This window comes from Suricata suricatta, chromosome 8 (genome assembly GCF_006229205.1).
Source record: "Suricata suricatta isolate VVHF042 chromosome 8, meerkat_22Aug2017_6uvM2_HiC, whole genome shotgun sequence".
NCBI classification, from domain to species: Eukaryota; Metazoa; Chordata; class Mammalia; order Carnivora; family Herpestidae; genus Suricata; species Suricata suricatta.
The window spans coordinates 59,683,477-59,755,565 of record NC_043707.1 but is presented as its reverse complement, the minus strand read 5'-3'; the positions used below and the strand labels follow the sequence as shown (position 1 = coordinate 59,755,565).

Here is a 72,089-nt window from a genome sequence, read left to right as displayed (position 1 = left end):
TCTTGGCTATATCAAGACTGATTTTCTTTATTTTAAAAGAAAAAAAATGTAAACTCACTTTTTTTCCCTACGCAATCAGTCAATGAAGAATAGGTTTCCAGGGGCCCCTGGGTGGCTCAGTCAGTTAAGCCTCTGACTCTGGATTTTGGCTCAGGTCATGATCTCACGGTTCATGAGTTGGAGCCCCATGTCACTTAGGATCCTTTCTCTCTACCTCTCTCTCTCTGCCCCTCCCTTGCTTTCTCTCTCTCTTTCTCTCTCAAAAATAAATAAATAAACTTTAAAAATATTTTAAAAAACAAAAACAAATAGAATAGGTGTCCCTTGAAGGGGAAGGAGCCAGGCGGAGCCAGGGCATAGGCACTGCCTCAGGAGGGGAGGGCTCTGTGGGATTCTCCAGGACCAACCTGGGCACAAGGATCAAAATGCTAAAAGGGAAAATAAGAATTCCGGGGAGACAGATAGAAGGAAACCAAAACCAACACCACTGTCCTGCCAGATTCTCCTAGACTTTCTTTCCTAGAACCCACTCTGAACTGCAAGCAAAAATGAGGATCTCAAGTCTAAAATGAATGCAACAAATTACAATCCAATGTCAAATAAAATGGCCACATGCATTTCTGGGAAGCTTTGACAGTACTCCTATAACATGTTGCAATAAGCACATGTCTTCTGCCAAATATAGACCTTTGCTCTATGTTCCCCACTAATGATGTTAAATAAGACATGAATGAATAGAGATAATTAATGAAGCCAGGAAGCAAGGATCTACAAGATCTTCCATTTGAACTTAGGGTGGTAAAATACATAATTAAAAATATGTATTTTGACAATTAAAGAGTACCATTTGCCAAACTCTCTGACAATGCTATAGTCTCACACTGCTTCTAAAAATTCCTTTCACAGTTGCTACTATAGAAGTTTACGTTCTGCACTATTCTTAGCTCCCAGCTAGGTCTCCAGCAGTTGAGGAATTCCGGGAAGTCCTCAATGCCAAATTCCAAGGCATGAAGCTCATACCATCACTTCAAACTTCTCTTTTTAGAGTAAATGCATGATTTTAGGTGTTAGTTATTAAGAGAATGCTCTTTTTAAATATAATGTAGGTTTTTCTATAGCAAACTTTTAAAATAACAACAATTTCAATGAAAGCTTATGACAAGGGTAGCCATAGGGGTGATAAATTAAAGTATATATATATTTTTTTAATAAAAGAAAATTTTTAAATAGGTGTCAGACTTAATATATTGTTCTAGTACCAAAATTTCAAAGAGATTTGATATTTTACATAGAACAATTTGATCAATAAATTTAATAGGTGATACTGAATGCATTTCTCAATTTCTCAGAGTAATTCATTATCACATATTTATTGTGCACCTATTATGATCCAGCACTAAATCGTTGTGCATAAAACAAAAATGCCAGACTCTATGGAGCTTACGTTCTAGTGGAAAGAAACAGAAACAAAAATAAACGTTAAAAAAACAGAAATTATATAGTGTATTGGAAAGGGCAAACACCATGCAAAAACAGAACAAGCAGGAAGATCAGGGCAGACTGCTATACAATTTTAAATAGGGTGGCCTAGAGTACCTCGTTGAGAAGGTGATGTTCAAAAGGCTGACAGAAAGTGAAGGAGCTAGTCTTATATGTAAACAGGAGAAGAGAATTCCAGGAAGAGGCCTATGCAAAGGCCCTGAAGTGGAACACATCAGCTTGTGTGAGGAAGACGGAAAGTATAATAGAGCATGAGGTCAGAGACTAACAGAGGCCCAGTTCATACGGGAATTTTTGAGCCATTATTAGTATTTTATGCTAATATAAATGTCATTATGCTAATATAATGTCATTCCTGGGCATTTTATAATGAAAGTTTAATGCACAGGAGTGACATGACCTGACTGGAGCTCTACAAGGATCAGTTCTTGTTAAAACAAATGGTAAAGAACAAGGATGGAACCAGGGAGACCAATTAGGGGTGAAAGACAATAGTAGGCTTTCACCAGGTGCTAAGAGTGGAGATGAGGAGAAGTGATCAGGTAAAGCATGTAGTTGAAAGGTAAAGCCGATGAGATTTTCTGACTAATTGGATATGGGGCGAAAGAGAAGATGAGGGATAACTCTGGGAATTTGGCTCTGAGCAGTTAAAAGGGTGGTACTGCCATCAACCAAGCTGGAGACAAATGGAGAAATATTGCAGGGGTGGAGATCAGATGCTCCACTTTGGATATATTGTTGAGATGCTGATTAGCTCTTGTAGTGGAGATTTCAAGATGGCGGTGGATAAAGGCAACTGCTTCAAAGAATTTCACTGCAAATGGAGGCCAAGAAATGGGTGGTGACTGGCAGGGATGGTAGAGTCAGTAGAAAACTTTGGTTTTCGTTATTTGATTTAAGACAGGAAATAGTATATTTGTATATGATAATAAAGTTCCAAGAAAGTGAAAAATTGATGAAGCAAGAGAGAGAGGGGAGAATTGCTGGGTCAATGACCCAGGTAGGAAGGCAGGTAGGAAATGGTGGAATCGAGCACACACGTGGAAAGATTAGCTTCCTTGCTAAGGTAAGACCATAGAAACAAGTGCAGAGGGTAGACCTAATGGATGCAGATGGAGAATTATCTTTCAGTTGTGATTGAGGGTGATGGAGGAGGTATTTGAAGTTTGAAGAGAGATGTGAAAAAAACTAGAAATGTAGGAAAGTTAAGAGAATCGAGACACATAACTTTCAGGCAGCATTCAGGATAAAGCAGAAAGCACTGGAAGCTCACTTCAAGTAGGTAATCAGTAATTTATAGTGGGATAAATTTGGACAAATTAAGGGCACTTGGGTGGTTCAGTTGGTTGAGCATCCGGCTCCGGTCATGATCTCACCATTTGTGAGTTTGAGCCCCACCATCAGGCTAGCTGCTGTGAGCACAGAGCCCACTTTGGATCCTCTGTCTCCCCCCTCTTCCCCTCCCCATCCATGCTCACTCGCTCTCACTCTCTCTCTCTCTCTCAAATATATATAAACATTTTAAAAAATTGGACAAATTATACAGTCAGGCAAGGTTGTCTGTCTTCCTCTCATCCTGCTCAGATTCATTGGTGTAGGTGTGTAGTAGAACACTGGCTTGAGCAAGGAAGAACACTGAACCCAAAAACAGGCAAAGGAACTGGGGCTATATGCAAGAGAGTAATTACACTGACTGCAAATGGAATTTAAAGTTGGTCAAGATGGAAGAGAGGAGGCACCTGGGTGGCTCAGTCGGTTAAGTGCCTGACTCTTGGCTTCAGCTCAGGTCATGATTTAATAGTTCATGAGATCAAGCCCCAAGTTGGGCTCTGTGCTGATAAGCGCTGAGCCTATTTGGGATTCTCTCTGCCTCTCTCTGCCTCTTTCTCTCTCTCTCTCTCTCTCTCTCTCAATAAAATAAAATAAAAATATTTTTTAAAATTAAAGTTATAAAACAAAAAGACAGAAGAGAAGACATCAGGAAGGTGTCAGTGACAAGGAAGTAGGATCAATGCGTTGGAAATCTGGGTGTGATCAAATGGCTGGAATCATGATTCTAGAACCAGTAAGCTAGAAGATAGAAAGTGATAATCATGGAGTAGGAAGAGATTATGAATATATTGCAATTATGGGTAATGACAATATTCAGAGTAACAATCTTTTTATTTGCCCCAGGAAAATCACTATAGAGAAGAAAAATAGAATGTGACCTGAAGAAAATGAAGAGTGTGTTAAACACACAACTGTTGAAAGGATCAACAGCTTTTCAGAAGGGACTGCTACATTGCCTTTTTGGGAATTTTGTGGGTGTGGAGAAAACAGTGAGTAGTGGCAGCCAGTGTGAGAAAAGGGCACTGGGAAGACTTCATTTTCACAAAGAACTATCTGCAATTATTTCACCAATTCGAAATTCATTTAAGTTCTAATATTCCTCTTGTAAAATGCACTTAGCACATTAGTCATCTACACCTCAGTATAAATTCTGATAATTAGACTGTTCTAATATTCTCCTGTCTCTGAACTTAGATTTGAGCAAGTGAAGGTTCTGAGTAGAAAAATGAAAATGTGGAAAAAAAATCTTGAGTGATATTCATGTCAGCATTATCCATAAAAGCCAAAAAGGAAATGATCAACTGATGAATAGATAAATAAAATGTGGTATATCCAAACTGTGGGATATTACATGGCCACAAAAATATCTGAAGTTCTGGATAAACCTTAAAAACATTACACCAAATAAAATACGTCAGAAACAAAAAGCCATATATTGAATGATTCCATTTATATGAAATGCTCAGAAAAGACAAATCCAGAGAGAAAATAGATTAGTGGTTACCTAAGACTGTGGGTACAGGGAGATTGGGATTGATGGCTAAAAGGTATGGGTTTCTTTTTGGAGTAATAAATATGTTCTAAAATCGATTGCCATGATGGATGCACACCTCTAATCTACTAAAAAGCCACTTTAATGGGTGAATTGTGTGGCATGCAAATTATGTCTCAATATAGTACTTTTTGACCAAAAAAGCCTTGCATGAGTTTGGGTGAGCTTTGGACAGCTGCAGGATAACTAAAATAGACTACAGGAAAGAATAATCTGGAAAACACTGAAAGAAGCTCTTTATCTTTCCTGAAATTTGACCTAAGCCCTGCTGCTCAGTCACACACCATGGGTATCTCTGAAATCCACTCCATCACTATCTTGGGGCTGTTTGCCAAGGTTGCCCATGCTTTCCCTGAGGTTGCCCATGTCTTCTCAATGTTCACTGTTCCCTCTGAGGCAATGTTTCCCCAGGCTGCCCCCAGGATGACTAAATGCAGTAAGAGAACTAGAAGCAGGTTTCAAAGCAGGACCCCTCTAATGGGCAGCCTTGGCCCAGGAACTCTTCACTAGCCTATCCAAGACTTTCTCAAAATGGGGCCGAGGTCTGAAATTCTTCCTAGACAACCCTTCCTTCCTTGCCCCTTTCCTTTTCAGGTAACAGACTGCATCATGCTCTGGGGTCTCCCCACCAGCCCATGCTCCCTCCCTGTACATATCTGTGGGAATGAATATTAATGAACCAAACAATTGACCACCAGTGCTTCATTCAAACACTATCTTTTAATTAGTATAACCTTAAAAGGGTGTATAAAATGTTTCTGGTTTTGGAGCTGTATTTTTATGTAATTCTTTGAGGAGGAAAGATAAGAATAGGATAACTTCCAGGCAAGCCTGTAGTGGCAGTAAACCCCTGGATCCTCTCCCTAATGGATGTCTCCTGAAGCATCACAAAAAGGTGGCCATAAGGACAATACTTGACTGATACCTACCAATAAGATAAGGCATCACTGGCTGGTTCATCAATACCTCACAATCTACAGAGTGGAAACTATCACTCTTGAAACCTTCACCCCAGAATCCAATTACCCATGTAGCTGGTCAAAATACATAAAGGAAGGCCAAGCAAGTTGGCTTAACAATGAGGACATTGTGTGGGATATATTTTCTGAGGAGACTGATGGCTCTATCATTGTTAGGAATTGCCCACATTACCTCTCTTTTCACATAGCTAAGTTCTGAAAAGACCGAGATCACTTTTTTGGTAACTTCTTTGGGAAGCCATTGAAAAGATATAACTCCCATCCCAAAAATGTTGGGATGAGTCTAAAAATATAAAATTCCTAAAAGCAAAGTCACTTTTCATTGGCAAAAAAAAAAAAATCTAGTATCTCTCAAATAACTATGCTCATAACTAAAGTCTGGCTATTTAAAGTCATGAGGCTATTTTTTTTAATGAGTATTGCCCATTACCCAGAGGCAGTTTTCCCTAGTCATGAGAGATTTACTGTAATTCTTAAAAAGAAACCAACTCTCTCCCATGCTCAATTTTCAAACCTATTAAATGCTTATATGGCAACCACAAGAAGGTTGGGCTAGTTTAGAAAGAGCAGAGAAAATCCAAAGAAGTACCGAGCTAAATTCAAAGATCCAGAATTATGAAAAAAGGAATCCAATTCAAAAAGATCCATGAATTTTCAACTTGGAATAATTTAAATATAACCTCCTTAGAGAAGCCTTCCACGACTGCTTAGTCTCAATCAGCTCACCACCCATCACCACCACTGGCCGTCAACAAGTAACTCTACCAAAAACCCTGCTTGGTTTTCTCTACAGCACTTAATACCAGCTAAAACTGTGCTCCTGCGTTTGCCTTTCTCGTGTCTGTCTTTCCCTACTGAGACCTAAGATCCGAGAGAGCAGAATAGTGTGCACTGCTCAGAACCCTATCACCAGCCCCATGTGCAGTGCCTGGTTCATGGTAAATACACACCAAGTGCTGGCTGAATGCATGAATTCAACCATGCCACACAAAAATCCTTTCTTTAAGGTGGATGGCATTGAAAATGGTTCACAGTGTGAGCAGAGTTTTAGATCTCAAGAGACTTTGAGTTACCATGTGAGTCCCAGCAACATGTGTGAAACCAAGATTTTCTTTGTCACTCCAAGTGATTCATCCTTTCCACCACATAGGCACCACCACAACACCAGCTGGCACACAGGTAATGTGTAGAAAGTGGTTCTTACAACAGGTGTACTGATTTCAAGCTAGTTCCTTAAGGAAAGGATCACTTCTTTTCACACATGAGTTGACCATTAGTAAAGTAAGAATGCTTAAGCTCACATCTATCTAGACTATGGGAAGTGTTTTCACCACAAAATTTACCATTCAGATTGACCTAAACATACTTAGACTCATTTAGTTATATTTCCCCATGAATAACAATTCCATGGTTAAAGGGAGGAGAGGAACAAGGTGGACTTTGTTGAGGAAGTGAGGATACAGGTAATAACCAAGTTCTGTGCACATTTGGAAAAGAGAAAGAAAGCTGGCCATGGTATGGTATTAATTATGCATGCTGCTAGAATGCTGGCTACAGGCTTCAAATGTGTTAGTACTCCTTGACTTGGCAGAAAGAACTGAGAGTTATTGACAGAGACAGGTATAAAAGCTCCAGTGATACTGTTGTGGGAAACAAGGACTCTTAGCTATTATTTTAACACCTTATCTAAGTGACTTTAGAAAAATCCAGGGTTCCCCCCAACCAAAAAAACAAATGTCTTGTGTAGAGTGTTGAATTTACATGTTGATGTTTGAATAACTTTTGTGTGCTGAGAGCTCTTTCCCAGGCCACATTGGTCCCAGAGAGCCAGGGAGGCCATCCGTAATGTAACCGTTGAAGTCATCTTGGACACTCGAGCCTCCAGTCTGTGAGGGCACTCCACTCCTCAAAGTCCAAGTTTTGCCCATTCTCATTGACCCAGGGTGGGGTGAAGGGGCTCCACACACTCTGAATCCTTTATTAGAATTCTCTGCCCTTCCTTGCTCCTCCCCTCCCTGCTCTTAGATTTCTTATTAGGCCACTGCTGGCACTATACTCTGTTGGTTTTTATAGCTCTTACCCAGGATCTGAGATCAGATTTCTTCAGGTTCATATCTGAGAGAGTTGGGGCTTACACACAAAAGTTCTCCTTCCCTGTAATAACTAATCAGTCTCCTATACTGAGGTGCAAGTCTTTTCAACAGTCTCCTATACCAAGGTGAGTTTCCTGACTATTCAGGATGTTTCTTGCAGTTTCTGGAGCACCAGAGCCAAAGAACTGGTTCCTCGGTTTTCTCCCTATTTTCCTAGGAGCCCACATGCAAATGACCCGATGTCACAACATTCTCAAAGATTAGTAGATTAGACTCCCTCCTACCTTGCACCCTACCATTATTCCCTTGTCAAGGTTAAACTCTAATGTGGTATGAACTTGGTGCCTTTCAAGAGAATGGAAGTGAGAAACTTAGAAGCTCAGCTTATCAGTCAAAAGCTCTTTGTATATTATTGCAGGATCCTACTTGAAGTAGAGAAACATCATACTGAAGACAGAGAGAGACAGAGAGACAGAGAGAGAGGAAGGAGGGACGGAGGGAAGGAGAGAGGGAGGGAGAGAAGGAAGGAAGGAAAGAAAAGAAAATAGAAAGGGAAGGAAGGAAGAAAAGAAGGAAGGAAGGAAGGAAAATCAGTGGTTTGGACTATAGTTAAATAAGGAGGAAAAAAACTGACTGAATCAGTTAACATTTAGGACTTCTCCGTAGGAGTTGAATATTTCTCCTAAATAAAGAGGTCAGCGGGCTGCCATGTAATATCTATTCAATCAGCTAGAACATTTTGCTCTTTAGTATAATGAAGCTTGTAAATAAAGCTAAGCTCTGAGTTGGTTCCCGAGGGGAAGATCATAGAGTTTGCTTTGGTGGAATGTCAAGACGTAAGGGGAAAAAGTGATCATCAATAAACAAATGCACAGAACTGAATCATTACATTCTTTCTGGTAGACAAACCCTTCTTTATTTTGAGCCCTATGTTAAGAAGTCACTGCTCCTCCTCTCTATAAATAACCTGGCATTTGGGGGCTACCATTTGTAATGGCCTATAAGAGCCTCTTTGTAACATTTCCCCCAACGTGTACCCATTGCATACCATTTGTTTGCATTCCATTTGTCAGCCTGTGCATTTGTACTTGGTAGATTTGTAGGAAGGGGGAGAAGATCCAGCAGTCATCCTAAACTCAACAACAACAAAAACTTAAAGTGCCTATACTGCTGTGTTGGAAGTGAGTAGACTCCCTTCAATAACCCCAGGCAACCTAATACTTACTCCATTAAACCTTCATAAAATTCATTTTCTTGCTTCTTCACACATACAGATTTGGCAAATTCAAAGAAAGGAAAATAGATCTGCCCCACACCCTAAAAGGATGTGATTTTTTTAACTTCATGTCTATCAATTTCTAAGCGATATGTAAATAAAGCAGGGGGATAAGAATAGGCTTGATAAAAATCAAATGTCAAAGGGGCCAACCATAGTAAGCTAATAAAGCCTTGAACAAAATTAGCCAGAGATAGTCATCTGGCTTGACTTTTCTTTTCTATTCTTCCCCTATTTAGGACTGCCTTTAGAGGGCTGATTGCTATTGTGGTACCATAATGGCTTAGGATTTCATTTTTAAGAATTCCCAAGGTTCAAGAACAGAGTAGACTGCTCTTTGGAATTTTACTTAACAACAACAACAAAAACAGAAACACTCATAAAAACAGAGCACAAACTGATGGTTGCCAGAGGTACAGGTGAAATAGGTGAAGGGGATTAAGAGGTACACATTTCCACTTATAAAATAAGTAAATCACAAACATGGAAAGTACAGCATAGGGAATATAGTCAGTACATTGTAATAACGTTGTATGGTGACTACATTCATCATGGTGAGCACTGAGTGATGTATAAAACTGTTCAATCACTATGTTGTACACCTGACATAATATATTACGTATCAACTGTATTTCAATAATAAAAATTTAAGACTAGAAAGGAAATATTCATTTAAATTGTTTTTAAATTTCTCTTTTGAAAATATTTTTATAATACAAGCTTAAAATTAGATATATACTAAAAGGAATACTTTTGCTCCTGATATTTTTTTAAGAGGGATAATAAACAACTGATATGGGCATAAAATGGCAGCTGTCTCTGCCATTATCTGGGCTATACTTGACCATCAATTTTCATAGGAAATAAGGACTCAAGAACTTCAGCTCTAAGGGAGTTCCTACAGATCTGTTTGTGGCAACTGTAATTCTTGGAACTTAGTGTTCTCTTAAATTCCCACCCCACCCACACCACTGCATGACTACATAATGCAATTCTTTCAGTCTTTGCCCTGGGCACACATTAAGCAATCTAAATCCCACAGTCAGAATCTCACCAAAAGTAGAGGAGAAGGGAGAGGGGAAGATCTAACGATGGAAGAACAAAGATTTTTTCATACTGTGCTAAAAGAGAGTAAAACTTCCAAATGAAAATGTTTGGGGTTTTGGTTTTTGTTTCACTTAGGTTCCATTCGAAGAGATGTAAGTCACACAAAAATCATTGGCCCTTACAAAGCATCTATCTCTCCTAAGAGAGACCCATTAAATATTTTAGAAATAAACTTTGAGTTAGCATCCTTCACTTATTTGCAAACACTTATTTCCAAAAATTCTTCAAGCTAGGATTACAATTGTCTGGAATTCAATCTGTCACTGAACAAAACCTCAAAGGCTTCATTTGTAATAGTGCAGTGGACTCAAGGGCAGACACCCTGACAGCTGGCTTGTTTCTTGCTTCGCCATGTAAATCCACTTTAATGTCACTGGCTTGCACCCTAACTTTCAGACTGATCGCTCTGCCTAGAATCCAACCTAATTGGATAAGCTTATAACGTCTTTCCATAATGACAAAGAATCAGACCAAGCCTTCTAAGATTTCCATAGTCAGTCTAATGGAAAGACTGCTGGATGGAGAATGTTAGCATTTAATAAAATGGATCCCTGCCCAAATTAGTTAATCCATCTATGCCTCAGTTTCCCATGTTGGAAATGAACAGATCTGATAGCTTCTTGGTTCACAGAGATGAAGGAGATTCTGGTCTTTCTCCTGAACAAGTCAATTACAAGATTAGGTTATATGTGGGGAAAGATGCATTCAGCAAATGTAAGAGTACTGAAAGAATTAATAACATGCCTGCGAGATTTAATAGATTTTCTAAGAACTTGGCTTGTATTATGCTCTGTGACCAGCTTTACTAAATATTCATTTAACCTTGGTCAAAAAATTTTATGGCAACTATTATTACTATCAGTTTACAACCAAAAAACAGACTCTCTGAGACATTAAGTGATTTTTCCAAGTTCATTCATCTAGTAAGTCAAAAATCTGGAAAATAAGCCCATGTCTCTCTGATTCTAAAACCACCTACATTTATTAACTTTCTAATGGCAGAGAATCAAGATTTTGATATATGTGAATTAGTTAAGGATCATTAATAAATATACATAGGTAAATTTATTTATAATGTATGTATACATATGAATACCTATGTATAGTCTTTGAATACCACACAACTTATATAACAAACTAGGGATTTATAAGCATATAGGGAAAATTTAAGTTTGTCACTCTGTCATCTGCTAAGGAATGTGCACCTTTAAGCAATTACTCACTTTGTCTATGACCATCTAGAAAATCAGGAGCCATGACTATACAATTTCTCCTTTGCTTCCCCATCTCCTACCCTGACTTGATTTCTTGGTTAATTGACTCCTAAGTGTCCAAATATAAAAGACTTAAACACTGAGATCAACTGTCACCTCTGCTAGAATGACTTGACTGAACTCTGGCCTTTCCTCTGCCCTTTCCTCTGCCCTAAATCTGACTGGTGACCCAGCACTTTTCACACAGTGTTTACTTGTCTTCTGTTTACCTCCTGTCTTTTCCACTAAAAAGAGTTCATTGTTTTATTCATCTGTCTCTAGCACATAGCACAATGTCAGTTACATAGTCAGTAGATGTTTAACCAATGCGTGATGTATGGATGAACAAACTATCAGAACCCACAATACCTGAACTTCTATTTAGTAGTGACACTGCTTTACAATTCCATATCCAATTTCCAAATTACATTCCTGTGATGGCCAGACTGTTCTTTGAAACCTCTTAAGGAATACAGGTATTTCAGGTCTAAATAGTAGAACCAAGAATATCTATGTCTAAATTTGGGAGTCTAGTCAAACTATGAATCAATGACTTCTTTACAGAGAGGATTGCCCCCTCAATGATCAGTTTCAACCTCTCTCTTTGCATTTATGATCCCAATACAAATAGAAGGGTATTTTTTTTTTGCTACACCAACAAAAGCTCAGATTCAAACTTATGGAGGAAGGAGGGGTCCCTGGGTGGCTCAGTCAGTTAAACGTCCAACTCTTGATTTTGGTTTAGGTCATGATCTTATGGCTCATGAGATTGAGCACTGGGTCAGACTGCCCTGACAGCACAAAGCCTGCTTGGGATTCTCTCTCTCCACTCTCTCTCTCTCTGTCCCTCCCCTGCTCACACACATATACACCCTCTCTCTCTCAAAATAAATAAATTTCGAACTTATGGGGGAAGGAAAAAGAAAATGCAAAACTTTTAGTAAACTGAAGGAGCCCCACTCAATAATTCTTTGTGCAAATCTAGGGTACAAATTTCCAAGTACGCAAATGCTAAAACTTAGAATCAGTTACTCTTTCAACTACGATCACAAACTTGAAGAGAAAAAGAAAAAGCAATTTTTCAAAGCAAAAAGCAAAAACAGCTCAAACTTTTCACATTCAAAAAGCAGCTGGGTACACACAGAAGCACCCTGGACCACTGAAACACCCAGTTTTGTATGTGCTATCACATATTATGACGCCATTCAAGATACTTTTAACTTCAGGAACACTGTTTGGTTGGAATATTTTAAATATCACATTGAATCAACTGGCTAAAAGTGAAAGCATTGAGGGGAGGTAGGTATCAGAGTGGAACATTTTTTAAAACACCCTAACCTGAAAACAATGCTGAAGGAAGGGCTACTTCCTTACACTGCGAACAAAGGAAGGAAAGCAAATAAGGCAGACGTCCTCACCAAAGGCTCTGATTCAAAACAACATTTAAAGTTCAGCCTAAATGATCCTTTTCATCTCCTCTGTGGTGCACACTATGCAAGGTCATGAGTACCTCAAGTTCATCTGTGTGAGTGGTGAATGGCAGAGAATTAATTGTGCAGGGACATCTACAGTCCTTGATCTTGATGGGATGATAATGTCAGACTGTTTAGCCTCTTGCTTTACACCCCAGTTTAAAGAAATTGCTAATGCTTTTTCTTGATACCAACCATTTTCATGACCATTTATAAACTGAAGCAGAGAAAACTAGAACATCCCAAATATGTTAAATATTAACTTCTCACGTGATGTGCACATGAGCAACAACAAATTATAAAACTTCATTGTGTTTGATTGGTGTTTGGGGAAACTATCTTGCTACATATATTTGATTTGTTAGTAGGTAATTTTTTATTGATGGCTATTTTTGATAGGCTGCTAGGTAACTTGAGGCTGTATTCTGAAAACAGCTGCCTCCTTCATTCCCAAAAGTCCAACAATTTAACAGATTATATAGTCTTCCTACTAACTCAGTTGTTGGAATTCTGGTAGACTCAACCTGAAAGAGTTGTATGATGTTTAAAGAGAAAGCAACATGCTTAATCACACTTCTACTACCTGGTAGAATTTTTTTTGTACTGATGTACCTCTGCAATACTTCACTTACAGAAAAGTCATTGTGTAATCTTTAAACAAGTTGCCTTAAAAAATGGCTATAGCCTGTGTCCAGTCTTAAAAAATTAATTCCACAAATCATCAAAATAATCAAATTTGTTTGTCATGCATAATTTATTATTGTAGGCATATAATAATATACGTGGTTAAACCTCGTGCTATGGTATCTATTACAACTAAGGAAAAACAGAGATGGGAATAATATAGTGGACAGACCTGACGTTTTGGGACTAGACACTCCTAGAATTAAATCCTGTTTCACTGCCTGCTGGATACAGTGGTTGAGTACTGATTTCAAAATCCATTAAATATGCCTATAAAGCACCTGACACAACTGGACAATCAAATGGAAAATTATAATCATCATAATTCAGCAATTATTTGTCGAGTGTTCATAGGTACCAGGATTGTTCTAAAGATTTGGAATACAGACAACACTTTTCACTACCAAGAAGTTGTTGTCTAGTGAAAGAATACAGGCAATAAACAAGCAAACAAAAGGTATGCAATATAGGGTATTATAGAAGATGAAAAGAGCTATGGCAACAAATAGAACAAGGTGAGAGTAACTGGTAGAACCAGAGAAAGTTTTTGGCAATTATCTGTAGTGTGGTCAAGGGAATTCTCCCTAGGAAGGTGATATCATGGCCAAAGCCAGAAAAAGGTGAGGCAATGAGCCATATAGATATCTGGGGGAGGTGAGTTCCAGGTAGAGGTAACAACCTTAGACAGAAAAGAAGTCTACACTGGAGATATAAACAAATTAAGAGTTTGGGCATATATAAATCATTACAATGAGAAATGAGTAGAAATGAATGGGGAAAAAAGGCACCAACAACTGAGTCCTGGTGCACTCCAATTTCAAGAGTTGTGTAAAAGAGAAGGGATGAGCAAAGAAAGGTCTGAAAGAGAGGCCAGTGAGGTTAAGAGTAAATCAAGAGAGTCAGGTGTCCCAGAGGCCAAGGGAAGAAGGAAGGGAGGAGGAAATGAGTCTGTCAATGCCGTGGACAGTTCAAGTATGAAGAGCACCTGCACTGCAGACTGTCCTGAAGCCTACTGCAGCTTTTCCACTTACCCTCTAAACCATAAAGCTCAAGTCACCTATCAGAGACATGAGTATATTGCCAACTCAATTATATAGAATACTCTACGATGAAAATAAATCATTATCAGGAATCTCTTGTAATTTATATAGTTTCCCTATTCACATATCTGCTTGTTACTTGTGTATAGCAATTAAATCCCACCCTGGGGTCTACTAGAGAAGGGAAGGATGCAAAAAAGCCCCTATTTCCCAGCGATGTGGGAAACTAAGAGTCAAAGTTAAGAAGAATTGAAATGCCTGGTTAGTATGTAATACATCTGAGGGTCAGTATTTTTTTAATGATTCTTTCAGAGACATACTATGAAAAAGGAAATTCCCTGTCCTTAGGCTGACACCCTTTCTGGCTTTCAAAAGTCTGAGAAGTCATAAAGAAAGAAGAACATCGAACGAGAGAGAGAAAAGAGTCAAAAGGAGAGTGAACATACACTTTTTTTTTAAACAGGATCTGGGTTCAAAAGAGCTCTAAAAAAACTCTTTTCACATATATATCCAAGAAATATTTACAACCTGCCTTTGGTTTCCTTTGATTTTCTTCCTGCCACTATTTTATTTGAATTGAATTCTCTGTGGTTTTCAATGTAAAATCTCTAATCTAACCTTCCCTTTTGTACTTAATTTGGAACCTAAAACTTTTCGTTCTTCTCTCCAATTTAATGCTCACTGAAACCTCTTTTTGGCTTCCTCCCTTATAAACCATCCCCATTGCCATCACTTTGGGGTTATAAAATATGTAAATTAGCACCTTAAGTACTATTCCACTTACTGTGTCCTATTTCTTGACCTCTGGATTCAGACCTTCTGAAAGACAGGAAGAAGGCTGAGGACTTTCCCTCTTCAGAACATTGGCAACTTTTTAAACTCTTTTTTTCTTATAGTTTATTTATTTATTTTGAGAAAGAGAGAGAAACAGAGACAGAGAGAGCCGGTAGAGAAGGAGCATAGAGAGAGGGAGAGAGAGAATCTCAAGCAGCCTCCACATTGTCAACACAGAGCCAGACGTGGGGCCCAATCCCACAAATCTCAAGATCATGACCTGAGGCAAAAATCAAGAGCCAGATGCTCAACCGACTGAGCCACCCAGGTGCCCAGAAACTCTTTCCACAGGCACTCCCATTTCATATCTCCTACCTTCCTATACCTAATCTTTCCCTCTTCCTATGTGGCCTGAAGGCAACAATTCTCCTAAAATATGAATTTGATCTTTCATCTCCCACTCCCCTAGTCCATTTTCTCTAAACATCAAATTCTATGCATGGATGTATATTTCTATCAGTCTTTCTGTTTAATTTCTCCCCTCTGCCCCAGGTAAGACCATCCCCTTTCTGATCCTCTATCACATAATGTTTCCCTCTGAGTCACACTTAGAAATGACTTCTCGGCTTTTAAGTTCTGCCTTCTCCCTGCAGTGGCTTTCCTGCAATTCACACTAATCCTTATCTTCTTCAACTCATTTCACACCTACTGCTCGTGCTACACATTACCATTATTCCCTATGCTATACTATCCTGCCCCCAAATAGTGCATTCATTATCACTTTGTTTCATCACAATATGATGACAGCTGGTTTACTCTTCTTTGTCCCCTAATTGTTTCTAGTATATGTCTTACCTCTCCAACCAGATAGTGAATTCATTTTAAGAAAGGAGACTGTCTCAAAATTGCTTATAGCCCTTAACTCCTAATGTAATGTAAGCTCAGGTAATTGATTTGTAACTCCTAACTCTTGCCATATCCATTTATATTGGTTGGCAAACAACAAAGTCTTCACTAAAACTGCTTTAACAAGGTATCTGGAAGCAGATAAGTTCTATTGTGTATCTGTTTTATAAAAACTGAATTTGGTTATGAATATAGGGCTAACATTGTGCTGTTCTGTGGACTACAATTCTAAATATTCTGTGATTCTGCTCACTTTCTGAGACATAATATGCCTTATGAAGCCCGCTGGGGCTTCTTTCCTGAATGCCAAACTCATGTATCCAATTTCTCCTTGACATCTCCATATGATAACTAATTGACTTGTCCAAAACAAAGCTCTTGGTATCCACCCTCTCTGTAAAAACAGAACTATTCCAACAACTTCACTATCTCAATTGATGGCAAATTCCATTTGTTCAGTCCAAAAGTCAAAGAGTTATCATGAATCTTCTCTTTCTCTCAAACTCCATATCTAATATCAGGAAATCCTGTTGGGTCTACAGTTCAGCCAATTCTCAATATGCTCGATGCTATCACCTTGGCTCAAGTGGCCATCATTTCTCAACAGGATTACAGCAATAGCATCCCACCTAGTCTGACTGCTTCCATCCTTACAAAACATGCTAGGTCATGTCACTTCTCAGTTCAAAATATCTCACTGGCTTCTCATCTCACACAGAATAAAAGCAAAGTCCTTATAGTGTTCTGTGAGACCCTGCATGGATTGAAACCGGTTATATTTCCGACCACAAACCACAGGGGCCCTGTGGCCTCCGAAGAGGTATAGTTACGCCATGTGTACTTCACTTTAGGGCCTTTGCACAGACTTCCCTGGACATGTTCTTCCCACCGGCATCCTCGTGGCTGACCCCCACCCCTCCTTCGAGGCCTTGTTCAGATGCTCCCTTCTCATTCCAAATTCCAAATTGCAACCTTTTATTCATTAGCAAACTTTATTCTTCTTCTTTGCTCTATTTTCTTTCCATTGTACTTATCACCAGTCTGTCATAAAAATGTGCCTTCCAGACATCCAACTACAGGAGCGTAACTGATAAAGGGTCCCAACTGGTGCACCCTGAAATCCAGCCCTTCATTTGCATCAAGACCAGGCCTCTCGGGGGCTACTCCCAGTCTGTGGCTGAGTAGGGCAGGAATGCTAAAACAGGCTTGTTCCTGGGAGACACAGGCCCTCTCTGGTAGCTGACTTTGGCTCCAGGACTTTCTAACGGCCTTTTGGTCTGACTCAGGCTGCACTGCAGATCAGGCTGTTTCCACTCAACTTTCTCTTGGTCTCTCCCTCATTGGACCGGATTTGTACCCTGGTCTCCCCACTCTCCCACGCTTTGCCAGCTCCAGCCCTCTCTGCCTGCCTCCTCCATCTTCTCTCATACAGCCATTCTCCTAATAAAACCCATTACTTTTAACCCACCTTGCCAACTGTCTCTCAAGGAATCCAACTAATGTAATTACCTTCTCACTCTATTTTGCTTGCTTATTATGCTTCTCTTTCACTGTCTACCAGAATAGAAGTTCCAGAGAGCAGGAATTTTGCTCACCCTTGTATCCCAAACACCCAGCACAGTGCCTGACATATCATAGGTGCTCAATAAACATGTGCAGAATAAATAAATAACAAATGTCCTAAAAATATTAGCAATTATCAGCTAAATAAATAAACATATTATGATAGCAATCAATTGTCACAAATCTGCTTCCTCCTAAATTCCTTGGTCTTATTTTATTGAGTCCTCCCTACACTAGAAAACCTCTGGGTTTTCCCAGAGCAGAAATGAGATTTGAGTGGTAAATTGTTTTTAGGAAAAGATCCAGACTAATAATTGGATGACCGCCCATCCGTTCTGGGCAGCAAACATGCAATTTTGACTGAGATATTTATCACTACTGTTCTCTTGTATTTAATTTCAGCAAGGACCTACATATAAACAAAAGAAAAAGTTTTGAAGGTTTGATTTTTTTAACTTGAATATCCATCCAGTAATAACCAAAGTTGGCCCATGCCTAATCAATTTTCCAATTCTCTAGCTTTCCGAAATGTCTCTTTTGAGCATGTATAAACAAGGACAAACTATTCTCAAGTATGGCTTCAGACTCTTGAAATTGGTGGGTTTCACCTAGGGCTCTGTGTTTGGATATCTCCAGATGACAATATGGAAAAATCTTTTCTCTCTAGGGCTACTAAGTTACTCCAGAGATTCCCAAAGAGTTGTGCTGAAGGAGACTGTATCTAACTGTAAGTGTTCTGGAAGCCAGCTGGAGGAGGGGGCTGGAGCCCCAACTCTGGCTCATAGAGATGGATATAATCTTCAGCCTGGGCCTCGCCTGGCCCCGTTTCCTTGAGTAGGCCTCAGTTTCCTCACTTTTAAAATGGAAATAATAGCATCTCTCTTCCAGCACCTTGTAAGGCATATAGTATGTGAAGCATTTGTCTATAGAGCATGCTTAATAAATATTAGCTATTGTTATTACAATCAACAATGCAAAGGACATTAAACCATAGGTTCACTATTTGGCTTGTCTTTTTATATATATATATTTTTTTTTTGAGAGAGAGAGTATGTGTGAGCAGGGGAGGGACAGAGAGAGAGGGAGACACAGAATCTGAAGACAGGCTCCAGGCTCTGAGCTAGCTGTCAGCACAGAGCCTGACGTGGGGCTCGAACCCACAAACTGTGAGATCATGACCTGAGCCGAAGTCAGACACTAAATCAACTGAGCCACCCAGGCGCCCCATTGGCTTGTCTTTTTAACCTGTTCTGCTGAACGTTGATATGAAGGTGCTTGATAGCATCCAAACACATAACAATGAGGTAGATGGTAATTAGGGTTTACTACCTCAAAACTTAATCAAAGGAATCATAAGGGAAAGAAAACAAAGTCAGTTGTAAAGCTTCCAGCCTCTGCTAAAAGTTTCACTGGGCTTGACGTGCGTTTTCTAAAAGTCAAGGGAACACCCACACAATGTCAGGCTGCATGAGTTACAGAATGTCTGGTCACACTTTTAAGGGCTCACTCCTTTCTCTTGCACAACTGGTGAGGTCAAAATGGGCACCTTCCTGAAAGTCGAGAGTGTCATTTCTGAATAAAGTCCAAGAAAGAACAGCATCCCATGGAAATCCAGGATAAGAAATAACCAAGGGCGGTACTTGACGTTTAAACCTCACTGCATGCTGCTGGTGGGCCAAGAGTCACGTTAACACCTCCGATTTCTCCATGACCTAAAGATTCCAAACTTTGAAACAAACTGCTAATGCAGAAGGAGGAGGGAGAGGGAAGGATGATGTGATATCAATTTGCCACTATGTTAAGTTCCAAAATTAACTGTAGAATTTATTATTAGTATTATCTGAAGCCAATCAGAGGAAGAAAGGCAAGCAAGCGGCTTAGGCCAGGCAAGGTGAGGCCCGATCTTGGTAAACCCTGGAGGAGGGTGTAGATAAACTGTATAAACACACACAGACCCACACAGACAGAGGTGGTTGTGTGTTGCTAGAGCAGGGGCTGATTAAATGCTCAGCTCATGGGCTTTCCCGTGCCACTCCTGGGAAATAATGAGTTGGGTAAGGAACAGTTAATAAGAAAATGTGACTTGCTAACTGTGCACATTACAACAAAGAGCTGGCAGCTCCTGAAGGAAAAGGGCTGGTGCGGCTGCCGTTCAAACTTGTCAGTCAGCTCTTGCCAGCAGCCCCAGGGTCTGCCTCCCCAGCACACTCTCATTACATGTGTCTGTCTGGCCTGATCTGTGCATCTGCTCAGAGACGCTCCTGCCGAGCCAGGATTTCTGCCTTCCTCCACTGGTGCAAAGAGCTTCTCCTCCGGGACCCTTCTCCTCTCCCCACGGAGGCTCCTGCTTTATGGTAGCTTTGGACTTCCTGCACCGTCTGCCTGCCCTTGACTTCTAGAATGGAAGAAGCGGAGCTGGTGAAGGAAAGACTCCAGGCCATCACAGTAAGTCTGCGTACAGTTATAACTCACCGAGGTGGCTGCTTAGGGGAACGGCAGACACATTGCTAGTGTCCCTGCTGTGGAGCCTCTGTAAGTGGAAGAGCAGAACTGTCATCCTTCATGGACACGTCTCTGTCGCTCTCTTAACCCTTGTGACCCTCTATAATTCTTGGGCTTTGGAACCTGAGTGCAGGGCAATGTTGTTTACTGTCACAAAAACCTTGCCTGTCTTTAGGAGCAGTTAGGAGCTATGCAGGCAGTTTGGTTCACTGTTATACACCTTCTACGTGCCTTAAAAATGCAGGTTTTCCTTCAGTTCGTGTTTGCCAGATGTTAGATCAAAAAGCAGATCCCCAACTTAGAAACTTTCTTAAACAGTTAACACACCAAAAAGTTAAACTCTTTTGAAAGGGGGAGAGAGAAAGAGATAAAACAACTTGAAACTTTTTATTTGTAATGTGGTAATATGTTCCAGAAAGCCTAACAGAATGAAAACGAATGTGGCTGTACTTAAACTAAGCATTCAACAAGAGAAAAGTAGGTAAAAGCACGTATCAGATTAATTCTTTGATATCAGTTTTCAGCAGAGTCACAAACTGAATAAGATCTCGATGAAGGAATGCAGTTGTATGCAAGGCAATGGATTTGGAAAATATCTCATTAATACCAAGAAGGAAAATAGTGCATTTCTTATGTCTGTTCTGGGAAAGAATCAAAGCAAGAAGTAAACTACTTTCCTTAAATGACCCAGCTCTTTTTTTTTTAATTTTATGAAATCCTGTATTTGGCAGTACCTGTAAATCTGTGGCACAGTCATTTGTGATTAGCTACAATTTGTGATAGAATTTTTTAACAACTGGGAAGTTTACATCTCAGTCTCTCAGCATTTTCCGCCGCTGAAGTGAGCTGTCAAGAAGAAATGAGTACTTAAGCCAATGTGACAACAAATTATATTTTAAAAAGATGCCAAATCAGGGTAGGTAGGAGGATATTATTCTTTGCTCTTCCAATTTTCAGAGCATAAATAATAATGCTAATCCAAATTTAGAATTTTTATTAAATGGATACAATGTCTCAGAACCCAAAAAGGATTAAATACATTGAAACATTTTCTCAGCCAATAGTAAGGAACCAGAAGTCCAGAAGTCCACCAATAAGGCTGGCACTTTTCCATAAGACAATGCTTTTGAAATGTCTAACTTCTAATTAGTACATTTTCCTTTCTTCAGAAAACTTTGTTTTGGATCATTGTTTGTTTTCTGTTCTTCTTTTTTTTTTTTTTTGTCGTTAAACTCAACCACCGTTTCAGCTGTCAGGCTTTAAGGGACAGGAACTGGGCCCTGCTCTGTTGTTTTTGGCATGGGCTTCGTGCATTACAGCTGTTGTCTAAAGGTTACTTTATTACACTGTGTGAGTTCTGTGGGCACAGGCTCAGCCTTTGCTTCTACCTCCTAATTTACTGAACTATATCATATAGCCAGTGAAATATACAACTACCTCCATTCCCCGTTTTCCTTCTTGAATTGTAGCATGCCCTTCTTTTAGCCCTTATTACCTCCAGTGCCCCTTATAACTCCCACTGAAGCAGCACATGTCCTAAAGATATGACCGCATACAATTATTCAGGAAGACTAGGAATTTTCACTGAGGGTTCCGAATGCAAATAGAGGCATAATGCCTTACAAGCAGACAGGAGAGTAAGTAGGTTCCTGAGTATATTGGTGTGTCCTTCTACTGATTAAAACTCTCTCTTTCTTTCTTTCTCTCTCTCTCTCTCTCTCTCTCTCTCTCTCTCTCTCTCTCTCCCCCTCTCTCTCTCTCTCACACACGCACACTCCTACTTTTTAATTACTCCATTTGGCCTGAATATATCCCGTTATAAGAAATTAACCAAATCTCTAAAGTAAGATCACAAAGTAATTCTTTCTTAAGTTTATTTTTTTTATTTTGAGAGAAAGAGACAAAACACAAGAGATGGGGAGGGGCAGAAATAGGGGGATAAAGAGAACCCCAAGATGGCTCTGTGGAGCCCAATGCAGGGCTTGAACCCACAAACTATGAGATCATGACCTAAGCTAAAAACAAAAGTCAGATGCTTAACTGACGGAGCCACCCAGGTGCCCCAAGGTCACAAAGTAATTCTCTCTTGGAAATAATATGTTTATATGAAGGTTGTTGGGGGGGAAATTGGAGGGGAAAGTTCATGGGAATAAATTCACACTAGCCTCCACCTCACCAGGCTAAGCCCAGTCACATTTGTCACAACCTAGAGGGAAAAATGGAACAGCTGTGTGTCCATGGAAACAACACATCCACTCCTCTGCCTGCTAGAAGCCCTGGGGGATGCCAGCTTTCTCCAGCCTCGCCTTACCAGGAAGGCACCTCAGAACCCCCCCCACCCCCCCCAGGAAAATGAAAACATGCAGTATTCAGAGACCTTGCTGGGACTGTTTCACTTTTGGAAGTACTTAAAATCTTGCAGATGTCATGACCTAAACACAATCTTCTCATTTTAACTGTTTTCCTCCTATTTCCTTGCACTGAAACAATGTGTACTTCAGGAACAAAACCATAAGACTATCCCAGTGTACCTAAACACAGCACCTCATAGACTTTGTTAGAAAAGAAAAAAACTTAAAAAAATTTTTTTAACATTTGTTTGAGAGAGAGAGAGAGACAGAAAGACAGGGTGTGAGCAGGGAAGGAGCAGAGACAGAGGGAGACACAAAATCTGAAGCAGGCTCCAGGCTCCAAATTGTTAGCACAAAGCCTGAAGTGGAGCTCGGGACCCGTGAACCGCGAGATCATGACCTGAGCCGAAGTCAGATGCTTAACTGACTGAGCCACTCAGGTGCCCCCAAAAAAGCTTTTTTATACTCTCAGATCTATTTGGTTTTTATACTAAAATTTGTTCCTCCATTTCCTGGCTGTGAAATGGGATGATCTTCATTGTTTTATTTATTCCACCTGGTTTGGGGCATCCAAGAAGTCATTATTTCTACTACAAGGAGTTGAAAAAAATAAATGTATAAACATATAACTTGACAGAACCAAGGGCCAGTATTCTGGTTCCTCTAAAAAAATAGATTAAACACAGTAGGCAGATGGAATGTGGCATGTTGGCTCTCAGACTGAAGACGACATTACTGTATTAGTGTCATTCAATTCTCATACCAGTAAACTGAATTTTAGACTGTCAGAAGTCTTCTCAGAGGCTTAAAGAGAATAAAGAAAAAATTATGAAAGTACACAGAAATGACTGTTTAAAAGACAATGTATCAATTTGGGTATGCCAAATATGTATTCTATTTTGCACACTTACTGTCATGTTTTTCCTTCATTACTTTATCCATGTACCAACTCTTCCTTTAGTGAATTAATTTAGGTAGAAGTATCTCATCGCCTACGAGTTCAGTTTTCAGCTATAACTCAAAAATAGGACTACTTCAAATTGATTAGGTATAACTTTGAAAAGTCTCTTGAGGATCTTTTCAAGTTAGTACATATTTTAACAACTAGCTGATATTTATACAAACAAAGAGCTATTGAAATAGACTAGTAATTTGAAATTCTTTTAGTATTGCTGGAATGGGAACACTGGGGTGCCTCAGTCAGTTGAGTATCTGACTCTTGATTTCCACTCAAGTCATGATCCCAGATCCCAAGCTTGTGGAATTGAGCCCCGCTCAGGCTCCACTTGGGATTCTCTCTCTAAAAAATTTAAAAATTAAAAATTAAAAAAATATTGCTGGAACAGACAACACCAGTGTCTCCAGCATTCTCGGGAAGAATGGGAGGCAGGACTGTTATCCCCTACACCGCTCCTCTCTGAAAGGAAACTTGGCCCATGGTGAAACCAGTGAAAAGACCCAGGTGAATTCCCCACAGAAGTAGAAAGATTCCCTTATGATTAGTAATATTCTGTGAGCCCTTGACATCCTCCTCTGCAAGGAACACATTATCTTGTCTCCATTCCTACTATGACCTTAGAAAATGCTGTTTCTTAATAACACAGGGACACTCAGACTGGAAAACTCGGAGATCTTAAACTGGCTAGAGATCATAAAAATAGCACAGTTTGGGGGCTGACCTCAGAAGAATGTGGAGACCTAGAATCAATCAATCTTTTGGAGAACAGACCCAGCTGGGGAGAAAGGGGATAAGAATAAAGCTCACATTTTTATTCCCATCAGGCTTATCTTTAACTGCTAGGAATGTAGGCGATCAGCTCATGCTTTCATTCCTTTATTCAATTAATGGTTATTGAGCACCCACTGTGTGCCAAGCCTGATGCATTTAAATGAAAGGAAGTGAAAGAAAGGGAACATGGTGTGGGTTTCAGATCCGCAGTGGCCTTGGCACAATGTGTCTCGTGGAGAGAGTGACATTTAAGCACAGGTGTGAAGGAGGTGAGCGCTGTCAAAATTTAGACAACAGGAATAATCCCAACAACAAGCACCTGCCTAGGATTGACTCCATTTGGAAGGGAGCCATGTAAAGTCCTGACCCTGGAATTTGAGCAGCAGCGCCAGATTTGCCGGCCAAAGCCGCTCGTGACGCAAAATATTAAGGAGCTCTCACATTTCCCCAGGTCCACTCCCTATTTCTTTCCACTCCCAAAGAATTTTTTCTAGAATTTTTTCCTTGTAAACATTGGAATTCAGGAAGCAGAAAATTCTTTGCATAAAACAGAAATCTACCTGATAAAAAGAACCAATATTAAAACAATAACAAACACAGGTCCTGGCAGGTTCTAGTTATTTCTTTAGCATGAGTGGCCTGCCAATGGACACTGCTCCTCATCTCGTTTCCTTTTTGTCAATATCTGGGACCTCTTCACAGCTAATAAGACAGTTAATGGCCTCACCGCAGGACCTGATACATATTTTGTGCACCCAGTACACCGTGAAAATCTGGGGACTCTTGTGAAAAAGCATTCAAAATACCCAGGTGGTGACAGCACAGCGTTAAATGAAGTTTTGGGCCCTTCCCAGCATGGTGCCACGTATGTCCTAACAGGTCACTTGCCCAGAAACCAGGCTCCTGGGCCAACATATACATGTTTTCCCTCTTCATTCTGTCAGGAGGAGTGAAAGTGAGAGCAAGCAGTCTGGATCTTTGCTGAAGGTACACCTTCATGTGTGTGTGGTTCATTGAATTATTTAGTGTTCTAGGGACTTCTTAAAATAATAATAGCTGAAATACATGGTGCCAGAGTACCTCATGGTTAAAACAAAGTCACAGGAAGAACTTCTAATTCGTCATGAACATCTAGAGACATTCACATAACAGTGGTACGTGGAAATGGAGGAATCTGCTAAATAAAGAAGTCCTGTGCTAGAATATTCAAACAACAAAAAAAAAAAAAAAAAAAAAAACCTCTGCACAATTGTCCACAGTGCCATACTGAGACTGCATGTTTCTTCCAGAGAGGGAAAGGTTTCTTCAAACAAAATGTGCTATGCCACATTTCTTTGCCAAGCATAATAGCCCACCCACAAAGGAGAGCATGTGAAGAGGTATAATAAGTTTGATAGTTATTAAGGAAATGGCTTTTTGATAACAGGGCGAGGTTTTTCCAGTGTGCTACAGAATGATAATGCTACTTTGCAAAGACCTCCACTGACAAGGATCCCCAGGAACTTTCTTAATATTACTGGAGGGTTAAAAAAAGAAAAGCTGCTTCTTTAGAAAACTGTGATCAATAAAAATCAGAGGCTTAGCTCTGAAGTCTAACTAGACTGTAAACAAGTACAGCACAGTTCTGGCTGAAAGTCAAACAGGGCTTCTACTTCCTAATCTCCAGGCTCAAACTACCTAGCTCCTCTTCAAATAAAATCCAAATATTTTCACTTATTTCAATGACACTCTTGTCTTTGCGGAAGAGATTCCCAGAAAATTTACAGCCTCAACAAGTTCTCTCACCAGGAACCCTGTGGGGTGTCTACTTTCCTAAGAAACCCCAGGAATGGAGGAAGTAAGATTTATACTTCACAGGTTTTTCATAAAACTCCAGAGACTGAGTGGACTCAGTCACACCATTTAAGAGGTAGAGCCAGGTTATTCTCTGAAGCTCTGAGTGGAAATCAAAACGGGTTCCTGTCCTAAGCACCAACTTTTGTTTGTTTGTTTGTTTTTTTAATTTTTTTAATGTTTTATTTATTTTTGATACAGAGAGACACAGAGCATGAGAGGGGGAGGATCAGAGAGAGAGAGGAGACACAGAATCCGAAGCAGGCTCCAGGCTCTGAGCCAGCTGTTAGCACAGAGCCTGACACGGGGCTCGAACCCACAAATGTGAGATCTGACCTGAGCCAAAGTCGGAGGCTTAACTGACTGAGCCACTCAGGCACACCCTAAGCACCAAGTTTTAAAAGTGTAATTGTGTCTATGATTGACACAGGGGATGCCACATAGTAAAATGAGCTACAACTGCTATTCACAGGTCATGATCTCAGGGTTCCCTGCTTGGGAATCTTTCTCTCCCTCTCTCTTTGCCCTTCCCTCCCCCCAAAATAAATAAAAAACTTTTTATAAATAAATACATACATACATAAAATGAGCTAAACAACTGCTATTCAAAATCAACTTATACTCACAGATCAAGGACATAAAGGATATCTCATAAGTGAAAGAATTCCAAGATTAGTGACAATAATAATAGCACCTATTCTTACACAGTGCTAAGGCTTTACAAGAAATAAAAATAAAGCTTTCACATCCATATCTCATTTGTTCAAAGATCCTAGGAGTATTTGCAAAAGCAGGTGTCATAATCCATTTTGTAGACAGAAAACGTAAGACCAAAAAAGTTAAGGGATTAGTGAAATAGCATAACTTGAATCCATTCTTCGGCTTGTCAGACTCTCTGACCACATCACAATTAATTCTAAGAAACATCAAAACCACAAACCTCACCCCATTGAGAACTTCCTCTGTGGTTCCTTCGCAATAGAGTTTGAAGAGGGGAACAGAGAGAAGAATCTATGGAGGTTCTGCTTCACTTTGCCACATTTCTAACCTCAAGCAGTCCTTCAGCCCCGACAGTCTCCTCTGCTTTCCCCAGCCCACCGGCAGTACAGGTGGGAAAAGAGATGCCATTTTAGAAGCATTTGTAATTGATTCAACAGGGCTCAGACAGCATCATTTCCCAGAGCGTCCTGCACTCTAAACCTTTGTTACCTTCTCCCCATCCCACTTCCATTACATGGTCTCTTCCCTCCAGCCAGAACTTTTTACTTTTTTTTAACATTTATTCATTTTTGAGAAACAGAGAGAGACAGAGCATGAGCAAGGGAGGGGCAGAGAGTGAGGGAGACAGAATCTGAAACAGTCTCTGTGCTGAGCTGTCAGCACGGAGCCTGATGTGGGGCTGGAACCCATGGACCTCAAGATCATGACCTGAGCTGGTGAGATGCTTAACCAACTGAGTCATCTAGGTGTCCCCAGCCAGGATTTTTTTAAGAAACATTTTTCTAAATGTTTATTTATTTATTTTACAGTGTGAGCAGTGGGAGGGGGGAGGTAGTGGCAGAGAAAGACGGACAGAGAGAATCTCAGGCAAGCTCTGGGCTCAGCATGGAGCCTGGATGCTCAGGGCTAGGCTCCATCTCATGACCATGAGATCATGACCTGAGCTGAAATCAAGAGGCAGATGCATAGCCAACTGAGCCACCTAGGCGCTTCTCTAGCCAGAATTTCTTAAGGCAGGGACATCACTGTATCTCACACAGCTCCCAGGCACAACACTGCGCTCAGCACTCACTGGAGCAAAACAAACAAACAACCATTATGAATGAGTGAATGAGTGCCATCAAGCTGAAAAAATGGTTTTTCACTGAAGGCAACAACCAAATTCACCATTATCTTTGATTATTCGTGGGGAAGGGGGCTCTCTTCTTATAAGGCATTGTTTTTCTTAATGTTGACACTTTCAACTATATATTTTTTTCTGTTTTCATTTATAAAAATTTCCAAAAGAATGAAAGGTGAGCCTGGGTGGCTCAGTCCGTAAAGCTACCAACTCTTGATTCAAACTCAGGTCATAATCTCACTCTCAGGATCAAGTACCCAGTTGAACTCTGTGCTGATAGTGCAGGGCCTGCTTGGGATTCTCTCTCCACCCTTCCCCTGCTTGCACTCTCTCCTCTCTCAAAATAAATAACATTTAAAAAAAAAGAATAAAATATAAAACTATGTCCAAAGCTATGCTAAAACCCAGACATACTGAATTCCCATAATCTTGATATCTTCATTCCTCAATTTCTTCACCTACCTAATTGGGATAAATGTGGTCCCTACTTCAAAGAAATTTGGAAGAAGATTAAATAGATACATTTAAGTGCTTTAAGTAGTTCCTGACATATAAGGTTATCTGTAAATGTTAGCTATTGTTGCCACCAATACAATCTTTATCTTCTGCAGATCTGAAAACTTAAGCAAAAGAAATAAAGTTAATTATAAATGCTTTGTTTTAATAACTGAATGTTATCTCTTAGACATTGCTTGTCTAAATACAACACTGTTTAGGGGGTGCATGGGTGGCTCAGTTGGTTAAGTGGCGACTTCAGCTCAGGTCATGATCTCATGGTTCATGAGATTGAGCCCCGCGTCAGGCTCTGTGCTGACAGCTAGCTCATGAGCCTGGAGCCTGCTTCAGAGTCTGTGTCACCCTCTCTGTCTGACCCTCCTCTGCTCACACTCTGTGTCTCTCTCAAAAATAAATGTTAAAAAAAAGTTTTTTTAAATAAATACAACACTGTGTAATAATTCATTCTACAATTTTGCCAGGGATTAACCAGTAAATTCACCAGTCTTTAAATATTCATAATTCCCCTTTGTCCCTTTTCAAGAAATTGGGGCACTTGCCACTTTCAGCCTTCAGGTACCTCTTCACTGGAGACCGCAAGATTACCTGACAATATTCTTCTCTCATGCCTATAAAGTTTTCTCCTCCCTGAAGTGAAACCCATCAGAGTCTGAGCAGCTCTGTCTTTGGTGCTCTATTTCCTCTTCTGCTTCCATTTTCCTTTAAGCTTATTTGTTCTGTCCTTTACAGGGTTAATATTTTTCTCCTTAATCAAAAAAGTGCACACAAAATAGAAATGGAATGGTTCTGTCTTCACCACGTTACTATTACACATGCATCTCAGCAGTTGTCCAGTGACTGGCTTTACCTTTTTGCTCTGAAAATAACTTAAATATATAATTATTTATACACCCATGCTTTCTGGGCCCTCACTGTTTTTCACATGCTTCTTATCTTCACATCACTTCAGATTTTTTTTCACCTTATTTACACTATTACACAACGCAGAGTACTAACCACTATATGATCACGGCCTTATTTACACTATTACAAATAGGTACCAATGCTCATCTTTATTCTTGGTGTCATGAGTTCATGGAGAGCTCCCAGTGATACCAAACTCTTTGGTCTGGGTTTGGTTATAGAATATTCTTTTCTTCTTACCTGAGATCATTTGTAATTGTGTAGCCGTGTTTCCACTTGTAAATTGCCCAGGCTTCATGACCTATCTTCCATCTTGAAATGTGTGCACCTTTTTCAAGAATGTCTTTTTAGAATTTTTTAAAAAATTTTTTAAAATCTAGTTTCACTCAAATCTTGGAAACTTCTCAATATGCTCAGGATTCTTCTCTAGGAATATTGCACTAGCACATCTCTTTCTTTCAAGGTTACCATTATTTGCACCTCACCAAGAAGTTGTGCACTGTTCCAAGTAGTTAAATCCAAATAAGCAGCTTCTATTATTGTTATTTTGAGACCTTCAGCAATTAAAACATCAATAACACTAGTCATGAAATTATAAGATGATCAGCATCTAGCAGAATGAATCTCAAACCATCTGACTACTTGAATTGGCCCAATTCACCAACTTCTATTACAAATAATATCTGATTGACCACTAAATAAAATTCCATCTGGATTTATTTTCTTAAATGTAGGTGCTTCATGAAGTATCTGTCCTCAGCTCTCCTTCTCTTTTCTGTCATGCTCTGACAGTCTCCCAACTTCAGCTAGTCCTTCCAAAACTCCTGCATCTTTAGCTCTGACCCCTCATCTCTCTCCAACCAACATTTGAACTGTCCACCAGACACTCCACCTGGTTGTCCCAAAGACACTTCAAACATTTTTTTAAGTTATTTACTTATTTATTTATTTATTTATTTATTTATTTATTTAGAGACAGAGAGAGCACACACATACATGTGCATGAGTGGGGCTGGGAGAAGGAGTGGCAAAGAGAGAGAAACCCAAGCAGGCTCCATTCTGTAAGCACAGAGCCCAACATGGAGCTCAGTCTCATGAACTGTGAGATCATGACCTGAGCCAAAATCAAGAATCAGACACTTAATTGAAGGGACCACCCAGGCACCCCAACACACTTCAAACTTGGTATGACTCTACCATCCTTCCTACAAAACTCTTTCTTCCTTCTTCGAATTTCTTGTGTCTATTGGTGATCCTCCTCTATTTAGGCATAAAAGCCTTATACTCACATTTGGCCCCTTCGTCTCCTGCATCCATATGTCACCAGTTTCCACGTCATGCCAACTTTAACTCTTTGGTATCTCTGACATCCACACCTTCTGCTACCTCTTGCTCAAGCTTTCCTGGTCTTAAAATGTATGAGTCCTAGCCTAACTGGCCATCCCCATTCAGGGATGGGGATGAGAAAGGGAGGGAGGAAGAAGGAGAGACTCCTAAGCAGGCTCTGTGCTGTCAGTGCAGAGCCCAATGCAGGGCTCGATCCCATGAACTATGAGATCATGACCTGAGCTGAAGTCAAGAGTAGGACACTTAACTGACTGAGCCACCCCATGTGCCCCCTAAAATAAGGCCATTAAAGCTGCAGTTAAAATCCTTTCTGGCTAAGTCTACTTGTCTACTTGCCACCTAAAAAACCTTCAGTTAGAAATTTTATCATTGGTATTTTGTTCATATTAGATTAAATTATATTAATTAGATTATACTTATTTGGTCTTTTTCAGAGCTCCTCCTTCAACATCTACTACACAATTAGGCTGGATTAAACTTCTTAAACCATGGTTTTAACTCTATTAATCTTCTCCCTCTGAACACTTTCGTTGCTTTTTATCTCAGTACATAAGTAAATCCCAAACCCCTTGCCCTGCCATTCAATTTTCTGCTGAGGACTTATCCTCACCCAGTTATCCCTATTTTCTTTACCACTAACTCACATGGCAACATAGATTCCAGAATTGCTGTTCTATATAATGTTCCACTTTTCTACTTCTAGGCCTTTGCTCATATTAAGCCCTTGACCTGAATCCCCTTTCTCCCCACTCCCCTGGTCCCCACCAACACCAACTATCCAACATACTCCACTCAAATGCTACATCAAAGCCTCTCTCAACCACATTGGCTAGAAGTAACTGCTCCCTCTCTCTCCTTAAGTCCCACAGAACCTTCCTTATGCCTCAGGAATGACATTTATCACTTTCTCAGACTATATAGTCACTTGGATGATTTTCTTTATTTATGATGAAAGTATCTACTTATGAATAATTTTTAAATATTGCACTTCTTTTTTTTTAATAGTTTATTGTCAAATTGGTTACCATACAACACCCAGTGCTCTTCCCCACAAGTGCCCTCCTCCATCACCACCACCTCCCTTCCTCCCCCTCCCCCTTCAACCCTTGGTTCATTTTCAGTATTCAATAGTCTCTCAGGTTTTGCGTCCCTCCTCTCCCCAACTCTCTTTCCCCCTTCCCCTCCCTATGGTCCTCCATTAGGGTTCTCCTGTTAGACATATGAGTGCAAACATATGGTATCTGTCCTTTTCCGCCTGACTTATTTCACTTAGCATGACACCCTCGAGGTTCATCCACTTTGCTACAAATGACCAGATTTCATTCTTTCTCATTGCCATGTAATACTCCACTGTATGTATATGTATGTATGTATATATATATATATATATATATACCACATCTTCTTGATCCACTCATCAGGTGATGGACATTTGGGCTCTTTTCATGTTTTGGCTATTGTTGACAGTGCTGCTATGAACATTGGGGTACACGTGCTCCTATGCATCAGCACTTCTGTATCCCTTGGGTAAATCCCTAGCAGTAATACTGCACAACTTCTAATGTCACCTTGAACACAGCATTTGTACATTAGTACTGCAGCATTAGACAAATTTACCATTAAATAACTCAGAATCAATCATGCCTTTTTTACAGATTCAGGCATTTTAGAATATTAACTCTTTGTTAATTAATACTATCTCTAAAATATGCTCCTAACTACTGTACTCATTGTGAGTATGGTAATATCATTGAATCATAGATGGTCACAATAGCTTTCTTAGTTGCACAAGGTAAATAAATTAATTTTCAAATTAATCAAGAGGTAGGCTTATACAGAATTAGAATCTGTGGGTGTCAACTGCTAAAACCTTCTAAGTCAGACAGCTAAAAATCTCCACAACTGTTCATTAAACAGAACAGTAAAGAAGTAAACATCAATGTAAGTTATTCATAAGAGTTGACATTATTAAGTATCTGATGTGCCAGGTACAAAACGTGTCTATAGAGATGCCTAAGCTATTGGGAAAATCTTTGGAAGCAAATGGCATTTCACATCTATTTGCTCCATGACAATTTAGGAAAGAATTAACAGGCTCTGGTAACTTTCAGTACACTAGCAATAGGGCTAGGTATACAACTTAGCATTGACTTATAGTCTATTTTGCCTTGATAAAATTAACTTACTGCCATCTTACTTGTCATATAGGTCCCTATGAAATGTTGCAAAAGGAACACTTGCTGTTGAATACCTTATGAGGGAAAAGTGCTTCTATCTTAAAAGAGAATCATGCCTATAACATTATAAACTTATCTTCTTAATTACCTAGACTGACATAAGGGAGGCATCACATTACCTCTGAGAGACAAAACATTGGTATTCCTTAGCAACCCTCTATAAGCCTTGTGTTGCCAAAACACTTCAGACGCTCTCTACCCACAGCTTTCCCTTATTACTAACCCCAAGATGAAACCAGCCCAAACTGGCTATCGACAGGGGTGGGGAAGACTTGCTGGGTTCAGCAGTCACTGCTCTGATACATAAGGCATTCTTCTCTATGGGCCACTGCGGGTGAGACATGGATGATTACACACCCACACTAAAAATGGTCCCAAAACTGTGCTCCCTCCTAAGGAGAGGCCCCACTCCTGTTGCTGGCTCTGCTGGCACTGCCTCCAGGCCACAGTTCATGATAACAGGGGGCAGTGAGGGGAGCTGTGAGAAGCTGGACTAATTTCTCATTTAGGAAAATGGCATCATGAATTGGCTAAGAGTGTGAAGGCTGAACTCAAACTGTGTGAGTTCAAATCCTGGTTCCTCCACTTACTAGTTTTGAGAGCTCATAAGTAAATTAATTAGTTAAATGTACATTTCCTCTTCTAAAATGAAAATCATTACAATATCTTTGTTATTAAGATTTGATGAAATAGTTCCTGTAAAATACTCACCAAAATATTTGGCATAATACATTTGAAACATTACCAATCTTCGCTCAATTACAGCCTCTAGATACATTGGGGAACTAACATGTTATCAGAGGTTTTGTTGCTAAAGACCAGATTTGATCCAAAGAACTGATACTAAAGACCGACACTTGTTGCCTAGCTAATTTTTTTTCAAAAGAGCTGCTTATGAAGCTTACAAAGTGATACCGATGAAGTCATATATTCTTCTAATACACAAAGAAAAACGTGACATAAAGTTGGAGAGCAATGTGTTGTTTTTCTTCAACAAATGTACCTGAACTTATGCATCAAAAAAAGAGTTTCTATCTTCAAAGGAGTCACATCAGGAAGCCACGCACTTACTTCAGTAACGCTGCCAAGGAGTTTTGGAACTCTTCCTTCTAAATCACCTTCTGGGCCTGCTTCACATTCTTCTAGTCGTCTTCGCTGGCAACAAATTCTTATCCCCTGGGAGTTTTCAATTTTGAAAGCAGATTTAAAATCCACTCTTATAAATAGATGGAGGATAATGTCAACTCTGGTCAAAAAAATAGGGAAATAAGTGCCTTTTTGCATAGCTTGCAAAATGCCTCAAACAATTCCAGACAGTGAATCTCAAAACATTTCAGGCTAATGGAAGAATTATCAGAATTAGTGTGCTACTTTCTGGGATTAACAGGTTAAGTGGTATTTGCTTAATTTTTTAAAACAAATACTTACAGAGCACTATGTGTTAGGCACTGTCCTAGGAACTTTTACATACATTTAATGCCCCTGTCTTAAGAGGGAGATTCTCTTATTATGCCCCTTTTTCAGATGAGGTAATGGAGGCACAGAGGAGTTAAGGATTTTGTCCAAAGACACAGAGCTAGTAAATGGCAGAGCCAGAATTCAAGCCCAGACTATTTAGTATGTACGTTATATTTTCTAAAAAGTACTTCTGGGCATTAACAGTTATGCTTACTGGGTTTTTTGAGGTAATGCAATTTAAACTTGGTGAAAGATACTGTATCTCCCCATGAATTTTGTGTACTTCAGTTAAAAGCCCTTTACTGTTAACAAGCATTATCTGAACCCTTTTTGCTCTATCTTCACATGGCAAATTATACGGGGAGGAAACACTCCACTTTCTAGCTTCCTACTTTTCTAGTGCTCTGCAGGCTAGCTATCCTGTTTTCCCACAGAAGCAAACCTTTTACCCAGCAGTTTCTTCAGTTCTGTGCCAGGAACAGTCTCTCTCCTCACAGAGTTTCCTCATGCCTATTTCAAAACTCCCTCCTTAAAATTCACTTTTTCCATTGCATCACTCAGTAGCTCAATCTTGCTAAATTAATGGGGAAGATCTTTTTTAAGGGGATGGGAGGGCAGTGGGGAAGGAAAGACATTAAAATATGATCAAGTTCTCTTTTTTTTATAAGCAGATTATATCATTTTCCATCAGCAAAATGCTTTGAATGTCTCACTTTGCCCTCCTTCACTTTGAAATATGAGTTTCCAAAGCAGCTTCCTATCGATGCCAAGAGCATACGCCTGGCCAGCCATTCGGTAATGACAACAACCCCAAGGAAACGTATTTAAGCAAACTGAAAAAAATAGATTATGCTGGAACTTCTTTTATTTCAGGATAAAAGAAAAATACAGGAAGAAATCTCACAGAAGCGTCTGAAAATAGAGGAAGAAAAACTAAAGCACCAGCATTTAAAGGTAATTTATTATTTTAATTTCATTTCAATGATTTTGTATTCAGATATTCTAATGGCACTCAAATTTCTATAGTAATGCTTTAGGAAGGGAAAAAATCAGCATAGTTCTATTATACTTTAGTAACCATAGGGCAGGCCAAGAAACTAGAAATTTTGCATATGAGAGTAATACCTTCTGGAAACATGCGGAAAGCTGAAAGCATGCTTTTATTACGGTACCCTTTATTACTGAATTTCCTCATTTTCTTGGGTAACCTTGAGAATTCAGCCTTGACAATTTGGCCTTGAACACAGTCTTGCTTAACATCCCTAGGGACAGATCCAGCTAGGAAGTCCCTTTTGAAATCAATGAAAAGCCAGCCTTTCCCCGGGGGGTACACAACTGACACTGTCTGGCATGGTCAAGGATGCTTGTATTTAAAAGCTCAGTGCAATGAATTCAATATTGTTTATGTATCGCTTCAGGGTTTTGTTTTCTTTTGTTTTGTTTTGACAAAACATGAGATCACCCCCAGAAATAAACCTCCATTTTTAAAATCAGACTTTACATCTTCCATGGGTGTGGTCATTTGGTAATTAAAGCACATTGAGTTTCAATATTTTATTACATAGCTTAGTCACAGGATGCAACCAAATGACAAACAGGAGCTCCTTGTGAACAGGTCCAAGCAGGAAGCTACTTCTCCCGCAGGGCGGCTATCAATAGGTTTAAAGAATCCCTCAATGCAACAATGCCACACACTTGTGGAGTCTACACACTTAAGGTAAACTTGCCAAATTCTGCTAACTCCATCTTTGTAATGGATCAAGTAACCACCTCTGAAAGAAACGTAATTTAAGTTTCCAGTTAGCCTCAGTTCTCTGGATTCTGTTTGCTCCTTTGTTCCTATACAAATCGACATTTCCAAAGTTTTTTTTTATTTACAGCAAAAGCCATTTATTTTCTTTTTTTTAGTGTATATATTATATTTCCAAAGTTTGAAGGACAATTTCAAAGTACAGTTGCCTGCTAGTCTTGCAGTATGCCACACTGAATTTACATGAGTAGTAGATATAGCCAAGAAATGCAGTGTGTATAACCAGAAAAATCAATGAAACAAAAACAAATTTTACCAAGTTACTTTGGTGAAACTCAAATCAAAAATCAAATTCACAATAATTTCTGAGCTAAGCCATTTCTGTTAACCAGTGCTTGCTCTCTGTCTCTCATTCTCTCTCTCTTTCCCTCTCCCTCTCCCTCTCTCTCTCTCCCTCTCTCTCTCTCACACACACACACACACACACACACACATACACACACACTGTATACACAATTTGAGTCTCACAATAAAGTAGTGATTGCGTCTGAGCAAACAGATAGCTGTCTAGCAGTCAGCAACTGCTATACTTGCAGGGTGGGTGGCCAGACAACAGCAGAGCTCACAGTAAGAGAAAGGGTTAAATATCCCCCTCACAGTTCATTCTAGGAAGCAAGTTTCACATAAGAAAACTGGCTCAGGGCATCTGGGTGGCTGGGTCAGTTGAGCTTGAGCCATGAAGCTCAAGTCATGAGACCAGGGTTGTGGGATTGAGCCCCATGCTGGGCTCCACACTGAGCATGGAGCATGCCTGGGATATTCATTCTCTCTCTCTCTCTCTCTCTCTCTCTCTCTCTCTCTCCCTCTGTCCCTCTCCCCCACTCTTGCTCTCTCTCTCTAAAATAAAAACAAAAGATAAAAGAAAGGAAAAGAAAATTCTGACTCACTGAAAGTTCCATTTCTGAGGTGGCACTTCTTTTAAGACTTGCCAAAATCAGTCCAAAAAATAATACATGATCTTCTCTATAGGTTTTTTCTCTGGAACCCAGGAGTCCTCTTCTAATCCAATCCAATCCAAACATTATCATGCTTTGGACTGCTGTACACAGTTGGGCAGATTGTGTACTGCACAAAGATACCTGAGAAAGGCGTGCTACAACCCTACCCATGCTCCCTTGGAACTGTGCACTCTGGCATCACTCTGCTTCTGTCTGAAGGACGAAGTTTCTTTTTCTCTGCACAAAGGTGCTATCCACCTTCCCACGCTGTGCACTGATCCAGGGGGATGGGGGTGAGAAACAGCAATGTTTTCCTGAGTTTTGTATTAATGCCATAGAGACTAGCAGTAGCCCTGGAGGGCTGTAGCCCTTCTGTCTACAGTGGGAATCCCGAGATTAAATAAATAACTAGGACAGGTTAGAAGATAATTTTTTAATTTAAATAATTGTATAAACAGTAATTCTTTAATCTGGGGTGGTCAAAGTAGGCCTATTAAAAGTGTGGGATCTAACCTGAATCTTAACTGGTAAGTAGGATTTATATAGGTATACATTGGGCCTTTTAGTCAATAAACATTTATTAAGGACCTATTATGTGTGAGGAACTAAGCAGGACACTAAGAATACAAAATAAAGTTTGACCTGTGTCCTTAATATGGTAACTAACACAGAACCTGATGATGACATGTAATGCTGTAATGAACACTGTATGCAAGACGAAAACTGCAGTGGGAACACAGGGGAGAGTGGCGGTTTGGGTAGCGCTACATTCGTCTACGTTTTGCAGAAAATGGTTGGCCACACCTAACAGCAACTAGGCGCCTTTCCAAAATGGGGCTCAGAAATGTGCAGAAGTATTTTTTAAATTGATTCTATGTTCACCAAGTCCAGAAAGCTCTATTGGCCTCTGTAGTTACCTTTCTTCTGTTTTCTTCTTCATCCACCTGTCCCCAGCACTTTCCTGATCGCAAACTATTTCATTACACTTCACAAGCATAAACACTTACCAAGAGCTCCATCTGTATCATTAGTACGTACATTTCCAAATAATTGTAGTAACTCACGCTGATATTCCTTAGCTCTGGAACCTGCCAATCACACATGTGGCATGCTACAAAAGGAGTTTCTGGGGATATTAGTAGCATTCTAACTTTCAAACATTCCTGAGATTTGTACACTATGGATCTCCTTGCCTAGTAACATGATCACAATCTGCTGCCAAGACACACAAAATACACTCAACCTAGAAAACTTTTCTTTTCTGGAAGTCCATTTGATCCATGGTTTAAAGAACTAATTTATTCCTAAAGTCTACTGTAATTGTTGTATGGAATGCAATGTGCTTCAGGAAAACTTTTCCCTAAAAAAAAAAAAAAAACTGCCCAAAGATCCATTATCTGCATGTCTCTTATATTTTCATTTAGTTAATATGGCTTTTGATTCCAAATGTCATCGATGTGAAATAGATTTTCCCTCAACCTCATAGATGAAAGCACAAGTCTAAATTGTGACACAAAAGCAAAATAACTATGCTTAGGTTTCCACAATATGTAATTGTACCATATCATTTTAATTACACACCCAAATTATGTATTTTATATTTAGAGGCAAAGAGCTCTTTGCCAGAGGTAAATGACAATTTGTGAATTATGAACAAAGTTTTATAAAGCTAAAGTATAAATTATTCTTATTCCTAACCAGACTAAGAACCAAGAATGTAGCTCCAAGTTCACATAATCACATAATAAGAATTGTTCTCTGTTCTCTATAACTCAGCCTCCTAAGACCATCCCATGTGAGTGCTCTTATAGTGATACAGATGTAAAGGACTGAAACTGTCCTGGAAGGTGGTTTGTAAGGACTATGGTTTACTTGGATAGGTGTCATCTGTCTTCCTTACTCTGCATTAACTACCATCACATTCTATCAAATAAAAATAAAGTCAAAGTAAATTCTTCAGATGAATATACTAAGATTTTCTTGGCATCTCTGACCTCAAGAGATAAATCAGATCTTGATCTTTATTAATAACACTTAACTGTCTTGTGGGAGAACATTTCTGCAAACAGCTAAACAGCCATAATAAGGATTAAGACAACACAGGGGCAGAGATTCTGGCTACAAACTGGAATAATACAAACTATTCTTATTGGGGGTGTTGTCCACATGCAGTCACTTGAAACTCTGAAAAGGCCAAATTGAACATGATGATCTGGAATAAGGCTGTTACTCAAGCTAGTGGTTTTCAAACTGGTGTTCTGGGCACCCCCAGGCTTTGGGATCTCCTCCCTGCGTCAACTAGAGCAGTTCAGGTTTTATCAGTTCTACGAAGTATAATTCCATATAATATGTATGTATAATCAGTATAATGTTTCTTATTGGTTTGGAGACCATTGCCTTACTTAAAATAACCATCATGTGCTAATTACCTAGCACAATCAACCTTATTTAAATTTTGTTTAAAATTCAATGATATTTAGATTCCAGCAGTATTAGTTCTAGATCCTTTTAAAAAAGACAAAAGTTCTTTTTACTTGCTCTCATTTTTATTGTGACATAAAAGAAAGAAGTCTCAGACAAGACAAAGTTCCCATTCTCCTCATCATTTTAGGCACAGATCCCCAGTAAGTAATTACTGAACAAACAATTCACACAGGTAGATTAGATATATAGGAAGAGCAGTTTTCTTCAGGAAGAAAAGGAGAAACTCAAACTCTTTGGAAATAATATCTAACACTTCCTGCGTAAGAGATGGACGGGGATGCTAGCTTAGTCTTCTCCAAAATTTACACATCTCTCGTTCACTTTAAGTTTTCTCAGGCTCAGGGTCCAGGATTATAATTCTTTCCTGCAAATTCAAGGGGATTTTTTTTCCATATGATAAAACATAAATATTTATCATTTTGTTAAAGTTGACAAAAATTCAGTATTTAGTCAGATCAGTGAGTTTTGTGCACTGTATTATTGGAACAAGTAATTTTGTGCTAAACTTAGGTATCTGGAACTAGGGAGGTTCTCAGAAGAAAGAAAAGGTACTGGGTAGGCAAAGCAAGAAGTGCTGACCACACCATTTAAGACTAACATTGAATTAGTTTAAGATACAACAGCAATCTCTTGTTTTGCCCATCATTTCAATTAATCACACAAAAAAAATTTTGGAGTATTCGCCATATACTGTCATTGGGATGAATAAAAAAATGGCTTCAAGAAGCCTTTTACTTCAAAGACAAAAGATGTGCACCCATTAATCAAATAAGTAATAGTGAGGTACCACATGATAAGGTCTCTGTCCAACTGCTAGACATACAGTGTAAGTAAGCAGAGTGTGCTACATGGTTCTTCTAAAGAAAGAGAGTTCCCTGGGGGTGTGGGTGGGCCTATGGGGGGCATGGAGGAAGGACAGAGATTTTCACAGCGAAGGTGAGACCTAAACTAGAATGTGTAGGATAGGATTTAGATACATAAAACTGGCTTTGGAAGGGGGTTACAAAGGGTATAGTGAAGGAAAATACCAGATTTATTCAGGTAAGGTAGTGAGAAAAAATAATTTCTCTTTACTATGTTCACTTAATATTCACAAGATTTCAAAATAGTCAGAGACTTGGGAAATTATTGACTGATATGAGAACATCTTTATGTTTCCTGATATCAGAAAAAGGCCTTAAGGGAGAAATGGCTTCTAGATGGAGTCAGCAGCGGAAAAGAACAGGAGGAGATGAAGAAGCAGAATCAACAAGACCAGCACCAGATCCAGGTTCTAGAACAAAGCATCCTCAGGTACAGCCCTCACTGAGATGTTCGATAACTCCCTGCCCCATGCTGTATGTATAAGAGCCACTCTCATTTTTAGGAGCATAATCAGATCTTCCATCTGGATTTTTAATAAAGACTAAGACAGCACTAGAAGACGATAGAAATTTTGCTGTAAATGTCACCAACACATCGCCACACAGGATTTATTTCTTAAATACATACTGGTGACTTACCCAAAGCTCTCCAAGCCTATTTCCTCATCTACAAAATGGTAGTAACAATATCTATCTTTTACAGCTGTTGAGCAAATTAAAGATATATATGGGCTAAGCTACCAGCACCAACTGGCACATAAGAAGTCATCAAAATATAGTCCTTATTCACAGCCCCCACCCCTACTCTCACCTTAGGACAGGTGACAGCTCTGTGGATGTGTTTACACTGTGTGTCCATCACCCTTCTCCAAGGCTCTCCTCAGTCACAACCATATTTTGGAAGAGAAGACACTGTAGGAATACTTCACTAGCATTTTCTCTCTTGTACCTTCCTAATTATTTGGTCCCGGTGTCGACCTCACTTCTCAGTGTCCTTCCCTGACGATCACACACAATCAGTACCAAGTCAGCAACCTGTGATATACCAAGTAAAGTTTTAAAATTGCCTTGGCTTAAAATGAGGTGATGGACATAAAAAAAAATTGAAAAGCTCGAATGGAAGATGGGGTTATTAGGATTATCACAAAATATAGATAGCATGGAAGAAAGAGATGAAGGAAATGTCAGAATCATTTTCTAACCTACACATAGAAAAAAGATGGAATTTCTTGTGGTATAATAATGACAATAATTTAAAGCCTATGGATCTTTGAAATAAATATAAGCAGCTTTCAAAATCACGGGGCGCCTGGGTGGCTCAGTCGGTTAAGCCTCCGGCTTCAGCTCAGGTCAGATCTCACGTTTGTGGGTTCGAGCCCCGCATCAGGCTCTGTGCTGACAGCTAGCTCAGAGCCTGGAGCCTGCTTCCAGTTCTGTGTCTCCTTCTCTCTCTGCCCCTCCCCCTCTCATGCTCTGTCTCTCTCTGTATTAAAAATAAATAAAACATTAAAAAAAAAACCTCACTCACTGTGAATTTGTTCTCTTCAGTGAGAACTATAGGTAAGACTGGAAGGTAAAACCATCCACTAGCTGTACAACCACAGTTTGTCCATCCTCACTACATTATACAGACAGATTGGTTCAGGACATAAATGGACAGCATGGAAAAAAGCTTCCTTTTTTAACTGTTTCTCATGTTACCTGCCTTATTTCACACACTTGTATCTTTAATAGCTAAAATCACTGACTACTCATCCTTATTCAGATTTTTTTAATGTTTTTTTTTAATTTATTTTTGAGAGACAGAGAGAAACAGCATGAGCAGGGGAGGGTCAGAGAGAGAGGGAGATACAGAATGTGAAGTTTGCTCCAGGCTCTGAGCTAGCTGTCAGCATAGAGCCTGATATGGGGCTCGAACCCACGAACGTGAGATCATGACCTGAGCCGAAGCCAGACACTTAATCGATTGAGCCACCCAGGCGCCCCCAGATTTTTTAAATTAACAATTCTTTAAAAGTTATATTGTAATCATTGAAATGTTCATATTTATAATCCCTCAGTTGTTTGCCCAAAGATGTGGAGTGCTTCTGAATGGTGGATAACAAATACTTTTAAAAAACCTCAATAAGTCAACTCTACAGTTGGGAAAACTTGATCCTTTGTAAGGCATCCCTTAGCAAGAGCTTCTTACCAAAGTCTGGCTTAGCTGATGATTACTTTCTCATCCCTCTCAACATAGAACCCTTATCTCCGAAGGAGTTCTGAATTTAATCCCTGCATATCCTGCACTCTGCAGAATCTCCCTGCTTCTCTTCAGGGCCTTCTCTTTAAGAGTCTTTGCCCTACTGAATACTTACAACTTTTTCTGCACTTGATGGTAACTGAAGTAGCTAACAGACTCAGACGCCATAACAAGTTTGGGCAGCACTGGAAGTAATCTCAGACAATTTGCTAGGGTTCTCCTGATTGCTTTCAGACCTTGCCTGGATGCTCTGAGAGGCACATAAGCTTCTAGTGGTATGGACTATTAGGCTGCGTAGTTAGAGTTCCTATCGGACAAAAAAAAAAAAAAAAAGAGAGAGAGGAGGAGGAGCAGGAAGAAGAGGAGACCATGTTTACCAGCCATATTACCTGCCAGTACTTTACAGATTGTCATCCCATTTAATCTTCATAACCTTGCGATGCAATGCCATGATCTTCACTTTTTGCACAGAGATTAAAGAACTCACATAATTACAAAGTGGTGAATCAAAAATTCATGACTACTCTATGCTACTTACAAAGTGATGCCACACAGCATTTTAGACCACACACAATGGTCTAAAAACCTATTATCTCTTACAGGAAGTCTTTCAAGCATGTTTTGTCCTTTGGTTCTCCTTTCTCCAAACAGCTCCTACTACACTCCGGATTTGCTTTCATGTCACTCTCACATTACACAATTTCTGGCATCTTATGATGACTTTATTTTTTTATTTTCTGTTTTAATTGAAGTATCACTGACATATAATGTTATATTAGTTTCAGGTATACAGTAGAAAGATGCGACAATTCTATACATTACACAATGCCCACCACAATATGGACAGTCACCACCTGTCACCATACAACGTCACTACAATATTACTGACTGGATTCCCTACACTATGCTTTTCATCCCTGTGACTTCACTACCACTTTGTTTTAGATCTTCAGGATGCCATTAACCATAAATGGTCCTTTATTAGCACCAAATGATTTTAACCCCCAAATATAAATAACAGGAATGATTTGTTTTTAAATGGCATTGTGCCATTGACAAAGCACTTGCACTTAAATTAAGTCATGTCATTCTCACAGTGATCCTAGAAGGAGAGCATTGACACCTCCATTGCAGAGAGGAGGAAACAGGCTCAGAGAGGACAAGGGACTTAATTAAGGTCACAGAGCCATTAAGGGTAAACTTGGGCTTCAAAGCAAATCAGGGTCAGTTTTACAGCTCTCCTGCTATAAAACTAAAGGAGAGCTGTAGGTGTATATATTATGGAAACAGTGAAACATCTACTACCTCAAAGTAAATTGCTTTGTTTAAGGAATGGTCCTAAAGAGATGTATTTGCAGAGTTCGTATGGTTGTGAATTTGCATCGTTGTGACCCATTGAAGGCTTTTTTATCTCCTTCAAAATGTGCAGGGAACAGAATGTTCTGAAGCAACATATGGAGACAAAATAATATCTGTGCCTGGTCTGTATTAAGCAGCCTCCCGCTACTGCCCAATATTAAAGAGCCCAGCATTAAAGAAACAATGTCGCCAAAGCAGCTTTACCCGATAACTGAACATTTTCTTCTCATATATTTCTATAGCTGCTAAATAACCAGGTGCATGTTTTAAATTCAGTCTTTCTCCAAAACAACTACCCGCAGTACTTAAGAAGCTTTTATTACCAGCTAGAAAAAATTACATTTTCCTGTTAGCTCCAAGAGGCAACCAAGTCAAAGGATGGAGTAGAACTAGGCAGAGTCACCCTCCTTCCCTAAACAGGGAAAGCATCCCAAACCCTGAATGATGGTTTATCACTTGACTTAGGTGCCTGCTCAAGGGTGGCATTTGCCACCTGCCAGGCCCCTCTGCCAGAAGATAAGATTTTAAGGGGCACATCAAAATAGAAACATGGCTATTACCCAGGAGTCTGTAGCAGAGCCAGACTGCTCCTGAAGTTTTCCTTCCTACTACTACGCCCACAGTCTTGTGAGATGAACTGAAAGAACACGGCCTTTGGCATTCGAATCCCTGCTTTGTCAGCCACAGTGCATATAAGCCTGACCACGTTCTCTCACCTCTTTGGGCCTCAGTTTCCTTGTCTGTAGCAGTGGGACAATTATAGTGACTTCACAGAACTTTACAAGTGAAGCAGCTTCAAGAGTGCCTAACACATGGTGGCTGTTCAAAAAATATTAGATCATATTAGATCCCTAGTCCTTATTAGGGATCAAAAATAATTAGAAGAGGGACACTGCCTGGAATTTTATCTGTGAATTTTTATCTTTTGGCCAAGATCTCTCATTTTTTTATACCAATACAAAGAATCTTTTCCTTGGAGTAAATAGATTACCACGCAACTAGAATTCTTGCCATTTGAAAATAATGGATGGGTTTTCTTTATGGCGCGAAGACTAAAATCCTAACAATTAGGGGGTTAATTTTTATAGAGCATGTGTTGCAGACCAGGCACTGTGTTCAGCATTTCATATAGATTATCTCACGAATTCTCACAATGACCCTATGAGGTAGGAAACACTTAATAGGTAAGAAAACTGACATTTGTAGATGCTAACTTGTCCCAACACATACAGCTAAAAAGTTAAGACTTGGGATTTAAAATCTAATTAAATGTCTTAATCATACAAATAAATTATGCCTCAGATCCTGCAGAAAATTTTTACAAAAGTTAAATCCTGTAAATGCTACCGTTTTACAGCATGTTTTATTTCCAACCCATGTAATGATTTCACACTCTTACATGCATCATTTTATATAGATATTCATATGACTCTCTGCCGTATTAAAAATGCTCGGAGCTTCCCTGACTCACACATGACATTTAAGTAAAACATGTCTGCTTATTCATCCTCTCATCTCTTCTTTCAGAGGAGCAACGTTTCAGAAAATGGTTTTTTCCATGGTTTCCATGGTTTTTTCTCTGAGTCACATTCTTAGCTTTGGAACAATATTAGTGAGTATTTTGCCTGGTTGCCTGATTAATGCCTTAGGAGGAAATGTTCCCAGGAGGAAAATGATACTGAAAATCTCTTTCTGAATCACTTTGCTTAAATAGAGTTTCAATTTGCCTCCCCAATGAGCCCTGTTCCTACTGTGACCACTGAACCATTTACTTCCTGATTGTAGGCACAGGTGCAAATCCAGCACTGACCTCTAAGTCCAGACACCCATGTGTACAAATTTATAGGCTGGTTTGGAATTCCTGTTTTGTCACATCCAATAGCCTACACCCATAATGACCCCCTTCAAGCACCCTCAGAAGCATCCAAAAGAATGTGTCATTCACATTCTAGATTCCTCTTTCCTATGCGGCTGCCCCGCTGTCCTCCCTCTGTCAAAATGCCTTGCCTCAAGCTGCCCTCCAGAAGCTTGCTACTTTTTGAACTGTGTCCAAAGACCTCTGACTAATTAGAGCACACAGAGTGCCTGACAGAAATGTCATAGGCCTAAAATGCAAAAGGTTAACTGCCAGGGAGAATGATGTAAATGCTCTGCCTTCCCTTTGAGAAGGATTATCTACTTATGATTAAATGTTCTCTAGTAAGGATGGTTTTTTTAATATACCAAAGTGCCCTTTTGACCCTCTGCCTTTCTTTAATGAGCTTTCATTTGTCTCCAAACGGTTGAACACTGCCTGCCCCCCAAGCTACTAACAGGAAGATGCAGGCAGGACTGGGTTTCTGTGTGACAGTATGTCATGAGAAAGTCTGAGGAGCGGGCCACCGTCCCACATAAGTTAAGAGAAATTCCACCATGAATGGAGATGCAGTATTAGGAAATGCATTCTGCTCAAGATCATATAAAGCCATAATCTACTGTTAAGTCAAAAAATAGCAGGCAACACCGGGTTTCAAAAATGGAACCCAAAGGATTGATGGAGAAATATAAAGGCTAAATGATTTTGATGCTGGTCATCGTTTATCAAAGTTCAGCTCACTGTGAATTCTATCCAAATTGAACCCCCACCTAATGCCCTCATCTACCTGTGCACGCCAACGGTACTCAATGAAACTAATGTCTCATCCAACACGGTGAGGAATGCTGCATGGAAAATACCACATTCTGACCGAACCAGCCATATCTAACATCACATTGTGGGAGATACACAAGTGGCTCTTTTGTGACAATGTGAGAGAGAGAGAAAAGAAAGGGGGGAAAGGCACACAATAAGAGAGAGGGAGAGAGAGAGAAACCCACCATTTGTTTCTTCTTCTTAAATTTGCTGTTGCCTAGAAACACTTAAGAAATTATTCTGAAGCGAGTCAAAATTATTCCAAGCATGCTTTTCACTTTCCATATTTGACTAATTGGTTTATCAGGTTTGCAATAGTTCATCTGTTGTTTTTAATTTCCCAGATATTCTGATTATTTTTAATTCAGGATATTTTTTAATGTAACAAAAACAGCAAAATACATTTCCAGCAAAAAAAAAAAAAAAAAAAAAAAGGAGGAAGAAATCTAACCCCCAGTCCCCATCAAAAAAGGCCTAGTGCAATGCCTAGCACATAGTAGGACTACCTGTGACTACAAAGCTTAATAAATGAATGAATGGGAAAATATAGATGATGGATGATGGATGGATGGATGGATAGGTGGTGAGACTTGAAAATACCATCTATTAATGGGTCCAGCTAAAGACTAGACAATGATTTAAACCTTAATGAAGTAAAAAGGAAAGCCCGGAAATTCTTTAAAAAATAAATAAGTACCCAACTATCTTGAGTCAAGGGCAAAGTCACACAACAGTGGTGCCCCTGGTTTTTGAGGCCATTATTGATGACATGTTATAACCCCTCACCCTCACTTCACTTTCTCACCTTTCCCCTCTTTCCTATGCTCTTTTAATTCCTTATCCCCCCACTTCCCATCATTCTCTGTGGTTTATGCCTACCAATCGCATCCGTAGCTTAGTAAAAATAGGGTTAAGTGTTACCCAGAATAAAGACCACCACCCCGCACCAGTGCTGTGATAGGCTAAAAAGTAGATTAGAATAATACCACTCCATTGCAATTGAATAACAGCTACCCTTTACGGAGCACGTATTATATACTAAGCATTATTCTGACAACAATTATCTGAGGAGGGGCACCTGGGTGGCTTATTCGGTTAAGCATCCAGCTTTGGCTCAGGTCATGATCTCGAGGTTTGTAGGTTCAGGCCCCGCGTCGGGCTCTGTGCTGGCGGCTAGCTCAGAGCCTGGAGCCTGCTTCAGATTCTGTGTCTCCCTCTCTCTCTGACCCTCCCTGCTCACGCTCTCTCTCTCTGTCTCTCAAAAATAAATAAAAAAACATTTTAAAAATGAAAAAAAAAACAATTATCTGAGGAAAGTCTAATTAGCATTATTTTACATATAAGGACACTGAAGCACAGAAAGCTATAAATCTAGTAACAGTCAAGCCATGAGTCACACATAGATTTTTCTGACTCCAGACCCATTCCACCAGGACTCACTCTGTTCATTCTTGATTCGTTTCAATGAACATTTATGGAGAACCTGCCACATCCAACCCATCTTTGTCTTAAGTAGAGGAGACTGAGAATCATAAGGGCCTCAAAGCAAATTTTTAGTTATGTTTACCTGTCTTTAGATCCTTTAAGTTTTCAAAGTTTTATATTATTTCATTTAAAACATTCTGTAATTTGAAATACAAATGTAAAACCATTGGCATGACATCATAAATCTTTGGCTGCATTGGCCTGAGTAAAGAAGGAATAAAGGATGAGCAAAGGAGAACGTGGGTGGGGAGTCACAGTCACAAAGAATGCTCAAAGGCAGAAACTCTTTGTATAAAGTGCTACCAAAGCGCCTAGGCTTCCCCATTTCCCAAAATTGCCCCCACCCAGCTCTATGGCTACATTTATCAGCTCAGAAACCTTCCACACACACCCCTTGGAATGCATTTTGTGTCTACCATAAGCCAAGTTTCACTTAGCTGATTTAGACCACCCCAGGCCAACCAGTCCTTGTTGGTTATTCTGTTATAGTAAGATTGGAATTTATATTTATTGGTCTTCAAATAATAGACTCCTGTTCTTGGTATCAAATATGAACAATTAATACTAGAAGCAAAACAAGAATGAAGTGGATAGAAAGTTGAAAATATAGTGGCTGCTCTATAATACTGTTGGAGATAAATGTTAAGGGTTACAAGGCACAGAGCCAGTAATTATTTCTGAACAGAGAGAGCCAATGGCTGTATACATCATTGAATATGTTTTGCCATTTCATAATATGGTTATAAGGAATTTACTCACTAAAAATACTTGCCCCTGCAACTTTTTTGAAGAAAAAAACCTTCCCCAAATCATGGATAAGCACATTTACAGCTCACTTGCCACGTCCTGGCTATAGCAATATTTGAAGGTCACGAGAAATCCATGGCACCTATGTAGAGGGTGATTTGAATATTATTAAAACTATTTAGCTTGAGGGGTGCCTGGGTGGCTCAGTCAGTTAAGGGGTGCCTGGGTGGCTCAGTCAGTTAAGCATCTGACTTTGGCTCAGGTGATGATCTCATGGTTCAGGAGTTCTAGTCCTACTCGGGCTCTGAGCTGGCAGCAGCCTCGGATTCTGTGTCTCCCTCTCTCTGTCCCTCTCTTCGCCTCAAAAAGAAACATTAAAAATTTTTTTAAGTTTAAAAAATTATTTAGCTCTTATTAAGTGTTTGTCATGTATGACAAGGCTCTCTACAGGGTTTAATTAAAATCTACACATCCAGCTTCTGTCCTACCAGAGCATTTGAGAAACCCATAACTAACCACTCTACCATCCCAAACCAACCTCCAGAGCATGCATTTATTTGCATTCATTTCAAAATTGTGTTTGTAACCTGTACATGAAAGTGGCTGATTCTCCGAAAACCAGTTTGGTTTCTTATTTTTCATGGAAAATGAAATACTTAATTTACAAAATGTTATTCTGATTAAGAGCATTTGCTTTTCTACTAAATAATCATCTTCTAACATTATCTGCCTCCATGGCAGTTTCAACTCATGATAATGTCACCTGTCCATAAGATAATTATTAACATTTACAGAGTTATATTAAGAGATGAGATTCACCCATGCAAAAGCTGCTCACATGTAACTATAAATTATTCAGCTTTTCTAAACATCTGCTCTGTTCCCAATTATCAGAGCCAACTGACACTTGTTTCAATGTCGCTGCCGGACTAGCTTTCTGCTTCTCATTATCTTGAAGCTGCTATGTTGTACCATTCCTCCTCTTTTTAAACGCTCAGGATTAGAGGCAATAGATCTGGCTTAGGACAAACGGAGTGTTTGTTGTGTGCCAAATGCCCTTTAATTCTCTGGCATGCTTACCCACAGCATGTGATTGTTTGCACTGGTGAGTTAGATCTTCCTTATACACATGCCCGTTGGCAAGGCTGATTGTAAGGCAATTCTTGTCCTATGTCTGTGTGTAGAAGTATTTTTCTTTCCTGATATACTTTTACTTCAGGTGGGTAAAATGTGCCTGACATGTGTTAAGTGCTTTTAAAAAGTGTGTTACATGTTTGATGAAATTTATTAGACCCCCTAGTTTTAAAAATAAAGCACACAAATCAGTCCACCTTCTACAAGACTGCATATTCTTAACTTTATGAGAAAATATAGTTTGACATTACCATAAAGCAAAGTATCTATAAAGATAAATATCTTTAACCTCTGATCCATTAGTAATAACTTATCTGCCCATTACATATAAACAACACATTGCAGTCAAGATTACCTGATTAAAGTCATCAGCTACATATACTTAATGGTATCTGTTGTAATTCCAAAGCCATTCATTTTAATCAGTTGTGGTTAAAATATAAATTAAAAGATCTTTCATTTTTCATTGTAAACCTTAGCCATTGAATATTAACTAGCTAACATCAATATAAACCATGTCAGATTTGATAGATGATTTAGAAACATGTAAATAAATTCTTTGATCACTAGATGCAAAGCTGATTTTTCTATTTTTACTGGCTAGCTACCAGAAATGCAGGATACTAATGAGTAATTTTGCAATGTGAAGAAAAAAATCTCATAAAATTGGTTATTCAAAGATTCATCCCCATAACATGATGCAATAAGTAGCATACTGATTTTCATGTTTAAAAGATTTCATAGTAACAGTAGCTTAAATACGATTAGAATGTTCATTTCTCTCACACCCATAACAATCCTAGCTGAGAGACAATCAAGGGAAGGAGAGAGGCAACATCCCATGAGATCATCAAGAGACTCTGTTTCTTTCTGTTTTGCTTTCCTGCTCCCTAAGTGATGCTTCTGGTAGGATGGTCAAAGACAGCTCACCACCACCACATCTGCATTCCAGTGTAGGAAGGGGAGGATAAATGAAGGGCAAACAGTTCTGTTTTAAAGATATGACCTGAAAATTGCAGACATCACTTCTGCTACTATCCTGTTGGCCAGAATTTAGTCACAAGATACTATTTAAATGTAAAGGAGACTGTAGTCTGTAGCAGGGTAGCTGGGGAGACACATACAACTCAAGGACTTCTATTACTTGAAAAGAACAAGAGAAATGGACTGGGGTGAGGGGTGATTAGCAGGTTGTCAAAACAGACTAGCATATTATTTCATTTATAAAATAGATAACATTTGTTAAATAGACACCATCCACATAAATATTATGAAAATTCTAATAATGCTGGAGTGCTGTTTTGTTTTTCTGTCTAGAACTGTATTTTTAAAGGACAGGTATGTCCCTAAAGCTATAATCACACCCAAACTTGCTCCAAAGTCATTGATATCAAAGTTGAAGATCAAGTCTCCAAATGGACCTGGTAGGTTTTCTTTTTATTGGAGTTGTCATAGATGACCCTCCTTTCCCTTGCAGAGGAGGAAGAGAAATGGCTAACTAATCATTATTGAGTAACTCCTCTGGGTCACACCCTGTGCTATAGGCTTACAAAAATCATTTCATTTGCCTCCTTAAGACAACCTTTTATGAATACTATTATTATCCACCAAAGAATAAAACTGAAGATTGGTTGGGCTAAGTAAGTAAGCCAAGTGTGTTAGCTTTGATATGGGCTCACTTTGTTTCCATGAGTAGAGCTGAAAACAAAACAAAACAAAAAATATAGACCTTCACACAAAAACCAACAAAATGTAGTAAAGCACCAGCCACTTCCTGTTCTCCCAAGATTCAGCAGGGAGGTGGGGGGGAGGGGGAGGAAAGAGAATCTGCACCCAATGGAAAAGTCAAAGATTATAACTGTTCACCACTCCAGACCAAATTCAACATCTGCTGGAGGCAAACACATTCTGAGTCCCAAAAGAAACTGAATCCTTCTTTGTCTAGCTTGGATGGGGTCGGTGAGGTGGTCCTAGCAATTCCATTCAACTGATTTCAGGTGGCACAGCCTGGACCAAGTCCTGCTGATTCAGGCCATCCCAGAGAAAGAATCACTAGGCCCTCTTTGGGTGTAGTCCTGGCCTTTAATAAGAGAGAATGGGCTCCCAAGAGGCAAACACCTCATCAGTCCTTTGAGAATGTTCAGCTAAAGCCAGTCATAAACTTAATTTCAAACATAGCATCGGTGATTACCTTCAAACTACAGTATTATAATCAAATTAACATCAGTCAGCTTTTATTTAAGACCTAAAACTTCTATTACTTTGAACAACAGTCTTGTGTCCAAACAAAGAAAGGCTAGCTATAAAATGGCTCTAGCTTATGGAAACCTCAGACTTTGAAAGAAACTGTTCTAAGAACCTCTACCAAAATCCAAACAACTCAATCAACAACAACAACAACAACAACAAAAGTGACAAAGCCTTGACTTTAATCCTGGCCAGACTGACTTGTCCACTAAGCAGAAAAATGCCTACTATAACAAAATGACCCTAATGAAGACCAGGACAGAAATACTACCTCTGTATGTAATGAGTCAGCACATTTACATGTGGTGGACCCCAGCTAGGATTTCAATCTTCTGTTTCTTTATTATGATCAGAAGTAAGAAATCCTTTTATACTGATGAGCAAAATGAATGTTCTAAGTTCATAAGAATCCACTGTTTTAAAGTTTTGTTTCCATAGTGGTTAATTAGAGAGTTGTTAAAAGCTCAGGCTCTGTCAGCAGAGATTTGATTTCAAATTCTGTCCTGCCACAAAAATCTGTAAGCCTGCAGGCCAGGGGCCTATCAAGGTGCCCAGTTTGCTCATCTGTCAGATGGAACTAACAATGTTACTCGTGGGGGGTGTTGGAAGGATTAATTAGGCCAATGCCTCATAAGGTGTAGATAGTCAACACATTTTAAATGTTGTTATAATTGCTAGCAAGTAAAATTATGGAAGGTAGGACATAACTCTTCGGAGTCCTGGCCTTTTTGGCCCCAGTGGTAAACTCCATTAGATTGTTAGTCCTTGTTAACTCCACCAAAAACTGAAAGAGATAAATGGACACTTAGCAGCAGAAAAATTGCCTTCTGAAATAACCTCTTCTTGGTGCATCCAGCATTTATGTGCTATCCTTTTTCTAAGACAAAAAATTGCATGTTGGAATTGGATTGGGGACATTATCTTGTGATGATTAAGGGAGGTTATTACTCGAACAGTGCATGAAATGAAAGCTACCTGCTTTCACCTAGGGAACTCTTGAAAATAACCCTATTTTCCCCCAGCAAATAGGCAAGGAGAAGAAAGATTCCAATAATGGATAGCATTACAAATCCTTTTTCATGTTCTCTGCTTATCTAAATTGGCCCATGATGCCTGCCCACCATCTCTCAGAAATCATGAGAGGTGCTCTCGCCCATGAGGCCCCGCTTAACAGCCCAGGAGACACCAAGAAGGACATTTCTCTTTCTCTGCTGCCTGTTTCTCGTCAAACTGAATCAGCATTTCTGGGAGCTCAATTCCCATTCAGAAAGGTAATACCTTCTAAAGATGGGCATGGCAGCTCTTGTGGAAATTCTAACCCATCAGCTGAAAGATAAGCAGGTGAAGGTTAGAAAGTTATTCCCTAGTGACTTCCCCAAAAGCTTTCTGTGTTAAGGAAAAATAGTTTTACATACATATAAATTTTTATTTTTATATATACAAAACTAAAGTTTTACATAAACACACATATGTATGTTTATCTGTGTGTATATATGGATGAATATACAAATATATATATACGTACACATGAACAAATATGTATGTGTATAGATACACATATATGCACATATATATATATACATATATATACACACACATACACGTTCCTCAATATTTCATTTATACTTGCTAAATTTTTCTCTCTATTCAAAGCTTTTGAAAAAAGATTACATATGAGTCCCTAATTTAAGCCCTGAATTTTTTTTTGAGCTTTAAATTAGGGTTGAGTATCCTCCTAATTATGAATGGTCACTGAGCCAGAAAAAAAACAAATGCATAGATATAGATACAGAAAAATTTGAAAAGGAACCCAAATGGTAACTTTAAATAAAAATAGGGATGATCAAATTCTATTCAACAAATATAGTTTGGATTCCATATTATAGCTAAATGGAAAAGAAGAACAATGAGGAAAAAGTAAACATATTAGAGAGACGGGTATGTTAAAAACCCCTTAGGAAGCATGTACCAAGCACCTGTTATACCAGCTGGGCACCGTTTTAGGCTTCCCAACCTCAGCACAACTTACATCTTGGACGGGATAAGTCTTTGCTGAGGGCAACTGATCTGTGCCCTGTACGATGTTTAGCAGCATCCCTGGCCTCCACCCACTAGGTACTAGTAGCAGTCACGTTGTGACAAAGAAAATATCTCCAGAATGGCCAGATTTCCTCAGGGGGAAATCACTATCAGTTGATAATGATGCCATAGATAACAAAAATAGTGCCTGCATCCCAGTGGTGATTCCTTAAGAACAGGCAATCCTCAAAATTTGGCACATTTTCTGGGGTGGAGGCTGTCAGACCTCCTCCTCTCCCACTGCCAGGTTGCCTGGTGCGTTCCCCTCTGAGCACCGGCCCTGTGAGGGGAGGCTGGCCGGAGCCAGGTCCGTGCTCTACTACTCTTTCCTGGGTTTCTCAGGGCTTCCACTGGCATTCTGGTTTGTCAGAATGCTTTTCTAGAACAACAAATGTGTAACATTTATCTTTTGATCTTATTTATATTGTCCATAAATAATATAGAAGTATAAAATCAACATATAAAAAAAAGATAGAGAGTTTTGCACTGGAGTGAGAATTTTAGGAAATGCTCTATATCACTAAGCATCTCCTGTAGAGGTTTGTGATTCTAAGTAATTAGCACCAGGATGCCTCCCTCTTATCCTGTGTAACTGAGTGTTGGCTGTAATGAAGTGATAAAGAAGAGAAAGGTGGTGTTTGTTTCTGTTTTGTTTTCATAACCATGCCTGATATGTCATTTGGCTGCAACCTCATATTAAGGCATCTGTCACCCAGTGACTTGAAAACCTTCAAAAATATCCATTAACAGATACTTTGATGAGGTTAGCAGCCTTTCAACTCATATTCTTACCATATTAGTCTAAAGGCATCCCTGAGAATCATATGGCATCACCCATGAGCCTCTCTACAGAGGAAAACAACTATAAATAACAGTGCATTTCTAATTCCCAGAGATGTAACTGGCCAAACAGATCAAGAATCTGTCTCTGTACCGCAGCTACAGAAAGGAGGACTGGAGGAAACTGAAGGAACTAGCATTTGCTGAGTGCATGCTGTTTCTTTTATTCTTTATTAAACCCTATGAGGTAGTAACATTGCCCGGATCTCTAAATGTTTGGTTGCTCCAGGATTCAGTTCTTAGAAGGCCTGACTTTCTAGGAAATCTTATCCACGCCTATGGCTATAAATACCAACTCCCAAATTTACATTCAAACCCAGACTTCTCTGAGCTCCATGTCACCACTGACTATCTCGAAGTTACCACATCCAGCACCAATCTTTCTTCTCCCTACCAGATTGCATTCACATCTTTCCAGTTATTCACAAACATGACACTAACCATCGATGTCTCTCTTTTTCTCATATCCCACATGTAACACATCAACAAATCCTGGCAGCTCTTCCTTCAAAATATTTCCAGGTTCTCATTGCCTCTCACCCTTCTACCAGCAACCACCCTGAACTAAGCCATCTTTGTGTGAAGTATTACAACCTCCGTGGTTTTCCGCTCCAACCTATTCTCCACACAGCAGCCAATGAGACGGCTTAAATTTCAAGGTCATGACATGTCTGTCCTCTGCTCAGCACTCCCTGGGGTTCCCCAAAGGCCTTACCAGGCCTTAGGCCCCATATGATCTAGTCACCTGCCACCTCCCTGACTTTCTCACCATTCTCCTTATTTCCTGTGCTCTTACCCTGAGTTTTGTGGTTACTCTTACCTCTCTTGGACACATGCTTTCCCTAAAACCCTCAGGCACCCTTCTCTTACTTCCTTCTTATCTCTGTTCAAATGATGCTTTGTTGGGTAGCTCATCCCTGACCACACTGTGCAAACAGTGCCCCTCCCCCGGCACTCTTCATTCCTTTACCCTTCTATCCATAGCCCTTACCCTACTTTATCCTACTTTTTTATGGAAGTATTTTTCTTCATAAATAAATGTATGTGTGAATGTATTACATACCTATGTATGTATATATGTGCGTATATACATTTGCAGGAGTTGGGCAAACTATGACCCAGGACAAAATTTAGCCCTGGCCTATTTCTATATAGCCACAAGCTAGGAATGGTTTTTTATTATTTAAGGGATGTAAAAGGGGAAAAAAAAAGATGACTAGGCAACAGAAACCATATGTGAGCCCTGCAAAGCCTAAAATATTAACTACCTGGCCCTTGATAGAAGCAGTTGCCGACCCCTCTGTTAGTGCATTGTCTGTGTCCTCCCACTAGATACAAACTTCGTGGGGGCCAGGAAGTTGTTTGGTTTACTGTCATATACCTAGGACATAGGACTGTGCCTGGTACAGAATAGATGCTAAACAAGTATTTTTTTAAAGGAATGAATGATTGAATGAATGAACGAATGAATGAAGATAATAGGCTTAGCAAGGTCTGGTGACTTGTCTAGGGTCACATGGGAATTTAGAAGATGAACCAGTATTCAAACCCAGATCCATCTGGTTCCACAGCTGAATCCTGCAGTCCAAGAGCTGCTTGCAGCAGTGATCTAATCATCCTTATTATCTACTCAAAATATCCTCATTAGACTGTCTCTAAAATCCTATTGGGTAAAGGATCCCATGAGACAGGGCATGGAAGGAGAAAGAGACACCATGTATTGCAGGAAACCTTTAATAATTATACCATAACAACACATATCTTATAGCAACCATATTTGATGTGCTCATAACATCATTTCTTCTTAGCTTCACCAAATTTCTATGTAAAATTTAAGACAGGTACTATATTCTCATTGTACATGTTACAAAACCGAGTTTCAGGGAGGTTAAAGGATTGGTTGTCACAGCAGAAACAGAATAATCCAGATATATTGCTTTTAGTATGGATGTTTCCATTCTACCAACCAACATACCTCCTCACAAGTCTACTGATGGGCAGATGTGCTACCACAGATGGCAACAGATCTTAACAGAATGTCAGTCACACCTCAGTAACTTCTAAGAAACCAGAAGTGCTATATTTTACTTGGAATTCTACAATAGGTGAAAAAACAACTTTAGCTACAAATGGCCAACCACCAATGGCCACCAGCAGCAGGAAAGTCAGAACTTTGAAACTGTAGCAATGAGTAGGAGAATGGTCAGGCAGACCATATCCTTTTTTGGTGTGACAATAACACAATATTTTTATTTTTTTAATGTTTATTTATTATTTTGAGAGACAGAGCATGTGCATGAGCAGGGGAGGGGCAGAGAGAGTGGGAGACACAGAATCCAAGGCAGACTCCAGGCTCTGAGCCCAACACGGGGCTCAAACTCACGAATTGCAAGATGGTGACCTGAGCTGAAGTCAGACGCTTAATCGACTGAGCCACCCAGGTGCCCCAACAGCACAATATTTTTAAACTGCCAAATCCATAACCATCCTAAAGAAAGAAGCCAAAAACTGACAATTATCATAGCAGATGCTAATACCCACATCTGTCACCTCCTGGACTAGCTGCTCTATCTAATCAGCCATCCTCTGAGGCAGCTAACTTTAGAGTGTAGAGTATTTGGCTGAGAAGCTACATGAAATCCATGGCAGCCAAGGGTCAGCCTTACTAACTGCATGAATGCTGGTGGCTGTATGTTTTTATATAAGAAGAGGTCACGACATCACACCCCGATATCTGACATGCAGCTTCACTCTGGTCAAGATTCCAGCTCAGAATGTTTGTAACCGTCCAATTTCAAGTGTCTCTCTCTTTGCCCCGATAAGTTCCCTGACACTTCATCAGGCCATGTGTGCCTTTCCCCCCGCCCCAGAAAATGTAGTTTTTATAAAACAGCAACATCTAAAGTCATTATACTAAGTTTTGTCCATTTTTCATCTCTCCACCCTATTCACTATAATATGGCACAATACTTAGGAAACTGTGAAATCAAAATAAAGTGTCATTTGCAATGTTAGGATATGCAGGGTTTTGAAGTGATAGTTTTGATTATTAAATTAAGTCTAATAATTATAATATTACAAAGTGCTGATTGGCTACAAAAAATTATTCTATGTTTTCACCAAATAATATGGAGACTCGGGTAAGAAAATTGGTAAGCTATGTAATAACTACAGATGAACCATACTTTTTGGTTCAACTTCAAACTTAAGTCTCTTTATAAAAGAAATTTCTCTATTTCATTTGGAAGTAACATTAGTAATTGTAATGAAGAAAATGAGACACGGTTCAAGTTGTTTACCTAAGAATTTCCTTTTTCAAAAAAATGTTAGTTGGGGCACCTGAATGGCTCAGTTGGTTGAGCATCTGACTTCAGCTCAGGTCATGATCTCACAGTTCATGGGTTCAAGCCCCACATCAGGCTCTGTGCTGGCAGCTCAGAGCCTGGAGCCTGCTTCCGATTCTGTGTGTCCCTTTCTCTCTCTGCCCCTCCCCTGCTCATGATCTGTCTCTCTCTGTCTCTCAAAAGTAAATAAAAATGTTAAAAAATATATTTTTAAAAATGTTTGTTTTAACTTGAAGATTGTTAAATCAAAGTCAGGTTTTAGGTTCCTTCTATGTACTCAATGTAATGGTTAGTATGATGCTATGTTCTTAAAAGGTCTCTGGATATTTATATGCAATATTCCAAGGGAAATTTATGTATGGAGAAGACATATTTGGGAACTCTATATGTGTACTGTCTTAAGCAGTGAAAAGTGCATCTTTCTGTTATCAGACTTGAGAAAGAGATCCAAGATCTTGAAAAGGCTGAGCTGCAAATCTCAATTAACGAAGAGGCAATTTTAAAGAAACTAAAATCAATTGAGAAGACAACAGAAGACATAATAAGGGTGAGCATTAACATTTAAAACTATGAGTCCCTCCCAGAATGAGTCCCCAAATAGCATATAATTCTTCAAACTTTATCCACATTTAGAATTTATGTTTTAAACTGTATTAATCATGGAGAACTATTTTTTCTTATAGTCTGTGAAGGTGGAAAAGGAAGAAACATCAGAAGGTATGTTTTTGAGCAGTCTATTCTATGCCTAACTATGATATTTTTTAATAAGCCCATAGAAATGTTTTCATTGTAAATATATTCTAAATGTATTTTGAATTAATATTAATTTTACAGAGTCAATTGAAGACATCTATGCTAATATCCCTGACCTTCCAAAATCCTATGTGCCTTCCAGATTAAGGAAGGAAAGAAATGAAGGAATAGAAGACGATGAACAGAATAGAAAAGGTATATGAAAAATCTGTATCCAAAGGCAGGTTCTCAAATTAAGATTTTAAAATTTCAAATATTAGCAACTTGCTATGGTATCCGATGCTTCAGGTTAAGCAACTGTCCATTTTATAAAGTCCCGTGAGGTATCTGAGTCACTTGCACAGGTGAATTAATGGGGTTCTAGTACTTATGCAAACGAGGTAGGGACAGAGAAGATAAAGGCTTGAGAGAGACAAACTCTCAAAAGCAAAGCTTCCCTGCTCAAAAATATCTCTCCCCAAATATTCCATCTTGCAGGCACTCTCTTGGATTACAAAGATCCTTAATGAAAGTAAAAATATCCCCTTGGGAAGGTTAGGCATTATTTATACCCCCATGTGGAATGATTTTCATAAAAATTAACACTTCAAAGCCTCCAGAAAAAATTAAGGCTTGTTCGGGGCCAGAGAGGAAATATTTGAGTTTCAAACTAGAAATGGAAGCTACCCTCTATATGCAGGTAGCAGCCATTCATTTAAATATTCAACAAATATTTAGTGACCACACACTGCATGGCAAGCTCAGTTCTTACACTAGGAATACAGTAGTGAATAAAACAGCAAAACTCTCTGCCTTCTTGGAGCTGACATTCCAAAGGACAAAACAGACCTAAAATTAAGTAAATAAATTAAAAATATCAGATTAGGCTGTGAAAAATACTAAAGAATTAAGCAGAGGTGGGGGACACGGAGAATGGGAGTGAGAAGGGTTGCAGTTTTAGTTGGGTATCCAGGGAAAGCCAAGAACCACAGGCTACTGAGGGAGTACGAAATCAATTGGGTCCAAAAAGGGAGGTGGGAGGTCAGAGCTGAAGCCAAAGCACTGCCACACTGTAATTCCGCCCAGATTCCTATTCGCTCTTAAAATACAGTCACGAGGCATTTGCCTGCGCCATGAAGCAGGTCTCAACTACGCAGCGCTCTCCAGTTCAGTTGTTACAGTTCAGCTAATATTGCTCTATTTTCCCCCTACTTGAAAACTGGAGTGAAAGAAACCAAAAGAGAAGGCAGAAGAAGCATGTGACTCTTGCCTTCCTCCTCCCTCTTCAATACCAGTTCTATTTAAACAATCTCCCTGCTGTGAAAACCGTAGAACACTCCTCTATGATTTCAGCAGGCTGCTGGCCCACACAGCAAGGATGTGACTGAATAAAATATACTGTGCCAGACCTTTTACCTGCCGTACTGCCTGGTGCATCCTATTCTTCCTAGCTAACAAAGAGGTCTGACTCCTCCCACCGAATAATGTAAGAGTGTAATCTGTCTGGTTAGATTTTTTAGTTACAAAGAGGATTTTTTTGGTTTCCCAATGGAATCATCGGCCTCTCTTCTCCAACCAGCTTTCCAATCCCATTTTTTCAGTAATTCCGTACATCCTGACATAAAAACCTAGGTCATTACAGTGTTGGCCACTATACAATCAATGAATAAAATCAAAAATTTTAAAAACAGACATCTCACATAAAAGAATATCAAAGTGTATATTTACATTAAAAATACATTGTGAAAGCAGGCTACCTTATAAGAGAAAAAGTTAACTAAATTGAAGATCAAATTTCTCTCTCGACAGCTTTGTATGCCATGGAAATTAAAGTTGAAAAAGACTTGAAAACTGGAGAAAGTACAGTCCTGTCTTCTATACCTCTCCCATCAGATGACTTTAAAGGTACAGGAGTAAAAGTTTACGACGACGGGCAGAAGTCCGTATACGCAGTAAGCTCTAATCACGGGGCAGCCTACAACGGCACGGATGGCCTGGCACCGGTCGAGGTAGAGGAACTGTTAAGACAAGCCTCGGAGAGAAACTCTAAATCTCCAACAGAGTATCATGAGCCTGTATACGCCAATCCATTTTGCAGGCCTACAACTCCACAGAGGGAGAAGGTAACTCCTGGACCAAACTTTCAAGAAAGGATAAAGATGAAAGCTAACGGACTAGGTAATGAGATGAATGAATACGTACACATTATGGACAATGGGCCTTCAGAGGAGAGGGGCAACAGCTTCAATCACATCAGCCCCGTTCGGCCAATACCTCAACCCCGATCAATGATTCAACAAGCCGAAGAGATGCCTGACACCCTACAAAAGAGGCTGATGACTCCCTGGGAAGAATCGAATATGATGCAGGACAAATATGCACCCTGTCCAAAGGCAAGACTGAGTCCCAGCGAAGCACCTAGTGGGAAGTCAAAATACCAGGATTCTTCTCCTGCCTGCCAGGAGCATGAGGAGGATATCAGATATAATATCGTTCATTCCCTGCCCGCTGACATGGCTGACACGGAACCCGTGACGATGATTTTCATGGGCTATCAGCAGGCAGAAGACAATGAGGAAGAAAAGAAGCTTCTGACGGGGTATGACGGGATCATCCATGCTGAGCTGGTTGTGATTGACGATGAGGAAGAGGAGGGGGAAGGAGAAGCTGAGAAACCATCCTTCCATCCCGTAGCTCCCTACAGTCAGGTTTACCAGCCTGCCAAACCAACACCACTTCCTAGAAAGAGACCAGAAGTGAATCCCTATGAAAACACAAACCACAAATCTCCCCACAAAAATTCCATATCCCGGAAAGAGCAAGAAGAAAGCTTAGGGAACCCGGTTCAACATTCTCCACTTGATGTTCAGATAGCTGGAGACGGGACTGAGGACCCATCCTTAACAGGTAATGAAAATAACAAGGCTTGCCACTGCTGTTTAATCATGTGACAATCTTCCTTTCGTGTTGGTAACAAACCCTCTTGCTTTCAACTTTTTTGACCACCTCACAGAATAATACACACTAAGGTTTTTTGTTTTTTGTGATTTTTAATTAATGCTGATCTGATTAAGTCACTTCAAAAGATAAAATGAAAAAAACAGTTGTTGCCGTATTTGGATATTGCATTGATTGACCTTAGAAATTTGAAATCTGTCTTCTGTCATAGTACTGTACTGTTTGTGAATGTATTTGGATTACTAATATATTGGATCATCTATATCATATCTTTTCCCACCAGAATCTGATGCCAGCTACTTGTTTATGCCTGTTATTTAAACTTCCTACTTAAGTTAACAAGTTGCCTTAATTTTGCAAGAAAAACAAGAAACAAATATTATTCAGTGTGCTATTTTATTACTTTGCTAGATCTTGTTCTCTATACTTTTATAGTTTAACTTTATTTCCTTAATTTTTCTACATTTTAAAAAAGAATACCAATTTCTCTTACAGTATCTATAACATCTAACTTTCCATAGTCTTCCCTAACTTAGCAACTTTTTTCTATTTTCTATAATTTACATTTCTCAGTCTCTGTAAAGTTTTATAGCTATCCAGCTTTTTTAGCATTAAATGGAAAATTACACTTTTTTCTATAAAAGTGATAGCTCATCAATTTTAAATTCCATGTTACCACTTGCATATCATATTCTACTTCTCATTTATAAAAAAAAATAAATAAGAATCTGACAAAATCAATTATAATAGCTCTACTTAACCTTGGCTAAAGACCTAAATCAAATTACCCAGACATATAGGTTCTGAATGTGTTAGTGGAATGATAATCTTAAATGTTTCTAGTGGAAGGATTCTCATTAAAAAGCAATATATGTTCAGCCCCAGAGAATTCAGCAAGCAGAACTTGATAATTCTATAGAAGTGTGTTAGTACTTACACAATTCAGGTACTGCTCTTTTGCAACCATAAGCCCAATGTGGGGTTCCCAATAACACAAACAGGCCTCTTCCATTCTTTTAAGTAATTAAATCAGGCATGCCAACTGATAATTATCTGAAGAATTTCTAACCTCTTGGTAAGTGTATGCTTATCTTTCTAAATCAGAGGTGTGTGATATGTCCCCACAGTGAAAACCTGCCTAAACTAAAAGTTCCTTTCCATTTTGAGAATAAGTTTTGTTTGCTGATCAAATTTGGCATCTTACATTCATTTTCAAAACAAAAAGACAGTAGACTTAGAAAAGAGGAACACATTGATTGTGGTCAAGAACAGGGACATTCCCCACTATAAAACCTTCCATTTTTGCACTTGGATGTTTGCCACCTCCTCCTGAATGCCCTTATTCCTTCTCATTCCTACCCATGTCAACACATTTACCCCACAGAAAAAGACAGGAAGTGACTAATGTTTCCAGACAACACTAATCATGGCACTGAACTAAAATAATGAAAACAGGAAGCCCTTTTCCAGACAAAGTAACAATACAAAGTTCCGTACCATCAATCAAAGCATATTATAAACAGAATGCTCCAAATTCCTTGCCTTCCATCATGATATTGTTTCACAGTCCTGTTTTCCAATTCAGTGTATGGATTATAGAGCTGATATATTTTTAGTGGGTTTTTTAAATAAGCACATCATGTTGACATATTCCCTCACCCCCAGGGGTCATCCTTCTACATAGAATATATAGCCACCTATGCAGTTCAATTTCACAAGCACCACATAGGTTGATGCTTACTGAAATACTTGAAAATCCATCATTTCCATCATTTCCTTTATTCATGGTATAGGTCACCTACTAAATACAAGTATTCTTGCAAGTCATAATAGTTAAGAATTATGAGTCTCTTAGTGTAAATGAGAGCCTTATCTAAGAGCAATTTTGAATTTGGAAAAGGGCACAAAGGAGGAAGAAAGAGGAGAAAGTGGAGATCCAGATGTCTTAGTCAAAACTTTTGAACGGGTGAAGTCATGACAAGTCCATTGGCTAATGTAAATATAAAATGGTCATGTTCTAAAGTACAGCTTAATGCCAGACACATCCACCAATGAGTGGCCCAAGTATGCTTTTACTGGGACTCCCCTACTATTCCCACCACCTAGGCAGCTGGCTTTCATTGATAGTCCTTGCCAACCTATTCTTGTACTTCTAGGTTTAGCCCCGTCTTAGATATCTCAGCAGCACTTCAGGATGACAGAGATGGAAAACCTCAGCTCCAAGGGATTCACAGGCTATTGGTGTCAAAATTGCCAACCTGTGGCAATCAGTAGGAGCCAAAGAATACTGAGAGTAAGGAGGCAAGCTCTTCCACCAAGTTCAACCATCCCAAACTACATGTCTGAATTGCTGTGGGGAGAGGAAGTAAAGATCAGAAAAGAGCAGAAAGGAGAAATAAAAAGAAGAGCTGATGACCCAGATTTTTTATCTGCTACACCTTCCTATTGTCAACATGCTCTGGCCCCATACATCCACTTGAAACTCACACCATCTGCTTGCCATAGGCCACAGGAAAAAATAGCAGACAGTAACAATCTAGAATTCTTTTCCCCCCCGCCTCAAGAAATGAGACAGTGAGCTACTGGATTACCTCATTCCTGAGGATGTACACATCCAGCATGTCTTTCAAGAACTTCACTGAATGTCCACAGCACAAAGGCTATGCCTGATTTACTGACTCTCAAGTTGAGGAGTAATTATAAAGAGGAAGACCTGGTCCCTGCCTTAAAAGATACCTTTAAAAAAATCCCTTAAAATGGACTTTTATCCTGCTCTCTTTTTTTGGTACGGCCAAGGTAGAGGTCCATAAAATCCAAGAGTAGAAAACATAAAGCCTTGCCTTCTGCCTCCAGTTCGCTTCCTGCTGTTGAAGTACAGGCTTCTCCTAGGGCTTCCCCATCCAACATCTCCCAGAAATAGAGACCATCCTCCTGGCCACAGAGCAAAGGCAGTTCTCTCAGCTAGTCCTAAGTTCAAAGAAATATCCTTGACCTTGACTCTAAAACTGATCATTCTCCTTAAGGTTCCATGGGAAATAATGCTCTATGACTTCATTTAAATGAAAATATTTCATATAAGTAGAATAGCAATAAAAATTATCCATTGCTTCTCATATTTGTGAAAAAGAGCTCCTTAGAGATAGGGTCATTTCATTTGTTAACAGATAACTAATATATACCCAGAAATGAGAGACAGGTCTTCCCTGTTATATTGTTTTCATTAAATGAAATCTTGCAATGAGCTGTGGGTCATATTACACATGAATACAATGATCAGTGTCTTGAAAGCATCTTTCAACTTCTGGAACATGACTGGGGCAGTATAGTCTATAAAGTCCTAAATATTAAGGACATGATAACAGAACATCAGAGCAGTGTTGTGAATTCTAAATCCACATTAAAAATGGTTTCTACTTCATATTTATTATTAGCAGTGAAATATGCTCAAATGGTATGTTGTTATATGAAAGTGTATCTTTTTTTTTAGTTTATTTTGAAAGAGAGAAAGTGAGTGCAAGTGGGGGAGGGGCAGAGAGAGCGGAAGAGAGAGTGAATCCCAAGTGGGCTCCGCACTGTCAGTGCAGAACCCAATGCTCCAATTCATGAACTGTAAGATGATGACCTAAATCAAAGTCAGATATTTAACCAACTGAGCCATCCAGGTACTCCTAATGCATGCTTATAACATATCTTGACAAAGATATAATTTTATGATTACTCCAACTCTTAATTAGTGGTTCACATTTTTTCACTCACAAGAGATTTGTTTTTGTCATTCTATATCCAAGGATGGAGTCCTTTTGGATAACCAAGTTTGATGACCCAAAAGATAATTCAACCATGAATTAAAGCCAATGCCTTTTTTTTATTTTTAGTAGTGCATAGCTCAGAAATATGCACAAAACATAGTCATTAACATGTAGATATTTATCTAAGGCTAATAGTGAAACTGTGCACTAATCCTATATTTACTCAACTTATGCTGTGTTTGTCCTACCAATTTTTCTAATCTTTATAGAAATAGGTTCCTTCTAGTTCTAAACCTGCTTCAGTCCTAAGTTAACCATAGCTTATTATTTCTACTATCTTTTTATGCTACTAAAACAATGCTCACATTATTGGATAAAATCATCTGAGGTATGTTTCAAACTTTCCTGCATTCTATGAAATGGTCATTTAGAGTGAAAATTAAAGATTTTTTTTTAATAACTCTATTTTTTTTTCAATTTTCAGCTTTAAGGATGAGAATGGCAAAACTGGGGAAAAAAGTTATCTGAGAGGTGTATCATCTACCCAAGCATCCTTTGGAGAACCTAAGAAACATTTGCCCAACTTCTCTTCTGGATATTTTGTTTCTTTTCCCTGAGACTCAAAAAAGTATAATTATAGCCATATTAAGCCATGTGGATGGATAAGCAGTAATCATTACTTGTGAAAAATTCCAAAACAGTTAGGGAGAACAAATGCTTAACTTTTCCAGTTACTTGACACAATTCGGGGGGGGGGAGGGGAGAAACCAGCATATTTTTATTGTATTGATACCAAAGCATTTCTAATAAGAGTGTGTTAAATTTAAGAATAAAGTTATTTAAAATAGCCTGACTATATTCTTTTAACTAACATAGTAATTTGCTAATACAAAAATGGAAAGGAAACCATTGCACCTCATCACAGAAATATTCATCCTCAACTCTAACAAGTAAACATGATATCCCAAATCAACAAGGCCTTAAGACAACTACATCCTTCTCCTAAGGACCCATTGATTTGGTAGAGACTTCAAACTCTTTGCACCCATCCCAAAGGTACATGCAATGATTATCCTTATATTTTGGGACTAGATTTATAGTATCTTGATAGTGCTCATGACTTTGTACATGATAACTGACATGTTCATTCTTTTTGAAATACTACCTTTTCTTTCCTTCAGTTCAGTGTGAACTCCATGGTGCAATGACTGATTATGACCTATGACTACTGGACAGAGGACTTCCCATATTCTCAAAGAATACGAATCTAGTCTGTTGGACCTATCCTTGTAAACATGTTAGAAGTAACATGTATTAAAACTTGATAAGAATGTGTACAGTATGTCATTTCTAAGTGTTCCTGCCAAGATGTTAAATCCTAATTTGAAGAAGAATACTCCTAAGCCAAATCTCCCCTACTCTACCTTATTGTACTGCCCTCCACCGGACACTCTCAAAATCCATCCTCATACCTCTTCCGCCGGATCATACCAGTGCATATTACCCAGGTCCTGCAAGCCCTTCAGTGAATAGTCTGTTTCCTCTCAGGGCAGAAACCGAATTTCTCTGGTGAGTCTATGATGAGACCTCATGTTGGTCACTGGTGTGAAATCAATGAGAGGTGAAAGAGCGGATCCTGATAAGGACAAGCTTAAACCTGCCAAACAGCCTCAGATGGATGTTTGCCAGGGGCAGTTGTTCTATAGCAGGAGAGAGCTCCTCTCCTGGAGGAGCCTAGAATCTGGCAAATCTGGAGGTTCAAATTTCAGAGATACTTTGACACAAACACCCTATCCAACGGTCCCATCCCTTCTCTTTCATGGCTCTCAGCTTAGCATAAGTGATTTGTCAAACTGCACATTCTTTTGTAGGTCTGCCATTCTCGTGATTAAAGCACTGATTTTTTTTTATTGTTTGTACACAAGCGTTTATTAGAACACTGACCAGCACCTAGTAAGTGATCAATAAAGAATGAATTAATGAATGGTTCAGAAAGGGAAAAATCTAGTCTGCAAGGAGGGACTGTGTAACACCATCTGGCCTGAGGCACCATAAGCCAGAAAATGGCGGCAGAGAGCACCGGCCAGTGCTGGGGCATGGAAGTGGCCCAGATGGCCAGAGGATACAGAAGGCTGGAGCTGGTCAGGGGTGAAGCTGGAGCTGCTGTGGAATTGGCTGCCAGGTGAGCAGAGGGGCCTGAGTACAAAGCTGAAGCTGGTCAGTCCGAGAAGCTGAAGTGAGACTGTACTATCCCACAAACCAAGCCACCGTCTCCTGTGCTCAGTGAAAAGGAAGGGAAACCAAAAAATGGGAGGTGCCTTCTCGAAACGATTGCCTCGCAGCAGCCCTCCAGCACCCTCTAATGGCAAAGTCTAACATTGCATCAACTGGCAAAGGAGAGATGTGTAGGGGGTGGTCAGGATCACAAGATGGGGCAAAAGATGGATTTGGAGATGAAATATTAAATGATGAAGATAAAGACGAAGTCTTGGGGCACCTGGGGGCTCAGTCTGTTAAGCATTTGACTCTTGGTTTCAATTCAGGTCATGATCTCATGGTTGGTAGGATCAAGACCCATGTCAGGCTATGTCCTGACACTGCAGAGTCTGCTTGAGATTCTCTCCTCCCTCTGCCCCTCCCCTGCTCTTTCTCTCTTGACATAAATAAACCTTAAAATAAAAGATGAAACATTACACTAACATAGTCCAACCATTTTTCTTTTTTTATTACCCCTCCCTTTTTTTAAGTAGACTTCATGGCCAGTATGGGGCCCAAGGCCAATATAGACCTTGAACTTACAACCTTGAGATCAAGACCTGAGCTGAGATCAAGAGTAGAGTGTTTAACCAATTGAGACACCCAGGGAACTCTATTCCACCCATTTTTCTACTCATTTTCCAGATTTATCCTTCCACACGTTTGAACATTTAAGAAACCAAAAAACAACCATTTCCATCTAATAAGATGCAGCAATCATTTATACAAAGACTTCATCCTCTCCCCAAAAGGAAGAGACACACACATTCTCAAGAGTCATTGTGCAGCCACTCTGGGAAACAGTGTGGAGGTTCCTCAAAAAACTATCAATAGAACTCCCCTATGACCCAGCAATAGCACTGTTGAGGATTTATCCAAGGGATACAGAAGTGCTGATGCATAGGGGCACATGAACCCTAATGTTCATAGCAGCACTGTCAACAATAGCTAAAACATGGAAAAAGCCTAAATGTACATCACCTGATGAGTGGATCAAGAAGATGTGGTATATATACACAATGGAGTACTACATGGCAATGAGAGAGAATGAAATCTGGCCATTTGTAGCAAAGTGGATGGACCTCGATGGTGTCATGCTAAGTGAAATAAGTCAGGCAGAGAAGGACAGATACCGTATGTTTGCACTCACAGGTCTAACAGGAAAACAGGAGAAACATAATGGAGCACCATGGGGAGGGGGAGAGGGAAAGAGTTGGGGAGAGAGAGGGATGCAAAACCTGAGAGACTATTGAATACTGAAAATGAACTGAGGGTTGAAGGGGGAGAGAGGGGGGAGGGAGGCGGAGGTGATGGAGGAGGGCACTTGTGGGGAAGAGCACTGGGTGTTATACGGAAACTAACTTGACAATAAACTATTTTTTAAAAAGAGTCATTGTTTCCACAGCTAACTACATTAGACATTATTTTTTAAGAACAGTTTTAGATTAACAGAAAGACTAAGAAGATAATACAAAGTTTCCATATACTCCACACCCTATGACTAATTTCTTACATTAGTATGGTACACTTGTTATACTTACATGAATCAATAATAATTATTAAATCTCATAGTTTATTCAGATTTCCTTAGTTTTTACCTAATATCTATTTTTTGCTCCAGGATCCCACACACAAAACTATATTACTTTTAATTGTCATATCTACTTGGGCTCCTCTTAGATTTTTCTTGTTTTTGATAACCTTGACAATTTTGAAAATTACTGGTCAGGTGTTTTGCAGCATGTCCCTCTGTTCAAACTGTCTGATGTTTCTCTCATGGTTGTAGTGAGGTTGTGAATTTTGGAGGAGAAATATCAGAGGTAAAGTGATATTTCATCACATCATATCAAGTGTACATACTTTCAATGATCTACTACTGATGATACTGACATTGATCTCCCAGTTAATGTGTTTATCAGGTTGTTCCACTGTAAAATTATTATTTTATTCCCTTTCTTATACTGTACACTTTGAAAGGAAATCACCATGCACAGCCTATACGCTTAAGGGAGTAAAGAGTTAACCTCCCTCTCCTTGAAGGCAGATTATCTATATAAATCCCTTCAAATTCTTTTGCACAGGTTTATCTATTCTTCCCATTCATTCCATTTTTTCAATAATTAATTTAAACCAGATGGACTCATGAATGTTTACACTTCAGTTATAATCTAATTCAACACAGTTTGCTGCTCAAATTATTTCAGTTCAGTTTGGGCCATTTTAGTTGGCTCCTGTGTGCCTTTGATGTATGCCCATAAATGTTTTGAACATGAGATATCTTTCAATTTCACTAGATCTTTAATTTCTTGCAACAATATTTTACAGATTTCAGTGTGCCTTACATTTCCCTAAAATTTATTACTATTTTATTCTTTTTTTTTTTTTTTTTTTGTAAGTAGGCTTTCGGCCTAGTCTGGAGCCCAATGCAGGGGATGAGCTCACAATCCTGAGATCAAGACCTGAGCTGGATCAAAAGTTGGACACACAACTGACTGATTCACTCAGGCACCCCAATCTTATTTTATTCTTTTTGATGTTATTATAAATGGAATTGTCTCCTTTAATTCACTTTCAGATTGTTTATTGATAGTGTTTAGAAATGCAACTGATTTTTGTATACTGATTTGGCATCCTATAACTGCAACCTTCCTGAACTAATTTATTCTAATAGTTACTGGATTCCTTAGAATTTTCTATATAAGATTATGTCACCTGTAAAAGTTGATAGTTTTACTTCTTCCTTTACAATCTGGATTCCTTTTGTTTCTTTTTCTTGCCTAACTGCCCATGCTAAAACCTCCAATACAATGGTGATGCAAAGTGGTGAAAACAGATACTTTTGTCTCATTTTTAGAGGGAAAATGTTCAGTCATTCACCATCAAGTATGATGTTAACTGCCAGTTTTTCTTAGATGATTTTATCAGATCAAGGGATTCTCTTTTATTCCACATTTGTTGAGTGCTTTATATCATGAATTAGTGCTTCTCTTTAATTTTGGCAACGTTTTCTTCATGTTTTGAAATCTGTTGGTAGAGTAGGCACGTACATAATCATGACTGTAGTGTTCTTGATGAAGCAATGCTTTAGTCATTAAGAAAGGTCTCCTTTTATCTCTGATAATACTCCAGTACAAACGCAAATGTTTCAGCCTTCCCATGCTTACTATTTCAGGGTATACCTTTTTCCACTGATTTGCTTTCAACCTATCTGCCTCTTTATATTTAAATCACATCATGGGTTTTACTTTTTTATCAGTCTGACATTCTCTGATCTTAAATTGGAGTATTTAGTCCATTAATGTTTAACGTAATTATTAATATGGTGGAGGTTGGGCTATTTTTTATTATGTTTTATTATTTTGTTTTATTTGTTTTGTTTTATTTATTTGTTTTATTATTTGTTCTCTATCCCATCTTTTGCTCCTATATTTTTTCTCTAGGAATTACAATATGCATTCTTTTTGCATTAGAACTGAGAACTAACACTGTATAATTTTATTTTTTTTAATTAATAATACTTTATTTTCTTTTTTTTAACATGCCATTATTTTCCATCATTTACAATACAGTAGTTACAATGACACTCCAAACAGAAAAGCAAAGTAAAAAATCAAAACACCAACTTCTATTTCATGTAATTAGACTTATACAGAAATTAGAAGGTTAAGTAATAACTAGTTAATCACCTAATTTCACAGCTATCTGAAGTGGCAATCATTATATAGCAGCTTATCTATGATACATTCAAGATAAATGATACAATTTATTACTTGCCCATAAGCTACAACACAGCCTGCTTAATACCTTTCCTTAAATTCCACCTCTATACTACAATATGCTTGAGGTCCATGCAAAAAAGTAGCTACCTTTTATGTAGGAAATGGATGATTCAGTCTTTGGTGT

General features: G+C 39.2%; 1 protein-coding gene across 2 annotated transcripts; it reads left to right on the top strand.

Annotated features, from left to right (window-relative positions):
- The first annotated feature begins 19,452 nt into the window (after positions 1-19,452).
- PALMD (palmdelphin) lies at positions 19,453-67,265 on the top strand. 2 transcript variants are annotated; one of them, XR_003912501.1, is made up of 9 exons: positions 19,453-19,977; positions 35,122-35,202; positions 40,649-40,773; positions 58,924-59,038; positions 59,175-59,208; positions 59,326-59,439; positions 61,033-62,130; positions 66,415-66,986; positions 67,112-67,265. XR_003912501.1 is itself a non-coding variant. In XM_029949689.1 (8 exons), exons 1-8 carry the CDS (start codon positions 19,933-19,935, stop codon positions 66,456-66,458), a joined length of 1,656 nt encoding a protein of 551 aa, XP_029805549.1. In that variant the 5' UTR covers positions 19,453-19,932; the 3' UTR covers positions 66,459-67,265. The 2 variants fall into 2 exon arrangements, 1 of the variants encoding a protein (XP_029805549.1); XM_029949689.1 differs by having other exon boundaries at positions 66,415-67,265.
- Positions 67,266-72,089: the final 4,824 nt, after the last annotated feature.

Excerpts from the sequence above, each read along its gene's own strand:
- PALMD (XM_029949689.1), top strand. The coding sequence starts at position 19,933 with ATGGAAGAAGCGGAGCTGGTGAAGGAAAGACTCCAGGCCATCACA. Across the intron at positions 35,203-40,648 it reads TAAAGCACCAGCATTTAAAG|AAAAAGGCCTTAAGGGAGAA; the intron begins GTAATTTATTAT and ends TCCTGATATCAG. Across the intron at positions 59,039-59,174 it reads CAACAGAAGACATAATAAGG|TCTGTGAAGGTGGAAAAGGA; the intron begins GTGAGCATTAAC and ends TTTTTCTTATAG.